Source organism: Triticum urartu, chromosome 5A (assembly GCF_056163025.1).
Source record: "Triticum urartu cultivar PI428250 chromosome 5A, HENAU_Tu73, whole genome shotgun sequence".
NCBI classification, from domain to species: Eukaryota; Viridiplantae; Streptophyta; class Magnoliopsida; order Poales; family Poaceae; genus Triticum; species Triticum urartu.
The window spans coordinates 583,643,210-583,715,298 of record NC_141877.1 but is presented as its reverse complement, the minus strand read 5'-3'; the positions used below and the strand labels follow the sequence as shown (position 1 = coordinate 583,715,298).

Genomic DNA, 72,089 nt, shown 5'->3' with positions numbered 1-72,089 from the left:
GTTAATTTATCACCAAAAATTTAATATTAGAAGGTTCCTCATATAATATTATTATATTTGTAAAATAGAACGACTCATCAGGGATCCTGGCTAGCTAGAACCATGTCATTTAACACATAACAATGAATATGAATCTCATTTTCTCCACCATGCATGTCCTCAACATTCATGGTGCAGAATTTTCAGAATTCACATGTGCCATTTAACTGCATCATTCTGCAAGGGTTTCCTGAATCCATGACTACAAGCCTTTTCTCATTCTTGTGCACCTACACTCTTAAACAACCAGCCGACCACGCAGAAGCTACTCTTTGATGATGTGGAAGGAGCCTCTATTCTTCACAAAGATGGTGCACATGTGGACGATAGAGAGGACGGAGAAATCCCCGGGAGAGAGAAGAGAGTGGGGGGGGGGGGGGGGGGCGGTCCAAGAAGCTGTGGGGCTTGTTCAACTGCAGAAGCGCAGTGTCATATATGCGGGACCGCTCCCACCCTAGTGTGATCAATACAAATGATCATTTCTTTGACTACTTTTGGGGCACATATCTAACAAAATATGCGTTAGATATGATGGGTTGTGACAATTTCACACTATCCTGAATAACAATGTTTACTATATCAACAAAAATTTCAGAATTGCATTGTAGCAAAACCATTATGTGTTTCAATTTCCCTAGCACGTACGGACCATATAATACTTCAAAATATTTCTCTAGCCCGTCTGAATTCCATAACAGCAAGGCATGCGACACAAATATCATAATGGTCACATGCTCACATGTCAACGAGATCATCTTCATCCTCACTCTCATCATGTTGCTCGTCATCACAAGAACACCCAGCAGAGCCCCACTTAGCGCCACATCCATAGCAGAACTCAAAGTCACACCTGTACAATTTTGTATCCATCAATCTTTTAGCCATCAAGACATTCATGCAATAACACTAAGAACCTGTATTATTACTCCACAAAGAAAGCTTCTCTGGTTTGAGGTTAATAAAAAATATCTACACAAAATAACTCAAAAAAGCCATGCATCGTCTCGCCCAGTTTTTTCTTACATATATCTTCATCCCAACACGGCCTGTCATCCCTATCCCCTGCAATGCTCTGTTAACGAGCTCTTGCTTTTACCGTACCCAGTTATTTTTTAGCTGTTCCGAGTAAACTTCATTGAACGTGAACAAATTTTGGTTGCAATTCTGAACCCCGCATGCAGTCACCCGGAGAGGAAGAAGCGCAATATTTACCTGCAGATAATGTGAAGGCAGCCATCTCGTTTGGCCACGAAGAAGTCGCACTTGGGGCACCGCCTCCACTTCTTCTCTCTGGCCATCTCCATCAGCATCAGGTCCTCCCTGCTCCTGTCCCCTCTCTTGTACGCGGCGCAGTCGACGTCCGCGTGCCACGGCACGGCGCACTGGGCGCAGAACAGCCGCCGGCACACCTGGCACTCCGACTGCGTCACGGGATTCCCACCGTCACCCTCCTCGTCGTCCTCCTCCTCCTCGTCGTCGTCGGCCACCATCATTTCCGAGCAGTCGGGGAAGGGGCAGTAGGTCCTGCGCGCGCCGACGAACATGGACTCGCACAGCGCGGCGCACCACCGCTCGAACACGTCGGCCGGGAGCGCGGCGCGGCACAGCTCCGGGTCGAGATTGCCGCCGCAGGACGCGTCCAGGCACCGAACGGCGGCGGCGGCGCCGGGGCCGGACTCGAGCCTGGCGCGGACGTGGCCCGTGATGCACGCCCCGCAGAAGGCGTGCGCGCAGGCGCTGCCGCCGCGGTGGAACTCCGACGGCGCCGTCGGCTCCGCGCAGATGCTGCAGCAGAGGTGCTGCTGCTGCGCCGCCTTGCTGCCCGCGGCCTCCGCCATTGGATGGGGGTGCGAAGATTTTGATGCGTCGGCGATGCTGACGGCTAATGCAGGCTGCCTCGACCGCTCCGATACTTCTTAGGTTTTGTTGGGATTTGATCGTTTTGAAGCGCTTCCTTCCGGAAATTCAGGAGCTTACCAGTTACCTTTTTTTTTTTGAGAATCGCTTACCAGTTACACCTGCTCCTCGAATCTGGAACGACTTTTTTTTTTGAGAAAAATCTGGACCGACTGGTGCAAATGCGATTCGTAACTCGGCCCCTTGGGATGTTTTGTTTCTCATGTGGCCCATCACTCGGCTCGCTGGTCACGCTCATTTAGAGTCATGGGCCATGTCTTGGGTGGACTTTAAAATGCCCAAATGCGTCGCTTCAGTCACCTTCCAAATACCCCTAAAAAAAAGTCACCTTCCAAACTACTCCATCAGCGCATAAAAGAAAAAAAAAGAACTCCATCAGCGTCCCTCCTATCCCTGTCCTACCGCTCTCAGACAGTTTCTTACTTTGTTGCTACTACTAATGGTCTACATGTTTCCCTTCCTCTACATTCATGTGCCACACAAGCACTTGATCGTCTTAGCCAGAGCACACTATAGGTACGGCAAAATTTGTGTTTCATCACTTTCTTGCAATGAGCGGCATCAAGAAGCATGTTAAGCGTCGGAGGATCTTAATTATGTACTGGCCTTAGGCCCAGTTCTTTTCAGCTTTTGATTCTCTAGAATCAGATTCTGAGAAACTTCCCATAGGATCAGCTTCCCACAAAATCAACCATCGAGTTCTTTTCTAAGATTGTACTCTGAGATTGTGGGATAAGTTATGTGCTCAAATGTCTGTAATGCCCTTGAGTGAAATTAAACTAAACATGCATGTAATACACCGCTAGTTGTATTTTATTCATTTGCACGATCGAAACATCTAACCTACAGAGGGCACTGCCTTCTTCTTCCTCTGACTACTCTTCTCTCTCCTGCCTCCAACCACAACATTCAGCCCTTCAAATTCATGCCAACCAACAATGGATCTCGATGATGTTCAATAAAAATGGATTCCACATGCTAGCCGCTGGCTACCTATCCTGTTTTCCCCATCGGTTATAAGCTCTAAAATTCCCTAATTTGCATTCATATAAAGCCATCTACTCCTATTTAACAGAGAGGAGGAGGTCAAAGGAGACAGGGAGATGAGGAGGAAGACCGGCTCACCAGAGAACGGGGAGGGACGAGGCGGGTTCCCACGGGCTCCGGCGAGGCCGGGGCGAGCTCCGGCAAGCGGGGCCGGAGGTGCTGCGTGAGATCCGACTGGCCTCTGCGTGTGATGCAGTTCGGCCTGAGTGGCAGTTCGGATGTAATTTGGTGCTGTAACAGGGGTAGCGACTTAAAGTGAACCGTTTTCTTTTGCGGGAGCGACGAGAATCGCCACAATCGTGGGTTGCGGGCGCTTTTCGATTGCACTAGCGATTCTCGGATGATTTTGCAGAATCAGATCGAGTTCTTTTCAGCTTATTGATTCTCGATTGTCCAGAATCGCCTAAAAAGAACTGGCCCTTAGGTATCACCTTTTCTCAAGACGTTTTGGCCAAAAATAAACGCTATAGATCACATGCATCACAATAACTGCATCTCATGGGCACCAAAAGATAGGCATTCCATATATCTAACCAGATGATACCCCGCGTGTTGCTGCGGGAATTGCTTGTAACATACCTGAAGAAACAATCAACAACCCTCCATATTTGGAAAAAATGTGAAAGCAGAAGCGCTAAAATATAACGGAGTTGCAACAATCAAGAAAGGTCCAAACCTGAAAAATTAATGTCTATTACAACGGCCATGTGTGTAAATAAAACAAAACTAAAACAACGTTAATGTCTAATAGGAATATTAGTGCAGAAGAATTATCAAACGACAATCATAGCCGAACCACATAGAACTGGACAATTGTCCAATCTCAAAACAGAATTGGTAATTCTACAAGCAAACATATACCAATCAAAATAATGAAATCCATTTTAGTTAATCTAATCCATGAAAAATGATTAGATATGAAGAATTACCATCCAACTGTCAACTGGGCGAGGGCTTGAGACGACGATATGTAGCTCAAAGAACCCATTCTCTGTTTGATTTGATAGTGAGAAAAGTATGTGTACATGACATACCCAGTGTTACTGAAAATAAAATGGCATGACAGTTCAATGGGCATGCCTTCAGCATACCTAAAGCTCGTATGTAGTACAACAACAGTGGCCAATGATCCAGTAATAATATACTCAAGAGATATGTAAGGTCAGGGAATTTACCTAAACAAAGTTGTTCCGGTGAGACACTGAGGCAAAACACAATGAGATAAAATAGCAGCTCATATAAAAAAATGACACGCACAGTATGCTAGCTTTTTTATTATACCATGGAACTTAATCCATTAAACAACAAAGAAAAACTGAAGATGATGCTAGCGGACATGCATCTACCACATGGCGCACACAGAATATACATGCGACTTGACTTCAATCTGTTAATGCAATATAAGGAAGGAGAAGGAACAAACACTGAAGAGGAACACATTAACGGAAGCACACAAGGACTCGCCAGGCCACTGATGTCACATCTACCACTGAAGAGAAAATCTATGATGTATTGATGCTAGATGTACTGCTCCACCAACTGAGACAATAGTGGTAGATAGAAATGTCAACCCCTAGCAGCGACTGGCAGGCTGAGCTTCGCCGCTCCTGCAGAGAGGATAGGAAGGGAAGGGGATACAGATGTCACATCACAACATCAAATCAAGCCACTCATAAAGTAAATCGAGAAAGAGGGAGAAGGAGAAGAGAGGCTCATGCTCTTGATCGGGTTAGGCTTATGCACTTGATGGCAGCAGCGAGGAGGCGGGGGAGGCGGCGGGCCTCAACGTGGGATAACCACTCCTCGGGGCCCTTGTAGCAGAGGAACAGGCGGCGCTCGTGGATGCCTTTCGTCCCGCGAACTTCTCCTTCCCGAGCTCCTCCCACAGGAACGCGAACTCTTTTCCAGATCGGGAGCCGCGGCGGGGATGACTGCTTCCGGCGCGAGGAGGGCCCAGAGCAGAGTCGTGCGCAACTCAATGTTCTCGGTGGGCGGCGATGGATCCGCAGCTCCAACGGCGTCACATCTCGCAGGGAGGCGTCCAAGGGGAGTAACACCGGCGGACTTGACACAAGCGGACCAGTGGTCAGAGCCGGAGGAACACCCTCTTGTGTCAAGATTGTCGCCCAGCCGCCACAGCGTGAGGATTGGGGAAAGATTTATGGTGGGAAGAAACTGAAGTGCAGAGGAAGCGGTACGGGCACATTCATTTGATGGGTAATCAATCGAGCAAATGAAGTGGAACTTGGTCTTTTTCCACCGCCGTGATGGAACCAGATCGATGGGTAATGAAACTGAAGGATGACGTGGCAGAAAGCTGACATGGAAAGTCTGCATGTTCAGAGAATTGAAAATAGTGGGGATCAACTTCTTAAGAATGTAAGATTAAGGACAGTATAACCGCACCTAAACCAAGCTCCCACAGCAATTTGCGTTTTCGGCCATTCGTTTTCCCGATCTGGGACTTCCTGGCCGTCCAATTTCGTGCGTGTGGCGATCTGTTCCATGATCTGTGTTAACTGGTCTGGCTGTCCTGTGGGCTGCTGTTCCACGGGCCGAAACGGCCGTCTCTGGTGCATTGGGCCTCGGCGAGCCGGTAGCCCATTCGAAGGAGGGAGGCCTACGAGCGACCGCGCGAGGGTCCATCCACACACTCGCGAACCCTAATCCAATCCCGATCGAAACCGCGTCGACTCCACTCTGGTCCCCAATCCCAGTCGAGCAGCCGGTGCCGCCAGGATGGGATCGAGTCCATCCGGTCTTTCCCAGCGACCAGAGGAGAGGAGCAGCCGGTGCGGCCGATTCCAACCATTGAAGACGAAGTGAGGGATGGGATCGAGTCCCCAGCGACCGGAGGAGCAGGATTCGGGTCGAGGCAACCAATCCAGCGCGTGACAGAATTGTTGGAAATATGCCCTAGAGGCAATAATAAATTAGTTATTATTATATTTCCTTGTTCATGATAATCGCTTATTATCCATGCTATAATTGTATTGATAGGAAACTCAGATACATGTGTGGATACATAGACAACACCATGTCCCTAGTAAGCCTCTAGTTGACTAGCTTGTTGATCAATAGATGGTTACGGTTTCCTGACCATGGACATTGGATGTCATTGATAACGGGATCACATCATTAGGAGAATGATGTGATGGACAAGACCCAATCCTAAGCCTAGCACAAAGATCGTGTAGTTCGTTTGCTAAAGCTTTTCTAATGTCAAGTATCATTTCCTTAGACCATGAGATTATGCAACTCCCGGATACCGTAGGAGTGCTTTGGGTGTGCCAAACGTCACAACGTAACTGGGTGGCTATAAAGGTGCACTACAGGTATCTCCGAAAGTGTCTGTTGGGTTGGCACGAATCGAGACTGGGATTTGTCACTCCGTGTAAACGGAGAGGTATCTCTGGGCCCACTCGGTAGGACATCATCATAATGTGCACAATGTGATCAAGGAGTTGATCACGGGATGATGTGTTACGGAACGAGTAAAAGAGACTTGCCGGTAACAAGATTGAACAAGGTATCGGGATACCGACGATCGAATCTCGGGCAAGTATCGTACCGCTAGACGAAGGGAATTGTATACAGGATTGATTAAGTCCTTGACATCGTGGTTCATCCGATGAGATCATCGTGAAACATGTGGGAGCCAACATGGGTATCCAGATCCCGCTGTTGGTTATTGACCGGATAACGTCTCGGTCATGTCTGCATGTCTCCCGAACCCGTAGGGTCTACACACTTAAGGTTCGATGACGCTAGGGTTATAAAGGAAGCTTGTATGTGGTTACCGAATGTTGTTCGGAGTCCCGGATGAGATCCCGGACATCACGAGGAGTTCCGGAATGGTTCGGAGGTAAAGATTTATATATAGGAAGTCCTATTTTGGCCATCGGGACAAGTTTCGGGGTCATCGGTATTGTACCGGGACCACCGCAAGGGTCCCGGGGGCCCACCGGGTGGGGCCACCTATCCCGGAGGGTCCCATGGGCTGAAGTGGGAAGGGATCCAGCCCAAAGTGGGCTAGGGCGCCACTTCCCTTATGGCCCATGCGCCTAGGGTGAAGGGGGAACCCTAAGGAAGAGTCCCAAGGAGGGAAGGCACCTCCTAGGTGCCTTGGGGGGAAGGGAAACCTCCCCTGGCCGCCGCCCCCTAGGAGATTGGATCTCCTAGGGCTGGCGCACCCCCCTTTGGGCTTCCTATATATAGTGAGGGTAGGAGGGCCTCTAGACACACCCCTTATGCCTTTGGTGCAGCCCCTCCCTCTCTCCTAAGTCCTTCTCCTCTCCCGTGGTGCTTGGCGAAGCCCTGCAGGATTGCCACGCTCCTCCACCACCACCACGCCGTTGTGCTGCTGCTGGATGGAGTCTTCCTCAACCTCTCCCTCTCTCCTTGCTGGATCAAGGCGTGGGAGACGTCACCGGGCTGTACGTGTGTTGAACGCGGAGGTGCCGTGCGTTCGGCACTTGATCATCGGTGATTTGGATCATGACGAGTACGACTCCATCGACCCCGTTCACTTGAACGCTTCCGCTTAGCGATCTACAAGGGTATGTAGATGCACTCTCCTTCCCCTCGTTGCTGGTCTCTCCATAGATAGATCTTGGTGACACGTAGGAAAATTTTGAATTTCTGCTACGTTCCCCAACAGTGGCATCATGAGCTAGGTCTATGCGTAGTTACTATGCACGAGTAGAACACAAAGTAGTTGTGGGCGTTGATTTTGTTCAATATGCTTGCCGTTACTAGTCTTATCTTGATTCGGCGGTATTGTGGGATGAAGCGGCCCGGACCAACCTTACACGTATGCTTACGTGAGACCGGTTCCACCGACTGACATGCACTAGTTGCATTAGGTGGCTGGCGGGTGTCTGTCTCTCCCACTTTAGTCGGATCGGATTCGATGAACAGGGTCCTTATGAAGGGTAAATAGCAATTGGCATATCACGTTGTGGTCTTTGCGTAGGTAAGAAACGTTCTTGCTAGAAACCCATAGCAGCCACGTAAAAAAACATGCAAACAACAATTAGAGGACGTCTAACTTGTTTTTGCAGGGTATGCTATGTGATGTGATATGGCCAAAGGATGTGATGAATGATATATGTGATGTATGAGATTGATCATGTTCTTGTAATAGGAATCACGACTTGCATGTCGATGAGTATGACAACCGGCAGGAGCCATAGGAGTTGTCTTTATTTATTTATGACCTGCGTGTCAACTTAAACATCATGTAATTACTTTACTTTATTGCTAACCGTTAGCTGTAGTAGAAGTAATAGATGACGTGACAACTTCAAGAAGACACGATGATGGAGATCATGATGATGGAGATCATGGTGTCATGCCAGTGACAAGATGATCATGGAGCCTCAAGATGGAGATCAAAGGAGCTATATGATATTGGCCATATCATGTCACTATTTGATTGCATGTGATGTTTATCATGTTTATACATCTTATTTGCTTAGAACGACGGTAGTAAATAAGATGATCCCTCATTAAAATTTCAAGAAGTGTTCTCCCCTAACTGTGCACCGTTGCTACAGTTCGTCGTTTCGAAGCACGCCGTGATGATCGGGTGTGATAGATCCTTACGTTCACATACAACGGGTGTAAGACAGTTTTACACATGCAAAACACTTAGGGTTAACTTGACGAGCCTAGCATGTACAGACATGGCCTCGGAACACAGAAGACCGAAAGGTCGAGCATGAGTCGTATAGAAGATACGATCAACATGAAGATGTTCACCGACGTTGACTAGTCCGTCTCACGTGATGATCGGACACGGCCTAGTTGACTCGGATCATGTAATCACTTAGATGACTAGAGGGATGTCTATCTAAGTGGGAGTTCATAAGATGAACTTAATTATCCTGAACATAGTCAAAAGGATTTTGCAAATTATGTCGTAGCTCATGCTATAGTTCTACTGTTTAGATATGTTCCTAGAGAAAAATTAGTTGAAAGTTGATAGTAGCAATTATGCGGACTAGGTCCGTAAACTGAGGATTGTCCTCATTGCTTCTTAGAAGGCTTATGTCCTTAATGCACCGCTCAGTATGCTGAACCTTGAACGTCGTCTGTGGATGTTGCGAACATCTGACATACACGTTTTGATAACTACGTGATAGTTCAGTTAAACGGTTTAGAGTTGAGGCACCGAAGACGTTTTGAAACGTCACGAAACATATGAGATGTTTTGAGGGCTGAAATTGGGATTTCAGGCTCGTGCCCACGTCAAGAGGTATAAGACCTCCGACGATTTTCTTAGCCTGCAAACTAAGGGAGAAAAGCTCAATTGTTGAGCTTGTGCTCAGATTGTCTGAGTACAACAATCATTTGAATCGAGTGGGAGTTGATCTTCCAGATGAGATAGTGATGTTTCTCCGAAGTCATTACCACCAAGCTGCTAGAGCTTCGTGATGAACTATAATATATCAGGGACATATATGATGATCCTTGAGATATTCGCGATGTTTGACACCACGAAAGTAGAAATCAAGCAGGAGCATCAATTGTTGATGGTTGATGAAACCACTAGTTTCAAGAAGGGCAAGGGCAAGAAGGGATACTTCATGAAACGGCAATTCAGCTGCTGCTCCAGTGAAGAAACCCAAGGTTGAACCCAAACCCGAGACTAAGTGCTTCTGTAATAAGGGGAACAACCACTGGAGCAGAATTACCCTAGATACTTGGTAGATGAGAAGGCTGGCAAGGTCGATAGAAGTATATTGGATATACATTGTGTTGATGTGTACTTTACTAGTACTCCTAGTAGCACCAGGGTATTAGATACCGGTTCGGTTGCTAAGTGTTAGTAACTCGAAATAAAAGCTACGGAATAAACGGAGACTAGCTCAAGGTGAGCTGGCGATATGTGTTGGAAATGTTTCTAATGTGGATATGATCAAATATCGTACGCTCCCTCTACCATCGAGATTGGTGTTTGCGTTGAGCATAGACATGATTGAATTATGTCTATCGCAATACGGTTATTCATTTAAGGAGAATAATGGTTACTCTGTTTATTTGAATAATACCTTCAATGGTCTTACACCTAAAATGAATTGTTTGTTGAATCTCGATCGTAGTGATACACATGTTCATGCCAAAAGATAGTAATGATAGTACCACCTACTTGTGGCACTGCCACTTAAGTCATATCGGTATAAAACGCATGAAGAAGCTCCATGTTGATGGATCTTTGGGCTCCTTTTTTTTTGAAAAGTTTGAGACATGCAAACCATGTCTATTTGTGTATATGCATGAAGAAACTCCATGCAAATGGACCGTTTGAACTCACTTGATTTTGAATCACTTGAGACATGCAAATCATACCACATGGGCAAGATGACTGAAAGCCTCTTTTTCAGTAAAATGGAACTAGAAAGCAACTTGTTGGAAGTAATACATTTTGATGTGTGCAGTCCAATGAGTGCTGAGGCGTGTAGTGGATATCGTTATGTTCTTACTTCACAGATGATTTGAGTAGATGTTGAGTACATTTACTTGATAAATCACGAGTCTGAATTATTGAAAAGTTCAAGTAATTTCAGGGTGAAGTTAAAAGATCATCGTGACAAGAGGATAAAGTATCTATGATATGATCATAGAGATGAATATCTGAATTACGAGTTTGGCACAGAATTAAGACATTGTGGAAATTGTTTCACAACTGATACAGCCTGGAACACCATAGTGTGATGGTGTGTCCGAACATCATAACTGCACCCTATTGGATATGATGCATACCATGATGTCTCTTATCGAATTACCACGATAGTTTATGGGTTAGGCATTAGACACAACCACATTCACTTTAAATAGGGCACCACGTAATTCCGATGATATGACACCGTATGAACTATGGTTTAGAGAAACCTAAGCTGTCATTTCTTAAAAGTTTGGGGCTGCGACGCTTATGTGAAAAAGTTTCAGGCTGATAAGCTCGAAGCCAAAGCGGATAAATGCATCTTCATAGGACACCCAAAATATTTGGGTATACCTCCTGACTCAGATCCGAAAGCAATAAAGGATTGTTTCTAGAATCGGGTCCTTTCTCGAGGAAAAGTTTCTCTCGAAAGAATTGAGTGGGAGGATGGTGGAGACTTGATGAGGTTATTGAACTGTCTCTTCAACTAGTGTGTTGCAGGGCACAGGGAGTTGTTCCTGTGGCACCTACACCAATTGAAGTGGAAGCTTATGATAGTGATCATGAAACTTCAGATCAAGTCACTGCCAAACCTCGTGGGATGACAAGGATGCGTACTACTTCAGAGTGGTACGTAATCCTGTCTTGGAAGTCATGTTTCTAGACAACGATGAACCTACGAGCTATGGAGAAGCGATGGTGGGCCCGGATTCCGATAAATGGCTCAAGGCCATAAGATCCGAGAGAGGATCCATGTATGAAAACAAGGTGTAGACTTTGGCAGAACGGCTCGATGGCCGTAAGGCTGTTGAGTACAGATGGATTTTAAAAGGAAGATGGATAATGATGGTAAGGATCACCATTAAGAAAGCTCGACTTGTCGTTAAGATGTTTTCCGACAAGTTCAAGGAGTTGACTACGATGAGACTTTCTCACTCGTAGCGATGCTAAGAGTCTGTTGGAATTATATTAGCGATTACTGCATTATTTATGAAATCTTGCAGATAGGATGTCAAAACATTGTTTCCTCGACGATTTTCTTGAGGAAAGGTTGTATGTGATACAACCGGAAGGTTTTGTCAATCCTGAAAGATGCTAATAAGTATGCAAAGCTCCAGCAATCCTTCTAAGGACTGGAGTAAGCATCTCGGAGTTGGAATGTACGCTTTGATGAGATGATCAAAGATTTGGTGTATACAAAGTTTATGAGAAACTTGTATTTCCAAAGAAGTGAGTGGGAGCACTATAGAATTTCTGATAAATATATGTTGTTGACATATTGTTGATCAGAAATGACGTAGAATTTCTAGAAAACATATAGGGTTATTTGGAAAGTGTTTTCAATGGAGAGCCTGGATTAAGCTACTTGAACATTGAGCATCAAGATCTATAAGGATAGATCAAAACGCTTAATGGTACTTTCAAATGAGCACATACCTTTACATGATCTTGAAGGTGTTCAAGATGGATCAGTCAAAGAAGGAGTTCTTGCCTGAGTTGTAAGGTATGAAGTTAAGACTTAAAGCTCGACCACGGCAGAATAGAGAGATAGGACGAAGGTCGTCCCCTATGCTTAAGACGTAGGCTCTACAGTATGCTATGCTGTGTACCGCACCTGAAGTGTGCCTTGCCATGAGTCAGTCAAGGGGTACAAGAGTGATCCAAGAATGGATCCCGGGACAGCGGTCAAAGTTATCCTTAGTAACTAGTGGACTAAGGAATTTTCTCGATTATGGCGGAGGTAAAAGAGTTCGTCGTAAAGGGTTACGTCGATGCAAGCTTAACACCTATCCGGATAGCTCTGAGTAGAGATACTGGATACGTATAATGGAGCAACAATTTAGAATAGCTCCAAGTAGAACAGTTATTTGGAATAGCTCCAAATAGAACGTGGTAGCTACATCCAGGAGATGACATAGAGATTTGTAAAGCACACACGGATCTGAAAGGTTCAGACCCGTTGACTAAAACCTCTCTCACAAGCAACATGATCAAACCCAGAACTCATTGAGTGTTAATCACATAGTGATGTGAACTAGATTATTGACTCTAGTAAACTCTTTGGATGTTGGTCACATGGCGATCTGAACTAGATTATTGACTCTAGTGCAAGTGGGAGACTGTTGGAAATATGCCCTAGAGGCAATAATAAATTAGTTATTATTATATTTCCTTGTTCATGATAATCGTTTATTATCCATGCTATAATTGTATTGATAGGAAACTCAGATACATGTGTGGATACATAGACAACACCATGTCCCTAGTAAGCCTCTAGTTGACTAGCTCGTTGATCAATAGATGGTTACGGTTTCCTGACCATGGACATTGGATGTCATTGATAACGGGATCACATCATTAGGAGAATGATGTGATGGACAAGACCCAATCCTAAGCATAGCACTAGATCGTGTAGTTTGTATGCTAAAGCTTTTCTAATGTCAAGTATCATTTCCTTAGACCATGAGATTGTGGAACTCCCGTATACCGTAGGAGTGCTTTGGGTGTGCCAAACGTCACAACGTAACTGGGTGACTATAAAGGTACACTACAGGTATCTCCGAAAGTGTCTGTTGGGTTGGCACGAATCGAGACTGGGATTTGTCACTCCGTGTAAACGGAGAGGTATCTCTGGGCCCACTCGGTAGGACATCATCATAATGTGCACAATGTGATCAAGGAGTTGATCACGGGATGATGTGTTACGGAACGAGTAAAAGAGACTTGCCGGTAACGAGATTGAACAAGGTATCGGGATACCGACGATCGAATCTCGGGCAAGTATCGTACCGCTAGACGAAGGGAATTGTATACGTGATTGATTAAGTCCTTGACATCGTGGTTCATCCGATGAGATCATCGTGAAACATGTGGGAGCCAACATGGGTATCGAGATCCCGCTGTTGGTTATTGACCGGAGAACGTCTCGGTCATGTCTGCATGTCTCCCGAACCCGTAGGGTCTACACACTTAAGGTTCGATGACGCTAGGGTTATAAAGGAAGCTTGTATGTGGTTGCCGAATGTTGTTCGGAGTCCCGGATGAGATCCCGGACATCACGAGGAGTTCCGGAATGGTCCGGAGGTAAAGATTTATATATAGGAAGTCCTATTTCGGCCATTGGGACAAGTTTCGGGGTCATCGGTATTGTACCGGGACCACCGGAAGGGTCCCGGGGGCCCACCGGGTGGGGCCACCTATCCCGGAGGGTCCCATGGGCTGAAGTGGGTAGGGATCCAGCCCAAAGTGGGCTGGGGCACCACTTCCCTTATGGCCCATGCGCCTAGGGTGAAGGGGGAACCCTAAAGAAGAGTCCCAAGGAGGGAAGGCACCTCCTAGGTGCCTTGGGGGGGGGGGAGGGAAACCTCCCCTGGCCGCCGCCCCCTAGGAGATTGGATCTCCTAGGGCTGGCGCACCCCCCCTTGGGCTCCCTATATATAGTGAGGGTAGGAGGGCCTCTAGACACACCCCTTATGCCTTTGGTGCAGCCCCTCCCTCTCTCCTAAGTCCTTCTCCTCTCCCGTGGTGCTTGGCGAAGCCTTGCAGGATTGCCACGCTCCTCCACCACCACCACGCTGTTGTGCTGCTGCTGGATGGAGTCTTCCTCAACCTCTCCCTCTCTCCTTGCTGGATCAAGGCGTGGGAGACGTCACCGGGCTGTACGTGTGTTGAACGCGGAGGTGCCGTGCGTTCGGCACTTGATCATCAGTGATTTGGATCACGACGAGTACGACTCCATCGACCCCGTTCACTTGAACGCTTCCGCTTAGCGATCTACAAGGGTATGTAGATGCACTCTCCTTCCCCTCGTTGCTGGTCTCTCCATAGATAGATCTTGGTGACACGTAGGAAAATTTTGAATTTCTGCTACGTTCCCCAACAAGAATCATGATGCGTGTGAAGAAAGGTGGCGGCGAGGGAGATAATGAGACTGGCGAACATGGTACACAATGACATTGAACGAGTTTTACCATAGTTGCTATTGCAGGTTAATACTTATTTTTTCGTATTCTTTTGGTATCATGAGTTAAGAATTATTTTTTTCGACCATGATGATGGTTTACGAATGATGTGTTGGAAATATGCCCTAGAGGCAATAATAAAAGCATTATTATTATATTTCCTTGTTCATGATAATTGTCTTTATTCATGCTATAATTGTGTTATCCGGAAATCGTAATACATGTGTGAATAACAGACACCAACATGTCCCTAGTAAGCCTCTAGTTGACTAGCCCGTTGATCAACAGATAGTCATGGTTTCCTGACTATGGACATTGGATGTCATTGATAACGAGATCACATCATTATCATGATGTGATGGACAAGACCCAATCCTAAACATAGCACAAGATCGTATAGTTCGTTTGCTAGAGTTTTTCCAATGTCAAGTATCCTTTCCTTAGACCATGAGATCGTGTAACTCCTGGATACCGTAGGAGTGCTTTGGGTGTACCAAACGTCACAACGTAACTGGGTGACTATAAAGGTATACTACGGGTATCTCCGAAAGTGTCTGTTGGGTTGACACGGATCAAGACTGGGATTTGTCACTCCGTATGATGGAGAGGTATCGCTGGGCCCACTCGGTAATGCATCATCATTATGAGCTCATAGTGACCAAGTGTCTGGTCATGGGATCATGCATTACGGTACGAGTAAAGTGACTTGCCGGTAACGAGATTGAACAAGGTATTGGGATACCGACGATCGAATCTTGGGCAAGTAAAATGCCGATTGACAAAGGGAATTGAATACGGGGTTGCTTGAATCCTCGACATCGTGGTTCATCCGATGAGATCATCGAGGAGCATGTGGGAGCCAACATGGGTATCCAGATCTCGCTATTGGTTATTGACCGGAGAGTCGTCTCGGTCATGTCTGCATGTCTCCCGAACCCGTAGGGTCTACACACTTAAGGTTCGGTGACGCTAGGGTTGTGAAGATATGTATAAGCAGTAACCCGAATGTTGTTCGGAGTCCCGGATGAGATCCCAGACGTCACGAGGAGTTTCGGAATAGTCCGGAGGTAAAGAATTATATATAGGAAGTGTTGTTTCGGTCATCGGTACAAGTTTCGGGGTCACCGGTATTGTACCGGGACCACCGGAAGGGTCCCGGGGGTCCACCAGGTGGGGCCACCCATCCCGGAGGGCCCCATGGGCCAAAGTGGGAAGGGTAACCAGCCCATAGTGGGCTGGTGCGCCCCCCTAGGCCCACCCCATGCGCCTAGGGTTGAAACCCTAGGGGTGGGGGGGCGCCCCACCTTGCCTTGGGGGCCACTCCAGCCCTGGCCGCCGCCCCCCTAGGAGATCTCATCTCCTAGGGCCGGCGCCCCCCCTAGGGGAGCCTATATATATGAGGGGGAGGGAGGGAGCAGCCGCACCTTGAGCCCTGGCGCCTCCCTCTCCCCTTGCTACACCTCTCTCTCGTAATATAAGGCGAAGCCCTGCTACTGTGACGCCCTACATCCACCACTACGCCGTCGTGCTGTTGGATCTTCATCAACCTCTCCTTCCCCCTTGCTGGATCAAGAAGGAGGAGACGTCACGCTGACCGTACGTGTGTTGAACGCGGAGGTGCCGTCCGTTCGGCGCTAGGATCTCCGGTGATTTGGATCACGTTGTGTACGACTTCCTCATCCCCGTTCTTTGAACGCTTCCGCGCGTGATCTACAAAGGTATGTAGATGCAATCCAATCACTCGTTGCTAGATGAACTCATAGATGGATTTTGTGAAGGAAATATGCCCTAGAGACAATAATAAAGTTATTATTTATTTCCTTATAATCATGATAAATGTTTATTATTCATGCTAGAATTGTATTAACCGGAAACATAATACATGTGTGAATACATAGACAAACAGAGTGTCACTAGTATGCCTCTACTTGACTAGCTCGTTAATCAAAGATGGTTATGTTTTCTAACCATGAACAATGAGTTGTTATTTTATTAACGAGGTCACATCATTAGTTGAATGATCTGATTGACATGACCCATTCCATTAGCTTTGCACCAGATCGTTTAGTATGTTGCTACTGCTTTCTTCATGACTTATACATGTTCCTATGACTATGAGATTATGCAACTCCCGTTTGTCGGAGGAACACTTTGGGTGCTACCAAACGTCACAACGTAACTGAGTGATTATAAAGGAGCATTACAGGTGTCTCCAAAGGTAGATGTTGGGTTGGCGTATTTCGAGATTAGGATTTGTCACTCCGATTGTCGGAGAGGTATCTCTGGGCCCTCTCGGTAATACACATCACATAAGCCTTGCAAGCATTACAACTAATATGGTAGTTGTGAGATGATGTATTACCGAACGAGTAAAGAGACTTGCCGGTAACGAGATTGAACTAGGTATTGGATACCGACGATCGAATCTCGGGCAAGTAACATACCGATGACAAAGGGAACAACGTATGTTGTTATGCGGTCTGACCGATAAAGATCTTCGTAGAATATGTAGGAGCCAATATGGGCATCCAGGTCCCGCTATTGGTTATTGACCGGAGACGTGTCTCGGTCATGTCTACATTGTTCTCAAACCCGTAGGGTCCGCACGCTTAAGGTTACGATGACAGTTATATTATGAGTTTATGCATTTTGATGTACCGAAGGTTGTTCAGAGTCCCGGATGTGATCACGGACATGACGAGGAGTCTCGAAATGGTCGAGACGTAAAGATTGATATATTGGAAGCCTATATTTGGATATCGGAAGTGTTCCGGGTGAAATCGGGATTTTACCGGGCTACCGGGAGGGTTACCGGAACCCCCCGGGAGCTATATGGGCCATAGTGGGCCTTAGTGGAAAAGAGAAGGGGCTGCCCTAGATGGGCTGCGCGCCTCCCCCTTCCCCTAGTCCTATTAGGACTAGGAGAGGTGGCCGGCCCCCTCCTCCTCTTTTCCCCCTCCGGGGAATCCTAATTGGAATAGGATTGGGGGGGAGTCCTACTCCCGGAATGAGTAGGACTCCTCCTGCGCCCTCTCTTCCTGGCCGGCGCCCCCTCCCCCCTTGGCTCATTTATATACTGAGGTAGAGGCACCCCAAAGACACACAAGTTGATCCACGTGATCTATTCCTTAGCCGTGTGCGGTGCCCCCTGCCACCATATTCCTCGATAATACTGTAGCGGAGTTTAGGCGAAGCCCTGCTGCTGTAGTTCATCAAGATCGTCACCACGCCGTCGTGCTGACGAAACTCTTCCCCGACACTTTGCTGGATCGGAGTCCGGGGATCGTCATCGAGCTGAACGTGTGCTCGAACTCGGAGGTGCCGTAGTTTCGGTGCTTGATCGGTTTGGATCGTGAAGACGTACGACTACTTCCTCTACGTTGTGTGATCGCTTCCGCAGTTGGTCTGCGTTGGGTACGTAGACAACACTCTCCCCCTCGTTGCTATGCATCACATGATCTTGCATGTGCGTAGGAAATTTTTTGAAATTACTACGAAACCCAACAGTGGCATCCGAGCCTAGGTTATTTATGTTGATGTTATATGCACGAGTAGAACACAAGTGAGTTGTGGACGATACAAGTCATACTGTCTACCAGCATGTCATACTTTGGTTCGGCGGTATTGTTGGACGGGACGACCCGGACCAACATTACGCGTACGCTTACGCGAGACCGGTTCTCCCGACGTGCTTTGCACACAGGTGGCTTGCGGGCGACTGTCTCTCCAACTTTAGTTGAACCAAGTATGGCTACGCCCGGTCCTTGCGAAGATTAAAACGGAGTCTATTTGACAAACTATCGTTGTGGTTTTGATGCGTAGGTGAGATTGGTTCTTACTTAAGCCCGTAGCAGCCACGTAAAACTTGCAACAACAAAGTAGAGGACGTCTAACTTGTTTTTGCAGGGCATGTTGTGATGTGATATGGTCAAGGCATGATGCTGAATTTTATTGTATGAGATGATCATGTTCTGTAACCAAGTTATCGGCAACTGGCAGGAGCCATATGGTTGTCGCTTTATTGTATGCAATGCAATCGCGATGTAATGCTTTACTTTATTACTAAACGGTAGTGATAGTCGTGGAAGCATAAGATTGGCGAGACGACAACGATGCTACGATGGAGATCAAGGTGTCGCGCCGGTGACGATGGTGATCATGACGGTGCTTCGGAGATGGAGATCATAAGCACAAGATGATGATGGCCATATCATATCACTTATATTGATTGCATGTGATGTTTATCTTTTTATGCATCTTATCTTGCTTTGATTGACGGTAGCATTATAAGATGATCTCTCACTAAAATTATCAAGAAGTGTTCTCCCTGAGTATGCACCGTTGCAAAAGTTCTTCGTGCTGAGACACCACGTGATGATCGGGTGTGATAGGCTCTACGTTCAAATACAATGGGTGCAAAACAGTTGCACACGCGGAATACTCAGGTTATACTTGACGAGCCAAGCATATACAGATATGGCCTCGGAACACGGAGACCGAAAGGTCGAGCGTGAATCATATAGTAGATATGATCAACATAATGATGTTCACCGATGAAACTACTCCATCTCACGTGATGATCGGACATGGTTTAGTTGATTTGGATCACGTGATCACTTAGAGGATTAGAGGGATGTCTATCTAAGTGGGAGTTCTTAAGTAATATGATTAATTGAACTTAAATTTATCATGAACTTAGTACCTGATAGTATCTTGCTTGTTTATGTTGATTGTAGATAGATAGCTCGTGTTGTTGTTCCGTTGAATTTTAATGCGTTCCTTGAGAAAGCAAAGTTGAAAGATGATGGTAGCAATTACACGGACTGGGTCCGTAACTTGAGGATTATCCTCATTGCTGCACAGAAGAATTACGTCCTGGAAGCACCGCTGGGTGCCAGGCCTGCTGCTGGAGCAACACCAGATGTTATGAACGTCTGGCAGAGCAAAGCTGGCGACTACTCGATAGTTTAGTGTGCCATGCTTTACGGCTTAGAATCGGGACTTCAACGACGTTTTTGAATGTCATGGAGCATATGAGATGTTCCAGGAGTTGAAGTTAATATTTCAAGCAAATGCCCGGATTGAGAGATATGAAGTCTCCAATAAGTTCTATAGCTGCAAGATGGAGGAGAACAGTTCTGTCAGTGAGCATATACTCAAAATGTCTGGGTATAATAATCACTTGATTCAATTGGGAGTTAATCTTCCGGATGATTGCGTCATTGACAGAATTCTCCAATCACTGCCACCAAGCTACAAGAGCTTCGTGATGAACTATAATATGCAAGGGATGAACAAGACTATTCCCGAGCTCTTCGCAATGCTGAAAGCTGCGGAGGTAGAAATCAAAAAGGAGCATCAAGTGTTGATGGTTAACAAAACCACTAATTTCAAGAAAAAGGGCAAAGGGAAGAAGAAGGGGAACTTCAAGAAGAACGGCAAGCAAGTTGCTGCTCAAGAGAAGAAACCCAAGTCTGGACCTAAGCCTGAAACTGAGTGCTTCTACTGCAAGCAGACTGGTCACTGGAAGCGGAACTGCCCCAAGTATTTGGCGGATAAGAAGGATGGCAAGGTGAACAAAGGTATATGTGATATACATGTTATTGATGTGTACCTTACTAATGCTCGCAGTAGCACCTGGGTATTTGATACTGGTTCTGTTGCTAATATTTGCAACTCGAAACAGGGGCTACGGATTAAGCGAAGATTGGCTAAGGACGAGGTGACGATGCGCGTGGGAAACAGTTCCAAAGTCGATGTGATCGCGGTCGGCACGCTACCTCTACATCTACCCTCGGGATTAATATTAGACCTAAATAATTGTTATTTGGTGCCAGCGTTGAGCATGAACATTATATCTGGATCTTGTTTAATGCGAGATGGTTATTCATTTAAATCAGAGAATAATGGTTGTTCTATTTATATGAATAATATCTTTTATGGTCATGCACCCTTGAAGAGTGGTCTATTTTTATTGAATCTCGATAGTAGTAATACACATATTCATAATGTTGAAGCCAAAAGATGCAGAGTTGATAATGAAAGTGCAACTTATTTGTGGCACTGTCGTTTAGGTCATATCGGTGTAAAGCGCATGAAGAAACTCCATACTGATGGACTTTTGGAACCACTTGATTATGAATCACTTGGTACTTGCGAACCGTGCCTCATGGGCAAGATGACTAAAACACCGTTCTCCGGTACTATGGAGAGAGCAACAGATTTGTTGGAAATCATTCATACCGATGTATGTGGTCCGATGAATATTGAGGCTCGTGGCGGATATCGTTATTTTCTCACCTTCACAGATGATTTAAGCAGATATGGATATATCTACTTAATGAAACATAAGTCTGAAACATTTGAAAAGTTCAAAGAATTTCAGAGTGAAGATGAAAATCATCGTAACAAGAAAATAAAGTTTCTACGATCTGATCGTGGAGGAGAATATTTGAGTTACGAGTTTGGTGTACATTTGAAAAACTGTGGAATAGTTTCGCAACTCACGCCACCCGGAACACCACAGCGTAATGGTGTATCCGAACGTCGTAATTGTACTTTACTCGATATGGTGCGATCTATGATGTCTCTTACTGATTTACCGCTATCGTTTTGGGGTTATGCTCTAGAGACGGCCGCATTCACGTTAAATAGGGCACCATCAAAATCCGTTGAGACGACGCCTTATGAACTATGGTTTGGCAAGAAACCAAAGTTGTCGTTTCTTAAAGTTTGGGGCTGCGATGCTTATGTGAAAAAGCTTCAACCTGATAAGCTCAAACCCAAATCGGAGAAATGTGTCTTCATAGGATATCCAAAGGAAACTATTGGATACACCTTCTATCACAGATCCGAAGGCAAGACTTTTGTTGCTAAATTCGGAAACTTTCTTGAGAAGGAGTTTCTCTCGAAAGAAGTGAGTGGGAGGAAAGTAGAACTTGACGAGGTAACTGTACCTGCTCCCTTGTTGGAAAGTAGTACATCACAGAAAACTGTTTCTGCGACACCTACACCAATAAGTGAGGAAGTTAATGATAATGATCATGAAACTTCAGAACAAGATACTACTGAACCTCGTAGATCAACCAGAGTAAGATCCGCACCAGAGTGGTATGGTAATCCTGTTCTGGAAGTCATGCTACTAGATCATGATGAACCTACGAACTATGAAGAAGCGATGGTGAGCCCAGATTCCGCAAAGTGGCTTGAAGCCATGAAATCTGAGATGGGATCCATGTATGAGAACAAAGTATGGACTTTGGTTGACTTGCCCGATGATCGGCAAGCAATTGAGAATAAATGGATCTTTAAGAAGAAGACTGACGCTGATGGTAATGTTACTGTCTACAAAGCTCGACTTGTCGCAAAAGGTTTTCGGCAAGTTCAAGGGATTGACTACGATGAGACCTTCTCACCCGTAGCGATGCTTAAGTCCGTCCGAATCATGTTAGCGATTGCTGCATTTTATGATTATGAAATTTGGCAGATGGATGTCAAAACTGCATTCCTGAATGGATTTCTGGAAGAAGAGTTGTATATGATGCAACCGGAAGGTTTTGTCGATCCAAAGGGAGCTAACAAAGTGTGCAAGCTCCAGCGATCCATTTATGGACTGGTGCAAGCCTCTCGGAGTTGGAATAAACGTTTTGATAGTGTGATCAAAGCATTTGGTTTTATACAGACTTTCGGAGAAGCCTGTATTTACAAGAAAGTGAGTGGGAGCTCTGTAGCATTTCTGATATTATATGTGGATGACATATTGCTGATTGGAAATGATATAGAATTTCTGGATAGCATAAAGGGATACTTGAATAAAAGTTTTTCAATGAAAGACCTCGGTGAAGCTGCTTACATATTAGGCATTAAGATCTATAGAGATAGATCAAGGCGCTTAATTGGACTTTCACAAAGCACATACCTTGACAAAATTTTGAAGAAGTTCAAAATGGATCAAGCAAAGAAAGGGTTCTTGCCTGTGTTACAAGGTGTGAAGTTGAGTAAGACTCAATGCCCGACCACTGCAGAAGATAGAGAGAATATGAAAGATGTTCCCTATGCATCAGCTATAGGATCTATCATGTATGCAATGCTGTGTACCAGACCTGATGTGTGCCTTGCTATAAGTTTAGCAGGGAGGTACCAAAGTAATCCAGGAGTGGATCACTGGACAGCGGTCAAGAACATCCTTAGATACCTGAAAAGGACTAAGGATATGTTTCTCGTATATGGAGGTGACAAAGAGCTCACCGTAAAAGGTTACGTTGATGCAAGCTTTGACACTGATCCGGACGATTCTAAATCGCAAACCGGATACGTGTTTACATTAAACGGTGGAGCTGCCAGTTGGTGCAGTTCTAAACAAAGCGTCGTAGCGGGATCTACATGTGAAGCGGAGTACATAGCTGCTTCGGAAGCAGCGAACGAAGGAGTCTGGATGAAGGAGTTCATATCCGATCTAGGTGTCATACCTAGTGCATCGGGTCCAATGAAAATCTTTTGTGACAATACTGGTGCAATTGCCTTGGCAAAGGAATCCGGATTTCACAAAAGGACCAAACACATCAAGAGATGCTTCAATTCCATCCGGGATCTAGTCCAGGTAGGAGACATAGAGATTTGCAAGATACATACGGATCTGAATGTTGCAGACCCGTTGACTAAGCCTCTTCCACGAGCAAAACATGATCAGCACCAAGGCTCCATGGGTGTTAGAATCATTAAAGTGTAATCTAGATTATTGACTCTAGTGCAAGTGGGAGACTAAAGGAAATATGCCCTAGAGGCAATAATAAAGTCATTATTTATTTCCTTATAATCATGATAAATGTTTATTATTCATGCTAGAATTGTATTAACCGGAAACATAATACATGTGTGAATACATAGACAAACAGAGTGTCACTAGTATGCCTCTACTTGACTAGCTCGTTAATCAAAGATGGTTATGTTTCCTAACCATGAACAATGAGTTGTTATTTGATTAACGAGGTCACATCATTAGTTCAATGATCTGATTGACATGAACCATTCCATTAGCTTAGCACCAGATCGTTTAGTATGTTGCTACTGCTTTCTTCATGACTTATACATGTTCCTATGACTATGAGATTATGCAACTCCCGTTTGCCGGAGGAACACTTTGGGTGCTACCAAACGTCACAACGTAACTGAGTGATTATAAAGGAGCATTACAGGTGTCTCCAAAGGTAGATGTTGGGTTGGCGTATTTCGAGATTAGGATTTGTCACTCCGATTGTCGGAGAGGTATTTCTGGGCCCTCTCGGTAATACACATCACATAAGCCTTGCAAGCATTACAACTAATATGGTAGTTGTGAGATGATGTATTACGGAACGAGTAAAGAGACTTGCCGGTAACGAGATTGAACTAGGTATTGGATACCGACGATCGAATCTCGGGCAAGTAACATACCGATGACAAAGGGAACAACGTATGTTGTTATGCGGTCTGACCGATAAAGATCTTCGTAGAATATGTAGGAGCCAATATGGGCATCCAGGTCCCGCTATTGGTTATTGACCGGAGACGTGTCTCGGTCATGTCTACATTGTTCTCGAACCCGTAGGGTTCGCACGCTTAAGGTTACGATGACAGTTATATTATGAGTTTATGCATTTTGATGTACCGAAGGTTGTTCGGAGTCCCGGATGTGATCACGGACATGACGAGGAGTCTCGAAATGGTCGAGACATAAAGATTGATATATTGGAAGCCTATATTTGGATATCGGAAGTGTTCCGGGTGAAATCGGGATTTTACCGGGCTACCGGGAGGGTTACCGGAACCCCCCGGGAGCTATATGGGCCATAGTGGGCCTTAGTGGAAAAGAGAAGGGGCTGCCCTAGATGGGCTGCGCGCCTCCCCCTTCCCCTAGTCCTATTAGGACTAGGAGAGGTGGCCGGCCCCCTCCTCCTCTTTTCCCCCTCCGGGGAATCCTAATTGGAATAGGATTGGGGGGGAGTCCTACTCCCGGAAGGAGTAGGACTCCTCCTGCGCCCTCTCTTCCTGGCCGGCGCCCCCTCCCCCCTTGGCTCCTTTATATACTGAGGTAGAGGCACCCCAAAGACACACAAGTTGATCCACGTGATCTATTCCTTAGCCGTGTGCGGTGCCCCCTGCCACCATATTCCTCGATAATACTGTAGCGGAGTTTAGGCGAAGCCCTGCTGCTGTAGTTCATCAAGATCGTCACCACGCCGTCGTGTTGACGAAACTCTTCCCCGACACTTTGCTGGATCGGAGTCCGGGGATCGTCATCGAGCTGAACGTGTGCTCGAACTCGGAGGTGCCGTAGTTTCGGTGCTTGATCGGTTTGGATCGTGAAGACGTACGACTACTTCCTCTACGTTGTGTGATCGCTTCCGCAGTTGGTCTGCGTTGGGTACGTAGACAACACTCTCCCCCTCGTTGCTATGCATCACATGATCTTGCGTGTGCGTAGGAAAATTTTTGAAATTACTACGAAACCCAACATTTTGGTGAAACCGTAGGAAAATTTTTGTTTTCTGCAACGTTCCCCAACATGATGCAACTAAAGTCATATTTATAGTTGTACGACAACTATAAATGATTTTCAGGTTTGTATTCCATTATAGTTTTTAATTCAATTTTCTAGCAAATCGACTTTGGGTTTGAATTCATTATGTATGTTAATCTTCACTTTCTTTTGAATGTTACATGTCCACCGCTATCTATTTCTCTCAACATGCAAGCAATGCCACATAATCGCACAACATGCATGTGAAAAGGTCCACCCCCACTACCATATGTCTGTCAACATGCAAGCATGGCACTTCATCATGACATATGCATAAAAAAAGAACCATCTCAACATGCAACCATACATGAGAAATCTCATTCTATTATGCTATGTATACAATAAACATTTTACAACTATATAGTAATCAAACATAATAAATTATATGTATTTTTAGTTTTAACCTTTTATACCATTCAATTATTCATGTTTCATACAACGAATCACATTGAAATATGTTGCAAAATATTCCCGTAACAACGTAACATATCACAACCGTTACTTCTTTGTAACCATAATTACAATCATCTCAGGTTATCTAGCTAGTGTTTGTTATTATTGATGAATCAATAAGAACCAGTGAATTGCATAAGCAATAGATTGGAAACACATCCTAGCAAATTACACATCATGCATGCAAGTTTGTCTAGATTTGTGTAGTTAATTTGGTCATTGTATTTAAATATTTTATTTATATCATCTAATAATCAAAGGATAAAATAGCACAAGTTGTGAACTAACTTAGCCATAGGTGATCATGTGAGCACTGAATTTTCGACGGTGGCATTGCTGGATAGAAAGATGGCCGAGGTGCATGTAGTATGGTTGAAAGTGCTAGGATAAATTCACTCTCGACTTACTACCCCACCACGAGTGAACGGGTGAAAGGTCCATCCAATTTGCTTATATCATGGACTACGTGCACATTCATGAATCATACCAAGAATTTGCTTGTACATGCATCCACATGGAAGATACTACCAGAATAATAGGAGATCTACGAATTACACAAAAAATACAAATAATACCCGCTCAATGCATTTGTCAATCTATAAATAGATTCTATCACCACAAATATATTCCAATATATATAATTTTTCGGAGTCACAACTTATTTTAGTACACCGTTTGTAAGTTTTAGTTGCGCCTTTTTTTAAGACATCGTCGAAATGCGCCTATAGTACTTTTACTACTCCAATGCAATTTTACTGCTAAATATTATTTTATCAAAACAAAACATAATCGCAAAATCTTTATAATATATCTAATTCACAACCTCTCTATATTGATCTGATGGAAACATAATATGTGCCCAATTGAAAAAAAAATGTGTTACTATCATGCATCGTTTATATTTAACTATAAAACACTTAAAGATATCAGAGACTACCACAAATAGTGGAACATTCAATTTTGAATATTATGATTTAAATTATTCATGAAAAGTAAAGATTATCACATTTGTAATATAAACTACAGTAAAACGCTTTGCATGTTCTTATCTGTAACTTAAGACAAGGTGGGTCATCAAAATAGTATATAGAGAAACTGCTAGTTGGCCTGTAGTTAGTAGCACTATCACAAATTTGGCGATGCTTGTTGTGTGATAATTGCTGAAATTAATGTAAAAGGTACAAATATCACCGCATCCATACAATTAACTAGATTTATTGAAGATGAAGTAAGACATGAAACATGCCAGATACATATACATGCATAATCACAGATAGTTCTCTCACAAGTATGAGTGAACCCAATACATAATCTGACTAATATTATTTTGCACTGTTCAAGATATCTTCCGATATTCCGATAAATCGGCCGATTTATCGTTTACCGTTGTCTGACCGATAAGATAAATCGGCCGATAAATCAACCGATATGGCGATAAATCGGCCGATATGCCGATAAACTGGCCGACTTACCTCTTATCATAGGTCGAACGATAAGTTCCCGATAAGCGATATCCCCAACATTATTACTTTGTTACCTATGAATATGAAAACCAAATAAATGAACGTCTATATATCAGTGAACAATACAAAATCCGCTAAAGTAGCTATTTGATGCATGTGTACATTATTCATTATAAATTCTAAGATTCGGGTGCCATTATTTAATACTACAATGCTGAATGGAAATTTTCATCACTCATTGAACATTATATGACTGGAATGTAGTTTTGCATACTTGATTTGGGCTTGGTTTGATGTTACCTTTATGTGTGTAAATACTACTACTGGATTCTTTGTGATTGGTCTGATGATTTCTGAGGAGAAAACACTATTAAAAGAGTGGCATAATAATATAAATATAGAAGGAGTATCAAATGGCTTGAGAGGTTCATCTTACACTTACGACACCCAATTTCAAATGTATGCCCTTGGGTCGATGGTACTAGCTTAAGGGATATGGTAAGGTACATATACCAATGTTACCCTTCATTTATTTCCATGAATATCACATTTTAATCCTAAACATTATAAGTTCTAGAATTGTAGCATCAGCTATATATAAAATGATTGAGAGGCTAAATAAAGACAAATGAGCAATTGAATATGCATTGAGATTGTAGAATCGCCGTTTGGACCAAAGACAAAAGTTACTTATCTTTCTATTGGAGGAAGAGTTTGAATAATGTAAACAATAAATGATTAAGATGTTGCACACGCATGCATGTCCACGGGGAACTCTTCTACTCGCCATACATAGGCCTAGTCCAGGTTCCAGCCCAGTAGGCAGCCAAAGTAGTATCACAACTTCCGCAAACCCTATTCGGCGCCGCTGCGCCGGTGACAGGTCTTTGCGAAAACCGGCGGACACTCCCTTCCCTCATGAGCTTGGCCCATTTAACATTTTTTTTCAAGTTTCATTGCTTTGTCGCACGTGCAATTTCTGTTCTTCGTTTGGCCCATGCGCAATTCGAACTCAACCGGTTCTGTGAAGCTTCCGGCTAGTTTAGGGAACCTTCGGACCTTTCTTTCTCTCTTTTTTAGTGTGGTTTTTATTCGATTTCTTCTTACCTTTTTATTTTTTTCCTTTTTTAAAATATATGAAGTTTTTTCAAATTCAAAAACTTTCTTCAAAATCAGTAACTTTTTCACAAATTCGTACAACTTTTTTTGAAAAAATTGTGAGTATTTTTTCCTTAAAATTGTGAAGTTTTTTCACTCAAATAGGTGAACTTTTTACAAATTGGCGGACATTTTTTTTCCAAATTTATGAACTTTTTCCCTCAAAATCATGAGTTTTGAAGTCATTTCTTCGAATTCGCGAACTTTTTTGAACTCATGAACTTTTTCGAGTTCTTGAACTTTTTGAATCTCGCAAACTTTTTCAAGTTTGTGAACTTTTTTTAAACCCACAAACTTTTTTTGAATTCATGAACTTGTTTTGAGTTTATGAACTTTTTTAAAACCATGTTTTTTAATTTGTGAACATTTTTAATTCCTGAGTTTTTTATTTAAAAATCCTCAAAAATTCAACGGTGAACAGACAACTGGGCAACGGTGGTCTGGTCAGCTACGACCTGAGAACCGGAATCGTTGTTCCAATCTAGTGCTTGCCTCCATCTATGAGCCTGCCCATTAGGTGTGTGCGTGAGCGTGGGTTACTCTCCCTTGCACTTAAGGCGTCGTCCTCATCATGCTCATATACTATTTCGGTTACCCAAAATGCACAAGTTTGAGAAAACTTACTATGCAGTGGCGGAACTTGATCAAAACTATAAGAGGGGCTATCCCATGTAGGAGGTGATATTCAATCAAAGATTGGGCAAAGCTCTATCATTCCTGCCTAATTATGTGCTAATAATCTAACAAAACTACACTAGCTGCGGGGCAATGGCACAGGTTGGCCGTTGGGAAGCTCCGCCACTGTTCATCCGGACAATTTTTTCTTACATGAGTCTACCAAAGGATGATTTTCTTTCCTGAGTCTACAAAAGAATGATAACGACAATGTGTTCAAACATATCTTAAGCTCCTTATCTATACCACAAAAAAAAAACTGTTCCATGTATGAAAATTTGCGAGTACAAAAGTTTTGCGCTAATGTGCATTTGGTGTTTCCATCTTAAGCACCTTATATTTTTTTCCGAGCTGTTAAGCACCTTATAGCTGGAGAAAAGGAACTTCGTTCTTGTCAAAATCTGATTATATACGTTGCTTGGGGGTGACAAAGCACACGATCACATGCTTCATCTTTATGCGCGCGGAAACTCCACTTGGCTGTGATTGATCGTTGAGCTCATTTGTTTTCTTGACGCCTTGACGGCATCCTCGTTCAAGGTCGATCACGGTGACCCCGGGAAAAATAAGGTCGGAGATCACGTGACGTGAGCATCTTGTGACAGGAACGATGAGCTGGAGATGTCCCCCCAAAATAGATTATCCATGGAGTCCACTGTAGAGGGACGGGCCAAGCGCGCGCAAGTCGCGCCGCGCCACAGTGACTTGGACGTCGGCAAAGGCGTCATCTGCTACCAGCATGGTGATCATGCTGCATCATGCACAAGATCGAACGGCGTCCGAGCGCGTCGCGCTGGAACTTGATTTGTTTTGGACGCTGGAACTCGATTTTACGAACGTTCGGTATGGAAATTTCTGGATTCGATTGCGAACGAGGAATGCCGATCGGTAGGTTAATTACCGACGCCCATTCATGATATGTAGCCTCAGAAAACTTGCTAATAGGCTGTGGGTCTGTGTGTGTGTGGGGGTGGGGGGGTGGGGGGGGGGGGGGGGGGGGGGGGGTAGCACTGGTAGCTATGTAGACAGTCTTAGGGAATCTGTGTTATCTAATCTTAGGATGAGATTAGAGTTATCGTTGGCGAGATCTGTGTTATCTAATCTATTATTTTATTTTTGCAGTGAACTGCGTTACCTAATCTGGGGGGCGTATAGCACTGGTAGCTATGTAGAAAGACAGTCTAGGGAATCTGTGTTATCTAATCTTAGGATGAGATTAGAGTTGTGGTTCGCGAGATCTGTGTTATCTAATCTTTTTTATTTTTTTGCAGGGAACTGTGTTACCTAATCTGGGGGCGTATAGCACTGGTAGCTATGTAGAAAGACAGACTTAGGGAATCTGTTTTATCTAATCTTAGGATGAGATTAGAGTTGTGGCTGGCGAGATCTGTGTTATCTAATCTGTAAACTTTTGTAAAGCTACCTATGTGCACTTTGTCTAATAATACGAGCATATTACAACCTGGGCTGCCAGACCGTGTAGTGTTTCGTCGGTTCGAAGAAGGGAAAGGTTACAAGTCGGAATCGATGAGGTTTTCCCTCCAATCCATAGGGTCGAATATAGTGGTGTCAGCTGACACCAGTAAGCTGATCTGGCTCCGTTAGCAAGTGTGAGGAAGATGCTGCGTAACTGCTCATGACTACAACAGCTGTTCGTATTCCATGATTAGCTAGTAGCAATGTATATCAACAAAACAAATAGCCTAGCCCTTGCCTAGCTAGGCATTGTAAACGGAGGATCCAAAGTTCCAAACACACCTACTGGATCCAAAAAGACTCCCGCAAAATAAAACAAAAAGTTGAACGATTTACCATCTATCTGCAAAGACGAATCAGCGTGATGCAGCGGCACCTACTCCCCTTTAGGGATGAAAACGGAGCAGAAACAGACGGAATGAGTGCTATCATATTTGTTTTCATATTATTTTGCAGAAACGAAACGGAATACAGTAACCCCGTAAATGAATACAGATCATACACGGAAACAGAAGTGGTCATTTACCGGAACTTAAACCCCCTTGAATCATAGAGAAATACACATAAAAACAAGCAAATTTAAAGAATTGTTATCATGGCTACAAAATAATATGATTATGTCAGCAAGTTAGCGTAGTATTGTAGTAGTACTAAACAATTGCGTATAGAGTTTGGTTGAGTACATGTGTGGTTGTAGAAGTTGGGCCTCAAATGATCTCTTTTGATCATTCTACTCAGTGTGTCATTGTATGTTGTTTGGTGGTTGGGCTACAAAGCAATCATAGGCCTGTAGTAAAAACAGAAATTCCATATTCACGGAAACGGAAAGTTTCATTTCCATGTCTATTCCACCAGAAATTACCGTTCCATTTTTGTTTCCGTTTCCGTATAAAAAAATTCATTTTCATTTCCGTTTTGCAAATTTTCGTTTCCGTTTTCACATTTTCTCTTTGTTTCCATTTTTCCTCCAAAGGAGCGAAAACTTTTCACTCCATTTTCATCCCTACTCCCCTTTAACTGCCAATCCAATGTGGGGGAAGGAAAAAAATTGTTTAACCGTGGCATCTCAACTGAACCGGCTGAATAACCAGAGTTAGCTATAGAACCAGATCAGTTAGATTAGAGGGTAAGCATACCCAAAAAAGGTTTGGAGGGGATTTGTCCCAAACTGGAAAGTTGAGGGGAATATAAGAAAACTGATCTCCCTTAGTATAGGAATATAAGAGCATCTACAGGCAAATCTGACCCCCATATGTGGATCGGTTAGTTTTCGGTCGTGCATGTCCCTACCAGCCTACGAGGTTCTAAGGGTGTGGTGCATAGCTCTGTTGACTGATGACACCTTGGGACATCTCGGCTCCTCGATTTCCATGATGGAGACAATAGTGGAGAAGGTCATGGTGGCCGAGATCGGAGGATCAATTACACGGACGGAGTCTTGGAGGCGATGGAGTGAGATAGGTGTTAGATGACTCTCAGAAGCAGCAGTGATAAGTCATAAGTGGGGCGGCAACACTGGAGGATTTCATCTTTGCTGGTACTCCTCAGGTGCCGAGTCATGACTTTCAGGGTGAAAACCTAAGATCTGGCCTTCATTAGTTGTCCCTGGCGATTACCTTGCTGAAGGAATTGTTTTGAGAGCACGGACTTTCTCCAGGTGAAAACCTAAGATCTTGGCTTGGGCAATGACGACGCTTCTGCATTTTTCCCTTCTTGGAGGCGCTGCTTTTGGAGACCTTTTATGTTTTTCCGGTGTTGTATTTAGTGCTGCTGTTGAGAGGAGTTGATCGTTGTGGCGTGACCTTTGGTTTTATTCATTTCTTTTTATTTTCTCCTTTGGTTGTGTAAATCCCGGATGTCTTGGTGACATCTAGTAGGTGCAAAGACTGGGTGTAATTAGTATCTTCGCGATATTAATATATTCTCTTTGTAGAAAAAAACTCCATGGACACGACCGAGCATGTCCGCGCACACTGATCGGTTACGCTTTAAATTTGCTTCTCTGCATCCAAGTCTCTCGTATTTCACTAAATCCATACAAACCATGTAAAATAAATCTACTTAATACGACACCCTAGCTACGATTCCTCGTCGGAGATGTCCACGACGTCGGTGCTGGGCGCCGGGTGGACGGGCGTGTAGGAGGGCTCCGGCTCCTCGACCTCATGCATGTATCCGAGCATCTCATCTTCCTCCGCGGCGTGCTCCGTCTCCATCTCATGTCGACGACGACGTCTGGCCTCCTCATCGGACTCCGAGCGGAGGGAATCAAGGATGACCTGGTGCTCCGTCTGCGGATCTGCATCCCCAACGTCCCTCACATCCTCCTTCGGCTCCTTCTCCTCCTCCTCAACCTCATCCTCCTCCTCTAAGTCCTTCTCCGGATCCACTACATCCGGAGGTAGCCCCGCGGCAATCCGGGCTTCCCACCTTGCTCGGATCTGCTCAAGGAGCTGCAGCCGTCTCTCCAGCGTCAGATATGGGTAGCTCCTTACCAGGCGGCCTGGGGCATATGGATACTAGTGGTGACAGGCGGGGAGCGGAAAGTGGCGGCCGCGGCGGACGGGAGGGGCAAAATGTGGAAGGGTAGGGTTTCAGTGCCGGTAGTCGGTTTAAATAGTCGGACTAGGCAGTACGCACCCTGCTGGAAGCGGCGCCATGTGGCGCCATCGTTCCGACGGAGGAGACGAGTTTCGGACCGCCTGGTTTCGGAGTGTTTTCTTGTGGGACCCGGCATCAGTCCAACGTGGCGGACGTTCCTAGGTGCGCCTGTGCGCCCCCATATCGACCCCATATTTGGGATGGATATGAGGAGTGCCTGTCAGGCAGGATGTTTGAGCCCGTTTGAGAAACCTGTCTAGGTTGCATTTTCGTGACCGGTCAGTGACCGGGATGTTCACCCCAACTAGACACCCTACGCGCCCATCCATACCGGGAAAATAAACCTATGTACTATGACACCTTAGCTATGATTGATGGTTGGAGATGTCAACAACATTGGTACTGAGCGTTGGGTGGACGGGCGCGTATGAGGCTGATTTGGAGTGCCTGGCTGTAGATGCTCTAAAGAAGCTTGATCTGGCCAAGTCTTGCCAAGCCTGATTCTATGTATCTTGGATAGATCTCGCGTCATATGCTTCATCTTTACGCGGAAACTCCACATGGTTCTGATTGTTGAGCTCATTTGTTTACTTGAGGGCATCTTTCTTCGAGGTCAAAGTGAGCATCTTGTGACAGGAAAGCAAAACTGGAGATGCCAGCCTAAAATAGGTGATAATAATGCACTAGAGGCTGAGTTGCAAGTGTGCAAGGAGGGTCTGGCCTTTGCACTGCAGCAAACGTCCCACCCATTCAGGTAGAGATGGATTGTGCCGTGGTGGTCACGATGCTGCAAGCGAACACAATGGACCGGTCGAAGCTTGTGACCATAGTAAAGGAAATCAATGACGCTGCAAGACAATAACGAGATTGTGATCACGCCGGTTAGCCGGACTCAGAATAAAGGCATCTATGTTGATTTTTCTCTCTCCAAGTCAAGCTATTACTAGAGTAGCCTCATAAAAAAAAAAAAAGTAGACTCCCACCGTACATGCATATCTACTCTTCACTTAAACTTTTTCAACTTTATGCACTGGATCACATTTTTTTCTCCTCAAACACCCGCCTCCTGCAAAGGATCCCTCATCCCCATCTGAGTCTACTATTTCTAACATCTGACTCTACATGGCCTGCGGAGCATCACACTTGGGCTATGCATTATATATGCCCTTAGCGGCCTACGAGCATGGTACCCCTCGCACTGCATTTTTATTGCGATGAGGTATGGTTGACGTATTCAAACTTTGTAAGAACGATGATCCACCTTTAATACAATCTCCTATTCCCATGCAAAAAGGGGGCAAAAAGGTATGGTATTGCGGCAGTTGAGGCGGCCTGCTCCGCATTGGCGGCCCATCCTAATGGGTAAGGGTTGGCTTCTTCGGATCTGGAGCTATGCATGTGGGTGGTGCGTGTGGCGGTGGGTTTGTGGCCCCCGCCGCCATGCATGTGGTTGGTTGTTGTCTCGATCGTGACTCGTGAGGGCGGCGAGGTGGGAGGCATGGGAGGTGTTCATGGGACGGGTGTTGGTGTCTTGACGCTCCTGTCCAGATTTCGACCTCGTCTTCATCGACTCACTCTGATGTGCTGCGACTGGTGGGTCTTTAGGTTGTAAGTGGTATGTGGTCGGGTGAAATCCATGCTCGATAGTGTCGATGCTGGTGAGGGCAATGCTCGTGAACGTCGTTCCTTCTTTGAAGACGTCTCCATGGCCTGCGCACCTCCACCTCCAGCTTCGGGTAAAAACCCTTGGGCCGTCCTTTCGGTTTGGGTAGTGGCAACGTTCTTTCCTTCTTGAAGAGGCCCTTCTAGGGTCCTTGATCATTCTCAGCGGGTTGGCGTGGTGTGGTTCTCGGACGTGGAAGCCGTGTTGTTGGTGTAGGGTGGCGTGCGTCGGTGATCATGCTTGGAGTCTCTTATGTGGTCTGGTTTGCAAATATATTGTTAGAGGAATTCCAAATATCTTTGGTGTGCTGGTGAGCTTTCTACCATCCAAATATTGTTTGTCAGCTCCTTTTATGGAGCAGGGTGCCCCCTTCGGTGACAGGCGATGGTACAACGGCGTGGTCCTACCATCTCGAAGCTGACAAAGGATTCTTCACCGCAATGCTATGGACTGGCATTTGTTGGATCACGTAGTCCAACCCTAGACCCCAAATCCTCCGGTTTCGCCCTTTTGAGGCAAAACACGGCCTAACGGGCATACTCAAATGGACAAAGTGGCACGCAGACGTCCGTTTTTTATCCGTCCTAACCCCAAACGCGGAGCAAATTTGGGCCACAAATGAGGCAATCCGGACACACACGGACACTCCCGTCGCTCTTGTCGTCCGCCTGGTGCCCGCCCTGGTCCCACAAACCAGCGATTGAATCACTCTGCCCCGCTTGCCCCCACTGGCCGCCGCCGCATGCCGTTCCCCCGTCCCCGCCTCCCAGCTCCAGCGCGCGTAGGAGCGGTGGGTTCACTGCTCTAGCACGGGGCGAGCTCGCTGCTGCTACTGCCTCCATCTGTGCGCGTGGGTGCGGGATCCCTCCCGTCATTGAGGCCGCCACCGACGGTGACAACACGCCTCGCCTCGTGGCCATACAGACCTTGTCGTCCGGCGATAGCGGGTGGTTCAGCTGCAACAAGGAGCCGAGCGCGTACAACATCCGCAGCGTCGACGGTTGCGAGGCGGAGACGACGCTCGTGACATCCACGACAACGGAGACCTCGTCGGGGGTGAGCGGGAGCTCCGGCGGCTGCGGCGGAGGCGGTTGTGACCTGAAGCTTCGCGGTGGTGAAGCGCACGGACGACCCTTGGGCCGACTTCAGGCGGTCCATGGCAGAGATGGTGGTGGGCCGCGGCATCTACGACGCCGTCGGGCTCGAGCGCCTGCCGCGGTGCTTCCTGGTTCTTCTTGCGTTATCTCTACCCTCTCTGGCTTTCTCACAACTGAACTTGCACCACATCCATATACATGGCAAGCAAGATTAGATCCCGCCTCTAACCACTGATAATAGAATCCTGACTCTTTCTCTTATTAATGACCTTGTTCGTTTTTTTTTTTTGCGAGGAATGACCTTGTTCGTTGACTCGTGATTTTGCATCAAATGGATACGAACACCTAAGTTTCCGTCAGTTTCAAATTACTCAAAATTTTAGGTTTGTCCTAACTCCTAAGCCTACTTTCAATGCATTGTTGCTTACATGAAGTGCTAAGTACATTAAAAACCTTAGCAATCGTGCTAGGTGCTTAGCTTTTGTAGCTAAGCTTCTCTCATTGAACTCTTTAAGAATTAAACTCCATCATCTATTGGTTGAAAGTCATTTTGCATTGATCCACGCACTTAGCACCGTTTCCTTTTGGGATTACCATAATGTTCTCTCTCCTCTCTAATTGCTTTGCCGCATCACTTTCTTGCCTATGTGACATCCTTAGCACCTGGACACCGTGGAGCACTGGGAAGGGCCTAAGTCAAACTTCAATTTTTTTTTGAAAAAAAACACCAATCGGTTTCCGTCTTTGCATCTCGACCGTTGGATCATAATCCAATGGCCCATACTCCATCTTCCTCCTCCAACAGTCAATGTTCTTCTTCCTCCTCCATGTAACACCATCCGGACCAACTGCTCCCCCTCCCCTCGCGCCTCGCCACCATCCCCTAGCCTTCCCCGTAAACCTCTTTTGGTACCAATTCTGGCGAGGCCGCACCCTCCTACGTACTCGAACAAGTCAACCCTCAGATTGGCCTCCATCCACGATGCCACTACATCGGCGATTGATCCGGATCATTCCTGGTCGAGGTCTCATTGGTGTCCCCGTGAAGATGTCGTCTTTGGCCTCACGGCTTCGCACTAATTCAATTGATGCGAAAGAAATTTTCAGGCAAGTGAGGATTAGCAAAATTGATGTCTATAGCATCAAATAGATGTTGGTGTATTTTTCATTGAGTCGATCGAACTTAAAAATATAGTATGTTCTAGGAGGATTTTTTTAGAAAAGAAGGTCATCCCTCGGCCTCTGCATCCGAAAGATGCATGCGGCCATATTATTAAGCAAGTGCAACAAAAAATAAAATCTGTAATATGAAGTACAGCTCACAAACGGAGCACAAAGTCCTTGCCATAGCTATACATCCTTGCCTAGCTAGTTAATAGGCATTAATGTAAACAGAGAATCCAAAGTTCCAAACACACAAGCAAGTCTTCCAACCGGAGATATGACTGAATCTGGAGTTTCTACAGACCTTTATTGTTGTTTTCATTTCATGGCCGCCGACGTCTCCTGGCATGCATCGATGACTTTTCGGCTCATGCTTCTACAAGCTACTAGATTTTATAAAGTTTGCCATCCCAAGGCAGAGGCTCAGAGGTTTGCATGAGGAAAAAGACTTCGGCACCCTCAAAGCTCTAAGTGTAAAAAAAAAAATCGGCAGGGGTGTGTTTGTAAGGTCCCGTTAAGCTTAATATATGGCCTAGGCCTTTTCGCCAAAAGAAATATTATGTAGTAAAGTTAAACGATTTACCATGCCCGTGAAAATATGAATCAGCACACGCTCCCTTGATTCGCAAAAAAAAGGCAGCACCCACCCCCCCTCGTAGTGCTGGCCCACAAGTCAGATAGACAAACAGCCTCTTCAAAAACCCATCGGTCGACCGTTCCAGTCGCGCACAGAGCAGTAGCTAGCTGCACGTCCGCGACTGCGAAGAAACAAACAGCCTAGCTGCACATCCGCGACCGGCGATGCTCCCTTACGCAACGGCGTCCGACGCGGAGGCGCGCCATGACGCGCGCCGAGGCAGCGTGGTTCCGGTACACGGCGGCGAAGGCGGACTACTACCTTTACTACCACACTGTCGCCGTCCTCCTTGCCGTCTACACCCTGCTGCCGCTCATGCTCGCGCTTCTCGAGCTCGGCGCGCCGGCCGTCGCCCTGCGGTACAAGCTGCAGCCCCGGGGCGCGCGGCTGTCGCCGGCCGGCTTCCTCCGCTGCTACACGGACACCGCGCGCTTCTTGCTCCCCCTCGCCGCCCCTGTCCAGCTGCTGTCCTATCCTGCGGTCAAGGTTTGTACACACTATCATTTTGTGGAGCTCCTGGTACAGTGCTGTCTACTGTCACTTTGACTCTGCGAGTTAGACGTTGATTGGTGTGCGCCTCATGTCATCAGATGTTGGGGATCCGGATGGGGCTGCCGCTGCCGTCGGCGGGGGAGATGGCGGCGCAGCTGCTCATGTACCTGCTTGTGGAGGACTATCTCAGCTACTGGGTCCACCGGCTGATGCACACCAAGTGGTGCTACGACAACATCCACCACGTCCACCATGAGTACACTGCACCCAACGGCTTCGTCGCGCCATACATGCACTGGACCGAGGTGCTCATCCTCACCGTCCCCACCGTCGTCGGCCCGGTGATCGCGCCTTGCCACATGATCACCTTCGGCATCTGGTTTGTGACAGTGGCTATTTCGGCCATCGAGACCCACTGCGGGTAATATATACTCTTTTCATGCTGGAAGAGAAGCACTTTTCAGTAAGAGAATATGTTCTCTATGGAGTATATATAAATGGATTCTTATTTCCAAATTCAGGTACAACTTCCCGTTCAACCCGACAAAGCTTATCCCGTTCTGGGGAGGAGCAGAGTTCCACGACTACCACCACTACTTGGGATGGAACTGCCAGAGCAACTTTGCAACTGTGTTCACGTATTGCGATTATCTGTACGGGACAAATAACGTATGCTTCTTGTTACCTGCACAAACTTCTCAATTTGCAATCAGTTAAGCTCTCTTTTGCAGAAAATTAAACACTACTATTTGTTTTGGCTGTAGGCCTTCAGACGCCACAAGGCAGGCCAAGCAAAGGTATACTTGTTGTTCCCCACATGACGCCATTACATTTTTTAAATTAAAAAACTGACAGTTTAGCGTGGATGTATATACCTTATTTTTCACTTAATTTACTCAATGGATAGCTGAAGATGGTGTCGGAAAAGAATGTCGAGAAATGAAGGAGAAAATTGAGTGAAAGAAGACTAAGCATTACATACCTTCAGATGATATGCTCCGTAGGATCATTCTGATCGATCCTGGCTCGTGATACTGTGCCCTGCTCGTGATATGTATGATATTCATATACAGTGCGTCAGCAATTAGAACACGGGCATATCTATGTTATCTTCCAACATTGATCATTTACTTACTGTTTAGCTGTGTACTTCCCGGTTGTCATGACGGACAGTTAAAATGATTTGGTTAAGCTTATCGTAATAATATATTAATACCAGTGGCTTCTTTGTATGGCGGTACAATGTGGTTGTATGAGATTTTGGTCTAGGAACAGTAAAACGGGTAAACAATAATTATGTGGCACGCTTTATAGTATTGGAATTTGTTTGTCATTCATTATTATTTACATATTGGGAATAATTGTACTTTATTATTTCACAAAAAATGTACTTTATTGGTATTTATCATAATATTTTCTTAGTACTGAAAAAAAACCGCAAAAAAAGAAAGAATATCATACGATGTGATGAACTATTCTTTTTGACCCCCAACTGTGGGATTTCTTCGCACAGAATTTTTATAAATTTAATATAAAAAATTATGTACAGGGAAAAAAAGAAAAGCTAGATATATTTACAGTTTAATAAATCCATTTTGGTTGCATGTATTATACTATACCACCTCCATTCCTTTTACGTACGTTCCTATAGGAAGATGACTTGGATTTTGGGGAAATATGTTTGACAACCACTATTTCTAACTTCGCATTTGTGAAATAAAATAGTTATGGTACGGGAGAAGGTTTTCCACATAAATCTACTATAACAATTTTGTGACTGGAATAATTCTAGAACAATACCTCACTAGTACAGAATATTGCTTTGGAGGTGGTTCTCGCCTTCGCGGATATTGCCAATCGGCAGATTTGCCTTCCATTTGTAGGCAAATGTCACTAATACCTCATACTATCGGATGTAGTTTTAAAACTCCCTCCAATACTTCCTACCGCGGGTGGTTTCGGTGTAAGAACCACTTCTAGTAATTTTAAACTGAACGAAAACAGGGAATATGTGTGTCATGATAACAAATTAAACATAAACAGTTCTTTTTTCTATTAAAAAATCTGAAGATTGTGCGTCAACTTGATCTTTACAACGAAAGATGGAGGGCAAAATCGTGTATAATTTGCTCATCAGTACTTGCATGCGAATGGTGCACATCTGCAAACTTCTGTGTAATGTTTAAAATAGATGTGTGCGACATTACTTTATGCACATGCCATTGGAGTTCCATTGACTTTATGAGTGCAGGTCATTTCATATCATCAACCAACTCGTATTTACTCCTCTTGCGCTGCTCTCGATTCATATTTGTGTCCATAATATGCATCCTCATCATGTGCATTCAGTCGCGCCTTCTTCCCTGATTCCCCTTTTGCGAGAGCAATGGTAAATAGATTCAGCAAGGAGACATACACGGGCGTCATCTATAAGGAATACAATGTATAGACTGTAAGTTTCATATAGTACGCGAAGTGATAAGGCAATAGCTACTACACATATCCTTGATCTCTCCCATATATATCTTGTTAGATAGATTTACATGTGTTGTTGAACCTTTGAGTAAGCGTTGGTGCTCGTGCATGCATGATACACTCAAACGACATCGTTTTTTCACCGTAAGTAATCTTGGAATGGGCGGTATGAGGAAAAGAGGCATGACTTCCATCCTTGCATCCATTTACTATATTGGAGCACTTAGTGACATGGAGCCATAAATCATTAGCAATATTGCAAGGTATGGTGTCTATCAGCCCATCAGTGATAGTGTCAAGGATACCAACGTATTAAACAAGGATGTTTCGATAGTACAAGATGAACCAAAGTGTAACCTTGTCTAGAACGTCCAAAGTTTGATGATTGACCAAAAAACACAACAATGGTCAACAGTGATCAAGGATAATATGTTGCCTTATACTATCATTTAGTTGTGTCTCCTTGAAATTCACTATATGAAACCAATTTTTTGGTTAAAATTGATACTGCTTAGTGATTCTTCACAAATGAGTTCATGGTAATCTCCCCGCGAGTAAGACTAACACAAAATTGAGGTAGAGTGTTTTTGTACATAATGTAGGATTTTACATGGTTATGTATTGTGACTTGCACCTATGCATTAATTTTTTGTATAGATGTAGAGTAGCGATGAGATTACATAGTTTAAGAGGACACGACAGGTTCCGAATTGAAATTTTGAGCCCACAGATGTGAACAGTTAAACTTTATACCAAAGAGCAATCAATGTACTTCTTTCAAAGATCACTTCCACCTCCCTAGGTTCCGACAAGTGGCGTCCTGCATGTACCCCTGTCGCAACCTCGGAGTTTTCTCTTTTTTCATAGATCTATTTATTCAAAACGTTTGATCTCTTAAACCGTGCGTCGAGATCTCAAACCATTTTCACTGTTGGATTACTCGCGTCAAAATCTTCAAAGCTAGATACCATGTTGATAGGTTTTGATAAACTTCTTTTTCACGAAAAACCGGACAAAAAACGTGCCTCTCGAGGAAGGAAAAAATAGAACGGGCGTTGTTTTCGGAAAGGCACGGTCGTGGCTCTCACGGAAGCAAAATTGTGCATTTTTTTCATTTTCGAGAGGCACGGCCGTGCCTCTCGCAAAAGCAAAACCGTGCCCTCACGGAAGAAAAAAGAAAGAGAAAACATTTTTTTGTTTCCGAGAGACACAGTCGTGCCTCTCGTGGAAATAAAACCGTACCTCTCGTGGAAGCAAAACCGTGTCTCCCACGGATGACAAAAAAAAAGATTTTTTTTTCATTCCTGTGAGTCAGGCCGTGCCTCTCGCGGAAGGAAAACCGTGCCTCTCGCAGAAGGAAAAAAATCATGTTTTTTTGTTTTCAAGAGGCATGGCCGTGCCTCTCGCGAAAGCAAATCGTGCTTCTCTCAGAAAGTCGGAAGTAAGACCGTGTTTCTCGTGGAAGCAAAAAAAATGCGTTTTTTCGCGCAAAATTTAAAAAATTGTCCAAAAGCAAAGAAAGACCGGTGAAAAACCAAAAAGCAAAAAAACCGAAAAAAGCCAAAAAGCCCATATTTATGTATATTGTTTACCATAAGTTTTTGGAATGAAAATTGGGAGCAATGCTCCTTAGGTTGAAAAAAAGTTTATGTGTATTATTATTGCTAGATCATATTGGGAAAGTTATAGTAATAAATTTGCTCTTAATTGATCTAAGACCGGTAGTTCATTTTCCAATACGCACCAGAGCAACATGGAAACACGCAAGCGTCCCAGAGTAATTTATAACTCCCCATGTGACCATCTTGTAAGGACTCTGCTTCACCCTCATTGCCCACCCACTTATGTTTATTTTCCTTTATTTATCTACCTCTACTCAATTCGTACAGGGCAGTTTACTATAGCTTGCTCTACTGAAGTATGGATGAACTGCAATGTACGTAGTCACTTATAGAGATCTCTCACTTATAACTCCTGCCCAGCTAGGCTAGCTATATATACCACGGGATAGTCCACAACATACATCGATTGTTGCTAGTGAAATTTGTGTCCTCCTTTGGTCCTTTGGTTGGTCATTCGGTCTGATCCAGCTGCAACCGTATTGCTCTTGTAGTGTCTTACTATTTTACACCGTTCAAATCCAAACAACTAGCTAGCATGTAATGGCACGGCAAAGAATGCTATGCACGCATGGACTTCCTTGAAATGAGCGGCATCAGGAAGCGCTTGGCATGTGGTGCTTGGCCGTTGTCTATGTGTTCATGGGGTCCGCGTACTCTGATATACACCCTTGTGCAAGAATGGCATGAAAATCTCGCAGAAGTGTGTGCCGCCCTTACTGTCGCGCTCGATCTCCCCACAAGTACCACCCCAACTGCCTTACGGGGACACCGCCGTGATCCACCTGCATGCCCAAGCACCTTCGGTGCCCGGTCCACCGCCATCACGTCCAACGCAGATGGCAGCTGCAGCAAGGGAGATAACGAGGTCCCGGCAGATAAGAACAAGTATAATACTCCTCTGCTCGCCACGTGGCCATGGATCGATGCGCATCTTCACTTCCTCACTTCTTCCGAAACAACCAATCCTTATCTTCTCGAGAGAATTCACACTCCTTAAAATCATGTTCCTTATTTGACGCTGGAAAAATTTTCTTCCCTATATGACCTATAGTCTTAATTTCTTTTTCTATATGACACTCTAGTTCATTTTATACACGTGAAAAGACCTTTTTGCCCCTGTACATAATGTGACCAGAAATATGTAGCATTGAGCCTAGTTAGGGAAAATTCGTAGTGAGCACAGCTGAACATGTTATCTCCTCCGTTGGTCTTTTTTGGGATGCGTGTGTATTCTGTATACCTGAGCGCATGCATCCAATGTATTTAGAACGTATTCAGCTGTGGGTCTAGTTTCATGCGGTATGGGTTGTGAGTGCGACTGTTTGACGTAGTTTTATACGTGTGCTTTAACACTAAAATGCATTCTTAAAAATGAATGAATTTTTTGAGCACTTTTGTGTGTGCTTCGGTGATCACCTACGTGCATGCCATTAATGCATCTGCATGTATTTGCATGGCCCATACAAGACCTATAGCTGTATGGAAGGAAGTTACGTGCTAGCACGAACGTACGCCCGGTTCGGTGCAGCCAACATGCGTATGTATATGAATCGGGTCATACGAAGCTAGAATACATGTATTCGCTTGATCGTCAGGGTGCGCGTATGTATTTAAATATCTACGCTCTGGTCGGCAAGCTGGCCACGTATATGTACACAAATACGTATAGACAACTAGTCAGACCGTGAGGTCAATTAGCACATGAACCTTCGAAGGCCTCGGTGCTCCTCGTACGCAACTACATACGTACGGTGCACGTACGCACCTACATACGTACGGTGCTCCTCTATTGCACAGTTGCATGATGATGTATGCTGGCGTGCTCTCATATTTAACAAAATGTAGCATGGATCATTTCCACAGATATGCTACTGCAAGTATACAATCTAACCGGAACAGTAACAAATTGACTGGCATGACAATACCAGCATATATGATGTCACATATGGATAACTCGACTGATTTTTTTTGAACAACTATTATCTTGTACATATTTGTGGTCACATTATACATATAGGTAAAATGGTCTTTTCACGTGAACAAAATGCACTAGTGTCATATAGGAAAAAAATTTAAGACTAGAGATCATATAGGGAAGAAAATTTTCTCTAATGTCAAATAAGGAACACAATTTTAAGAGAATGTCAAATAAGGAATTCTCTCTATCTTCTCTTATTCTCTCTCCTCTGCCACAGCCGCAACAACACAGCCTTCTGCTACAGCCGCCATAGCATCAACGCCACTAACCCTTCCCAGTGCTCCAAGGTATACCGGTGCTAAGGGTGTCACATAGGCAAAAAAAAATGATGTGGCAGAGTAGTTAAAAAAGAAAGATAGTATTAGGCTGGTCATAGTGGGGAGTAACTTAGACTAGTGTCATACATATGACACTGGTCTATATTACTATCTTCATAGTGCAAAGTGTCATAGAAGTAGTATCATATATGGTTGTATTTATTAGCTTATACACTCAACATTTCTTAGGAAGCGCTATGTGATGGTAACATAATATGTTACTCCAAACACCTCTCTCCTCATTAACTATGTGACACATAAGCAAACTTGTCTTGGGATGGAGTAACTTAGGTAGTAACATAACGCATTTCAATTTTTTTTTGCTTATGTGGCATGTAATTAATGAGAAGTGGTAACATAATATGTTACTGTAACATAGCGCTTCCCAAGATAAGATGAGTCTATAAGCCATTAAATGAAGCCACATATGACACTACTAGTATGTTACTTTGCACTATGAAGATAGTAACTTAGACTAGTGTCATATGCATGACACTATAGTATAAGTTACTCCCCACTATGACCAGCCTTATGGTGACTCCAGAAGGAAACGATGCTAAGCGCGTGGACCTATGCAAAATGAGTATTAACCAATGCATGAAGGTGTTTTGGTGTTAAAATATTAAATAAGGAATGCTTAGCTACAAATGTTAAGCACCAATGCATTGGGGAGAATGGTTGCTAAGCTCTTTAATGCCTTTAGCACCCCACCTTAGTACCAATGCATTGGAAGAGGCCTAAATGAATATTGCGATGCGACTCAATCTCAACCATCACAAGAACCTGCGCTTAGCGTGGCGTTGCTGTGCGGTCCCCCTTTTCTCCCAGTATTCTTCTCGATGGAGCCGCCACGCCATGACTGCGCTGTTTGCGGGCGGACAGAGTTAATTGCACAAAACAACAACATTTGAAGCATCGTTTGCAAAAAACCATCAAGTCACTAATCCGTTGCAAAAAAATCATGTTCTCAATAATCTTTCTGTAGAAACCGATGATCGGAGGATTTAAGCCGTTTAATCACTTTCTGACAAGTGGAGCCGAACTGTAAGAAGCTGGCTGGGCAAAATAATAACACAAACACCCTTAGATTAAAAAAACAAAAGCAATCAGCCCCCTGCTCCCCTTGAGACCGCTTCCTCCTTCCCCAGCCACAGGCCGGGGCAACACTGGGATGGCGGCGAACCTCCTTCTCTGTAGCACGCGGGGCGACGCCCTTGGACAGCTCAACGCAGCCGGGGCAACGCTGGGACGGCAGCCAGAAGTTCTCCGGGCGGCAGTGGCAGTCGTGGGCTACAAATAGGACTCATTGGCCAGCGCCACAGTGAGCTCCCAGATGGCGCACGCGCCCTCGATGGACTCCACCAACGGCAATGTGCGGGACGAGGGAGGGTGCCTCGTTCGTCGTCTTCTGCCCGAGGCCGTCGCGGCGGCGCTCAAGGCCGTCACAGGAGGCGCCCTGCAGGCGGCAAACGGAGGCGGCCACGGGCCGCCGTCTCGCGCTCCGAGCGTCGTTGTCCTCGCTGACCAGGACATTGAATCTGGACGGGAACGAGACGACGGCGAGCGAAGGTGGTCGGAGGTGAGCGTGCAGGCAAGCTAGGCGGCGCGGTGGAGCTCCATCCATCCATGGCGGCTTCCTGCAGAGAACAAGAGAGAATAAAGGAGAAGAAGTGGAGGCAGGCGACGGCAAGCGAGGGGCCTGCTGGTTGCGGGCATCAGCTTGCCGGAGGCGCCGGGCAGAGGAGGCCTCAAGGCGGCGGGGCTTGCAGGATCGGAGGGAGGAGGGACGCCACCCAGGTTGGATTGCGTTTTTCCTTTTGATCCAGGGGTGTATGTACATGTTTTGCCATGTCAGCTCCCAACAACCCGTCCCCACATGTCAGAAAATGATTAAACGTCCTAAATCACTCGATTGGTGCTTTTTGCAAAAAGTTTACTGAATGTGTGGTGTTTTTTGCAAAAAAATTAGTGACCTCATGGTTTTCTGCAAACGATGCCCCAATGTAGTGGTTTTGTGCAATTAACTCCGGGCGGACGCCATTGCGGCGAGAATGGAGGACACCCGATCGACCAAATGAGATGGCGGCCGTCGGCCGCCTCCACCACGCCCTTTGGCCACGACGGGGCTGTCATCGGCTGCAAATCACCTGAGCTCGGCACGGTCACAGCCGACCTTCTTCATGTCGCTCCTGACCATCACCGGATGCCTCCCTATTGCAATTTCAACGACCGAGTTGCAAAAGGCGACGATAATGACGCCGGAGATGCTGGGACATCATCTTCATTGCAATTTTTTTGTATGTTGCAGGAATTTTTCTGCAACATTATCTATGTTGGAAAAGTTTTTTCAGTAAGATGAAGATGAAAAAACTGCAACACAGCCTTTGTTGTAAAAAAAAGTTCTGCAACAATACCTTTGTTGCAAAAGTTTTTCTGCAACAAGACAATACCCGTATTGCAAAAAAATTGGATCAAGACATCTGTTACAAAGATTTCTGCAACAGGAGCTCTGTTGTAATAATGGAAGACGCTGCTCTACCGCATGATGGCGTCACATCCGACAACTCGCGAAGTGGTGGATCTTTTAGGCCGGCGCGTAGCAGGCGGCATTAATTATAAGGTTTATTCTGAATTATGAGCTCTTCTTTCCTAAATAATGAGTGTACATAGCTAGCTCCGCCCATGCATGCGTGTATAGTTTGTACCTTGGTTCAATGTCCCAACAACAAAACTAACCGTAATTACCAGCCCAAAAATGCTTCAGATACATATTACATGTAAGCAAGATGTCAAATTACACGTTTCGTGGGACAAGTTGAAGTAAGCTGCAATGACATGCCTTGTGTCAACTATCCTATTTGTTTTACGGCACAAGTTGAAATAAGCTGTCCAAATTGCATGTAATCAAGATAAATGGTTACGGCAGGTAAAATAAGCGTTAACACATAAGAAATTGTATATTTCATAAAATCTTACACATAGGTAGCACTGAAATAGTTTGCAAACACAGCCCCATTTGAAGATCTTTGTTGACCAATGATGTACATGTTGATCCTCATCCCGACATCTAGCTCGTATGCCTTGGCCAATCTTCGCCACCAACAACAACTGAAAAAGCATTGATCGTTTTTATTTTTATTAAAACCGGGAAATCGAATGCTCTTCCCTTTGAAGGTTGGACTCAATTATGGTTGGCTGCTCGACTAGAACTTGTAGCATCTCAAGGACCTCGATCCTCACAAAGCAAGGGATGATCTTAACAAAATAAAAGGGAGGGGGAATCAGACATTTCTTATTCACAACTATATATCAAGTAAAAAGCCAACAGATTATGAAGTTTTCTATTATTCTAACATACCGTCTTTGACTTGAAATCCTCGCAAAGCACAATGGAGAAGTGATTGGTCGTCATCCATCTTTGCCCCTATTCAACCACCATGTTGCACCTAGTAAACCTACTATCGTCACACCTAGGCCACGCCAGATCCATTGTTGCGTTTAGAACAAATTGGTGCATGTTCACATGCATATGTAAGATCATTATTAATCCCAAGTTGTGGAAAACTATTTTAAAATGTGTAGTCACATCATATTTTTAATTAATTAAATAGTTGCATACTCAAGTTGTGATTATTAAAGTCAAGGTGTACATACTAATCGATCTAATTAACTAGATATATATAGCTATAATCAATTTAAATTATGTAAATATAACACTAATTAATCAACCTAACTAATCAATCTAATTAACTAAGTACATGAGAGGACGGCCGGATTGAACTCACAACATGTGGCAGATCAAGAGCACGCAGCCGTGGGCAGTGATAGGCACGTGCACGCCGACCGGCAGGCACAAACGCCGCCAATGATCGTTGCCGCCAGAAGTTCGGCGGCCGTCGATTGCATAGTAAAAATGGCGGGCGCGGCGGAGGGAAAGATTGCAAAGAGATGAGAGGAAGAAGAGAGAGTGAGCGGCAGCGGTTAGTTAATTATACCCAGGCGGCTTGTATACAAAAACACCATCCCTAGGCGAGTATTTGTGATCAATTTTTAGCTCATTTTCTATTAAAAACAGGAATTCCTTACTGATTTGATCATATTAATGGTATGCTTTTGTAAGGTGGGCAAAGGTCGGTCCTGCTAGTGAACTATCCCAAAATGTATGTACGAGTGCATCACACCATCATAGTAGTCTAGCCGGATCTCTCGGGCATTGCAACGCTAAGCGTAAACGGGTGGTCTGGCCACACAATGGGTAACAAATATGTACGAGTCTTCGCCAACGTAACGATGAAACGCCAGCACTCGGAGAATCGACCCCCAGGCTGGAACCATTAGCTACTTCTACTTGATTTTCATGCCGTGCTGGCCCAACGATGTATATATTAAAGTACGTGGACCCCATGGAACATATACACGGCGATGTAGTAGCCCGTGCCAAACGCTTCCTGATGCCGCTCATGTCAAGGAAGTCCATGCATGCATAGAATTCTTTACGGTTGCCATTACATGCTAGCTAGTTGTTCGGATTTCAATGGTATCAAAAAGTAACACACTACGAAAGCACTATTGTTGGTGATAATGTGCAGCTCAGACTAAATCACCAACCAAAGAAGGAAAGAAACATCACTGGCAACAACTGATTTATGTTGTGGACTATCCTGCAGTATATATAGCCAAACTGCTCTGTACAAATTGAGTAGAGGTAGATAATAAAGGAAAATAAACATGAGTGGGTGGGTAATGAAGGGCAAGCAACATCCTCACACAGGGAAGTTATATATCAGTGCTAGGAACACTTGTGCGTTTCGATGTTGCTCTCGTGCATATCTGAAAAATGTACTACCGAGGATTATCTTGGATCCATTAAGAGCAAATTTTAACTATGACTTTTGCAATATGATCTTGCAATAATGATACATAGAAAAAAATCGACTTAAGGAGCATTGCTCCCAGATTTCGTTTCTAAAATCTTTTGGTTATAATGTAAGAGTACAAAAATTTGGCCTCGTGTGCCAATGTTAATGAATCATCAGGTGATCTGCCAATAGGAGAGACCGCAAAAGTCTAACTGAAGCCGCATATGAGTATGATGACCCAAACTCCTATTTGGCGCCTTAAGTACTGGTTATAATAATTTTTGAAAACCGGCGCACACCCCTTCACAACAATGTGTATCTACATGTGCCAGCCCATGTAGGTCTTCTTTTAAACTGTTTTTTTTCAGGAACCTTCCCATGATTGACTGGCAGTTTTACAAGCTGTTTTTCTTCTGTTTTTCCCCAGCATAGGTGTTGCTGGTTTCTCATATTTTTTCTTTCATTTTTCCTTTTTGCTTTCTATTTATTTTATTTTATTTTTTCTTTTCTGTTTAATTTTTTATGTTCGTTTTTCTCAAATTCGTGAACATCAGAAATTCGTGAATTTTTTTCAACTTTCAAAACTCTTTTCAAATCCGTGAAATTTTCTCAAATTTGTGAATGTTTCCCAAGTTTTGTAAAAGAATCAAAATTTTGTGAACAAATTCAAATTACAAACTTTTTTTGAACAAAAATCAAGGTATTTTTTATATCTTGTTAAAAATTAAATTCATGATTTTTTTTTCATTTTGGAGAAGATTTTTCAAAATTATGAACTTTTCCAAGTTGTGTCAAAAATTTGTGAAGTTTCCTTAGGTCTGAAAACTCTTTTGCCTAATTTCATGAACTTCTTCAAAAAATTTGTACTTTTTTCTTTTTGTCGAAAAAGTCAACGTCCAACTCTCTGTGGCAACTCGTCAGTTTGAACTGGGGTAGAACATACTTTTCTTAAAGCAAACGAGCACGAGAGCAAGAGCGAGAGAGCTATTAGAGTATATATTCGGTTTGTATATTTGGTAGTTCAAGTTGTAATCCATCTCTACTATCCTTGGCCCCCAAGTTTTGTATCTTATATAAACAGCCCTTCCAGGCCCTAATACATATTCAGAATTCAATAATCTTCATGGTATCCGTCGCCTAGGTTATCTCCTCGACATGGCCTCTCCGCCGGCCCCTCCACCTCCCCCGGCGCGGCCTCTCTTTACCGCGGCTGAGTTCAACGCCGCCAGATCGTCATCCGTCTTTTCTTCCTCCTCCAACCCTAGTTCTCTTACCCACCACCAATACACCCTTCCGCCACCACAAATCTCTCTAGCAGATACAATTGCCGGTGTTGCGCCGTTCATACCCATCTCGCTTGATCTCGCTGCCCACAATTACTACCACTGGCGCCATCTCTTCCACATCCACCTTGGTCGCTGCGGTCTACGCCACCATATACATCCATCCTCTGTCCTGCAGCCTGCCAATCCTCGTTGGGTGAAGGACAATCTCACGATCATCCAATGGATTTGTACTCGGATCTCAACCGAGCTCTTCAATCTTGTCTCCAACGACGACGCCACCGCAGCCGAGCTTTGGGCCTCTCTTCAACAGTTGTTTCAAGACAACTTCGATGCCCGCATCAACGCTCTCCACACCGAGCTCCGCACCATCACCCAAGGAGACTCCCCGGTCACCGTCTTCTGCCAGCGGATCAAGTCGATCGGTGATGAACTCCGACAACTTGGTGATCACGTCGACGACCGCGTCCTCATAAACGCTCTTCTCGTCGGCCTCGGTGAGCAGTTTGAGAAACAGGTGGCCTTCATCCCCATGTTGCGGCCCTACCCTTCCTTTGGCGAGGTCCGCTCTCTCCTTCAGCTCGAGGCTCAGAACCAAGCTCGCAAGGCCACTCGCCCGCAAGTGTTTCACGCCACCACCAAGTCTTCGGCGCCAGCTCCATCCACTCCGTCGCCGGCACCTGCCCAGCCGCCTCCAGGCTGGCGCCCGAGCCCTAACTACCGCGGGAAGAATCCCGTCTATCGGCTACCCCAGCCTCGCTCCGCCAGCTCTTCAGCGTCATCATCATCGTCTACACCGGCATCTACTCCACCGGCATGGCACCTGCAGCAAGATCCCCGGACCAGTCTGGTTCAGGCATGGCCCATGCCTTGGTCTGCTCCGTCTCCTTACGGCGCTCCTCCAGCATACACGGGATCCTGGAGCCCGGGCCATCGTCCTGCCACCGGCTCTCCTGGTCTCCTCGGACCTCGACCGCCGGCTCACGTCTACACCGCCACCACTACACCGACCCGGCCCGGCGCCCCCGTGCTTCCGCCCGGCTACGCCCTGGTTCCCTATGCGCCCGGTGCTCCTTCGGCCCCGTCACCGTACGCATACGGTCAGCATGCACCAATGAACGTCCCTGCCCCCTCTCCTTCGACAACATCGCCAAGTTGGGATCAGGCTACCTTCATCGCTGCCATGAACAATTTCACCCTCAACAACGAAGGTACGGATTGGATTTTCGATTCTAGTGCATCCACGCATATGTCTTCAAATATGAATTTTTTGTCAGCTTGTTTTCCTTCTTTTTTTTCTTCCATTACCATCGGTGATGGTTCCACTATTCCTGTCTCCTGCACCGGTGACTCTTACATCCCCTATTCTTCTAACAATTTTCTTTTACGTAATATTCTTGTAGTCCCATGTTTAATTGCTAATCTTATCTCCATTCGTCAGTTTACCATTGATAATCAAGTTATTCTTGCCTTTGACCCCTTTGGTTTATCTGTGAAGGATCTGAAAACGGGGGAGGTTCTAGCTCGGTACAATAGCACAGGCGATCTTTATCCTCTTCATGGCGCCCCCACTTCCACTCCTCGCGCCATGCTTGCATCAGTTGATCTATGGCATCGTCGGCTTGGTCATCCTAATAAAGCTACACTATCATCATTATTACAGGAATTTTGTATCCCTAGTTCTAGTGTCTCTCATGATTCCTCTCTTTGTAATGCCTGTCAATGTGGCAAACATGTTAGACTACCTTTTGGTACCTCCTCTACTCTTAGTACTTTTCCTTTTGAATTACTACATTGTGATCTATGGACCTCTCCAATTTCTAGTGTTTCTGGTTATAAATACTATCTTGTAATTCTTGATGATTGTTCCCATTATGTTTGGACCTTTCCTCTCCGAGCCAAGTCCGACGTACACCCAATTTTTCTCAATTTTCGTCAATATGTTCTAACCCACTTTGGTCTTCCAATACGCTTTATTCAATGTGACAATGGACATGAATTTGATAATACTCGCAATCGCACTTTCTTTCTTTCTCACGGCGTACTCCTTCGCTTTTCTTGCCCCTATACATCCCCTCAAAATGGTAAAGCAGAACGCTCTCTTCGCTCCATCAATGATATTCTTCGCACCTTGCTTATTCAAGCTTCTGTTCCTCCCCGTTTTTGGGTTGAAGCACTACGTACTGCCACACTTCTTCTAAATATTAGACCAACCAAAACATGTCCTCTCTACACTCCTTTTCAATCCCTCTTTCTTTCACATCCCGACTATCTCTCTCTCTCTCTCCGTGTTTTTGGTTGTCTCTATTTTCCCAACATCACTTCTACGACCTCTCATAAACTAGAACCTCGATCTTTACCCTGCATCTATCTTGGTCTCTCCGATGATCATAAGGGCTCTCGCTGCTTCGATCCCTCATCCGGTTGTGTCATTATTTCCCGTCACGTCGTCTTTGGCGAACACACTTTTCCCTACGCTGCCACAAAAACATCACCTACGCCCCAACCATCCCCTGTCCGTTCTTCATCTTCTCTCCTCCCTCATCTAGCTCCTACCTCTATTGTCGCGGAGCAACAGCCACCACAGCAGCCTCCCATAACTCCACAGCAGCCTTCCGCACCGCCCACTCCTCCTTCGCCACAGCCTTTCGCGCCCCCACTCCTCCCTTGATGGCAGCTACCTCTCCTCCCACGCCTATCTCCCCTGTTGTCGCTTCTCCTTTTTCCTCTTCTTCCTCCACACCGCCTCTTCCATCCAATGCTGTTCCTATAATACCTACGACCAACGATCATGTCATGTGCACTCGTGGTAAGTGTGGCTTTCACCTTCCTACACGATGTCTTAATCTCACGGCCATTCCCACTGTCTCCCCTATTCCTACCTCTTATAAACGTGCTCTTCTCGATCCTCTATGGCATTCTGCTATGCGTGATGAGTTTCATGCTCTTCAGCAAAATAACACCTGGACTCTCGTTCCCAAACCACCCGGTGTCAATGTTGTTTCCGGCAAATGGGTTTTCCGTCACAAATTTCATGCTGATGGTATTCTTGCTCGTTATAAAGCTCGTTGTGTATGTCGTGGGTTTTCTCAGCAACACAATGTTGATTTTGATGAGACATTTTCTCCGGTTGTAAAACCTAGTACCATTCGTGTTGTTATCAGTCTTGCTGTCTCCTCCTCTTGGCCGATTCATCAATTAGATGTTAAAAATGCTTTCCTACATGGCACTCTCAATGAAACTGTCTATTGTCAACAACCTTCGGGTTTTGAGAATTCCTCTTCTCCTGATTTTGTTTGTCTTCTTCACAAATCTCTGTACGGTCTTAAACAAGCTCCTCGTGCTTGGTTTCATCGCTTCACCACCTTTATTCACACATTAGGTTTTACCTCATCTAAATCCGATTCATCTCTCTTTATTTTTCGTTCCTCCTCTCATACTGCATATCTTCTCCTATATGTTGATGATATAATTCTCACTGCCTCTTCTGATTCTTTTTTACAACATATTATCTCTTCTCTTAATCGTGAATTTTCCATGACTGATCTTGGTCCTCTTCATCACTTTCTTGGGATCACTGTCTCCCGGACTTCATCTACACTCTTTCTCTCTCAACGCCAGTACCTTCTTGACTTGCTCTCTCGTGCGGGGATGACTGACTGTCAACCCTGTCGTACGCTGGTCGACGTTGGTACCAAGTTGTCGGCCGACGGTGAACCTTTTTCTGACCCTACCCTATATCGCAGTATCACTGGTGCTCTCCAATATGCCACTCTCACTCGTCCTGATATATCTTATTCTGTTCAACAAGCGTGCTTATATATGCATGATCCCCGTGTTCCTCATTTTTCTCATGTCAAGAGAATACTTCGGTATCTCAAAGGTACTATTGATCATGGTCTTCTTCTTAACTCTTCCTCTCCAACAAGCTTGACAGTTTATTCTGATGCAGACTGGGCGGGTTGTCCAGATACTCGACAATCTACATCCGGCTTTTGTGTTTATTTGGGTGACAATCTTGTTTCTTGGTCTTCTAAAAGGCGGGTTACAGTTTCCAGATCTTCTGCAGAAGCTGAATATAGGTCTGTTGCTCATTCTCTGGCTGAGGCGGTGTGGCTCCGTCAGCTTCTGGTTGAGCTCCATCGACCAATCGAGCGTGCAACTATTATTTATTGTGACAATATTTCTGCACTCTACATGGCGTCCAATCCTGTTCAGCATCGCCGCACAAAACACATCGAGATTGATATTCATTTTGTTCGTGAAAAAGTGGCTCTTGGCGAGGTCCGTGTGCTTCATGTTCCTACCACTGCGCAATTTGCTGATATTTTCACCAAGGGGCTCCCCACTACAACATTCACCGGCATTCGCTCCGGTCTCAACATCGTTACACCTGATGTTGACACTGCGGGGGGTATTAGAGTATATATTCGGTTTGTATATTTGATAGTTCAAGTTGTAATCTATCTCTACTATCCTTGGCCCTCAAGTTTTGTATCTTATATAAACAGCCCTTCAAGGCCCTAATACATATTCAGAATTCAATAATCTTCAAGAGCGAGCAAGTGCTAGCTAGCCTCAAGGACCAAGGAGAAGCTGTCAACTCCTATTTGGCGCCCGCTGGGCTGGTTACAGCGCTTTTGGCAAAACGCACAAATACACACATCCCTTCGATAGGTTTAGAATGGGCCTGCCCACTATCACGAGCGGAAAGCTGCTGGTTTTGGGAGTCTTCCAGAAGCTTCCTGGACCGGTTTTGGGAAGCTTCCGTCTGGGTTATTCTTTTTTTCTTTATAGCTTTTCTAGATGGATTTTATTCAGTTTTTTCTTTTCTGTTTTCATATTCATTTTTCTAGATGGATTTTATTTATTTTATTCTTTTAGCTTTTGCCTTTTGCCTTTTATTTTCTTTTCATATTTTTAAATGCATGAAGTTTGTTTCCTTAATTTTTAAAAAATCATGATTTTTTCTGAATTTTTTGTGAACGTTTTTCCTAAAATTCATGATTAAATTGTGTGTATTTTTTAACTTCACGAACTTATTTTTAAATTCTTTTTTTCGACTTGGTAGACATTTTTCAAATTCAGTAGAAATTTGAAATTTGGAAACTTTTTTAAATTCATGATTTTTTGAAATTCATGAACGTACCTGATATTGAGCCCTCATGAAATCCCACATCTTTTCTTTCACCGTTGCAGAAATTCCAATGTCTCCTTGTAGTATTTTTCACGGTGAATCCTACCCGACAAAGGTCCATGGATGGATACAGCTCCAATCTTCAACACCTCCCTAATTTATGAAGTACTACCTGGGAGTCCCTAAACACCTTTCTCTTTACTTTATGTGCACTATTACAATATGTAGATTAGTGAACTATGTTGCTACTTGAGACTCTCATGTAGTACATCATAATTAAGGAGGTGTTGAAGATTGGTGCAATTCATTGATTTTGAAGCGTAAAAATACCTTCACTATTTTTTGTTTCTTTTTGCCGGCTACCTTCACTGTGTTGATACCAAAGGAAAACCGGGGATATGCATGCACAAGAAGGAAGCATTGAGGATTGTGTCTTTTTAGATGAAAGTAACTCAAGGTTCCTTAGCTTGATCGTCACTATGGCAGCAGCAAAGGGAAAGCAAAAAGATCTAGAATATGTTGCGGCACTCCCTATCTGAAAATGCTGCACCTTCAATCGGGTGCCAAACTTTCATGTGGTGCTCACAACACGTGTGCATATACCATACGGCCTTATCTTTTATACACATGACATTAGGGTTTCATGTACTTTAGAAGTACAACATTTCATTCCACCTACCAACTCGTATTTCGCTCCTCCTGCTCAATGCACCTCTATTCATGTGCCCATATATTTATTTATATTTCACTCCTCCTTCTCAACATACTTTTTTTGCACACGGCATTAGGGTTCCATGTACTTTAGAAGTACATCATTTCATTCCACCTACCAACTCATATTTTACTCCTCTTGTTTGATGTTCCCTTGTTCCTCTGCCCATATGTATGTGTACTTCCATATATTATGAGTTCGCCCAGGTCTTATTCCTCGATTTATCTTTTATCTAGCAGTTAGTAGTGTCAAACTAATTAAGCAAGCAACACTACGTATAGAAAGGAAGATTAATAGTACTCCCGGGGAAGTAATAAGCGAGCAAACTACACTTGTTGTTTCATTTGTGACCTCCAATTCTAGTAGACTTCTTCCCATGTTGGTGAGCTTTCAATGAGTGTTGGCGAGAGCTCCCCGCCCTCTGACGAGGTTCCCTAAAAAAAGAGGGTTGGCGGTCACAATTGATGTGGAAAGTATTTCGGAATGGGTGGCATGAGGAAAACAAACATGACGTCTTTTCTCATTGTGATGTGGAGTTCAGATTACCTGGTGAGGTCGTCGTATCAGCGATGGGACTTTCAAATCGATTCGGCACCTACGTCTGCAATTATGCCCGCGACTTGGTTTGGGGCATCCACATTAGTGCCAAGACCGTCTCGTAGAAAACTGCAAGCGCGCTCTTTGAGGGCTGGTAATTGATCAAAGCCGGTGTAGAATGTGCAGCCGTACAATTTTGGGAAGCTTCTATGCGAGTGCTTTTATGTGACGCCTATTGCGCCGTATACTAATTATGAAGGAGAAGCGCACGCCTTTCGCCGGCAGCCCCACTCCGGCTTCGCACTTTGTTCCAGCAGCGCGCAAACCAATTTGGTTTTAGTGACTTTTTCTTCAGCTTCCCCAATTTACTCTGGTTTTTCAGTCGGCCTTCTGCTTTAGCAACAAACGAATATTGAGCAAAAATGTGAAATATTTTTGAGTTCCATAAAAAATATCTAAAATATAGTGTGTATTTTTTAATTACATGAACATTTTGTAAGAATTCGTGAACATTTCATAAATATACATGAACATATTTTCCAAGAATGTTACTGTGTTTAAGAAACTATTTACATTGTATTGAAAAAAATCAGTTTCTATTGAAAATAATTCATCATCATTACAAAAAACACCATGCATTTTGAAAAAAAAATCACCGTGTACTTTTGGAAAAACTATTCATAGTTTCATATACACACAGGAAAATGTATTTTTATTGATGAAAAAAATGAAAGAAAAAAAATAAAAATAACCTATACTTTCAATAATTTAAAATTAAAAAAACTGCAAACACGGAGGAAACCAAAAAATGACAAGACCAAAAGAAAACATTAAAATGGTAAAAGTTAAGAAAAGAAGACATGTTGTTGATCTCCCTGATGGGTCGGCCCAGAATAAATGCGTGAGCATTTGCCAAGAAGGATGGTGTGTTGTTGTTCGCTGATCAACCGAAAATGCCCTTGTAGGACGGGTTACATGTAGCCCGTTTTCAAAATACCATTTTTGACAGTACAAAAAAGCTGTACATACAAAAATACATATATGACACATTTGAGAAAAAAAATTCTTAACAATATACTTCCATACGTGGCGTAAAAAAGGCAAATATGTACATGAAAATGGGCCAAACTTTTTTGTTGTCGGGCTGGAATTTCTTCCAGCTTGCAAATCATAATACTTTTTGAACGAAAAATTTACAGATCCACCACGAATATGTATAAGCTTCAGAGGATTTCTACTTAATTCTTTTGAAACCTGGAAATATCTTTTTTAATTATTTTGAAATAAAGGGCTACATGTAGCCCATCCTACACAACTACGCATCATCTCTAATTAGAATTATATTATTCATGTGTGGCTACGTATTTTGCTCTTTTAAAAAAACACCTCTCCATATTAATTAATTAAAAAGTTGTTACAATCAATCCTTACAGCAGACACCACGCAGGATGAAACACCATTCAGGACAATACTGTCAGACATACTATCAAACTAAACTTCACAATCTCATGCGCCACCACATTGGCATGACAAATAATCTTAACAAGCTTAAACTTCGAAATAATTTAGAGATGCTCATGGCCTCCTGCTTGAGATCAATGTGTGAGGCATGTTCAAATTCTCATTTACAAGGAAAGATGCCAGAAACGCCAGCAGGTCTCCAAAATAACGGACTTATGAAGAGTAATATTGATATGGAGTCCAGTAACTTGTGCATCGCCCAATATAGTCCCAGGAAAAAATGATGATGTCGCCAGAAGAATTCCTGGCAACAACCCCAAGCTCGTGGCGCCAATGCTTTCACAAAGTTGGCATCATATTAATATTAATACAATTGTTGCCACACCACATTATTCCTCGAAAAATTAGTCACAAGCCTCATCTCACCCACCACCCACTTTCCTTTGTTGGTGGACTCCACCTTTGTGCTGGAGTGACAAGAACAAAATAAGTAACCAGTCTGGTCCCTAACATTCGCAGACCTCTTCCGCCAGAAAATTTCACATGTCCCTCAAAGCCATATGCAGAGCACAGGCCTTATGACAAGTCACTAGAGCATGAAAGGTGATTTCCTCTTTAACAATACAAATAGAGCACATGCCAGAAGTAGCCTTATGGTGATTAACTCTACTAACCTAGACCACGAAGCTATTAGACGCAACACGCGAAGCAAAAATTCTAATCTTCTATGCAACATTGGATTTTCAAATAATATGTCACACCTTCCTTTCCCCATTCATGACGCTACTTGATGGACCCACCACTTCCTTTTGATCCTTAAGGTGCAACACAAGATTACACAAGATTATATGTACTTTTAACAGAGAACATACCGTTCTTTTCAAAAGTGTTACGCAATCAAATTGCCATCCAACGCAGATTGAATAAACAACTTCAAAATTTTCTCTGCATCATGGTGATAGAACAAGTGCCTAGTCAAGTTCTCGTCACATCTCCTCGACCCATTCATGAATAACTCGAACACCCAATTGAGCCTACTTATATTCTTCTTAGCCATTTTTTACCAGCATGCCTCGGAATCCAATTATTTGTACAAATATTTATACTAGATCCATCAACCACCCTGTAGATGACACCATTTTTAAGTGTTTCCAAGCCATGCATAATATCTTGCCAAGTAGCCAACACCGACCACCCCCACTTTTCAGTCTCGTCAATTTGTCCCAAGCGAGCCAATGAGTTTTCTTCCTGTCACCTCATCGCCCCACCAAAAATTCTTGATAAGTTGAACTAAGTCCTCACAAAGAGCAGCTAGAAACTTGAATATTCCCATCGCATACAATGGTAGAGCCTGAATAACAGACTTGATCAAAAATTGCATCGCCTCACAAATGGCATATTTTACAATCTAGTCAGATATGCGTTTAAGAGCCTTGTCTTTGGTAGAAAGAAACTTGCATCCTTTCACCTTGTATTATCTGATTGCATCTCCTTGGACTTCAAAATATGATAAGTTGTTTGCAGTTGAAACTAGGAGTGCCTCCAAGAAGAAAAAAAAATTCTCTACTAAGAATATTATCACAATTTATGGACCGAGTAGACATAGCATCTCTGCGATGTATTTGGTTAGACTGGCCATCAATGTTTTTCATATATTTTTGTATAAACATCGCAAATGTGAAAAAAATGTTCATTGTAATTTACAAAAATATTTGCTTAAATTTTGGAAACAATCATCAAATTAAAAAAATTCCACTTTCTTAAAAAATTCCATATAATTTTATAAAGTCTTCACATATTCTAAAAACGGTCATGTAAATAAAAAATTATGATTATTCAAAATATTCATGTAATTTAAAAATGTTCACGCCTTTGAAACAATGTTCACACAATGAAATGTTCATATATTTTAAAACCAAATCATATTATTAGAAAAATTATAAATTTTAAAAAAGTTTTGTGACTTTCTAAAACTCAGTTTAAATTTTAAAAGTATTTGAACATTAATAAAAAATAATAGCGTCTTTTAGAAAAATGTTCATTTAATTTTCAGAATTGTTCACACAATTTCTAGGGTATTAGACAAATCCTATTTAAATGTTTTGTAAAATAAAGTAAAAAATAAATTGGAAAACAGAAAATATAAATATAAAAGAAAAAAGAAACAATAGATGAAAAAGAAAAATAAATAAATATGAGAAAAAAGGGAAAGGGAAAAGGGAAAGAAAAGGAGCAAATAAGAATAAGAATGAATGAGTTGACTTGTGTTTCTTACATATCACAAAAGAAAGATTTTACCCCACATCATGTGTATTGTGAGACGCATGCATGCGATAGTTTATTCTAAAGTTGTAGGCAAATACGGAAATGCCAAGACTAGAAGGATGAACATGCCAGAAAAAGTTTCAAATGGGTCAATTTATTGGGGAGTGCTTATACTCTTGCTCATTGATAATACCAAAAAGGCATGGGTACAATTATCCTACTAACTTATAGCTACATCATTAATCAACTACCTTGGGAATGTTTAATTAGAGAACTAGGGATGATTATAATCTGTAGGTCACGCCGGTTAGTTGTTCAACTTTCTCGCAAAAAAGTTAGTTGTTCAACTGCCACTTCTAGACCCCTCGCAAAAAAGTATCTCTTCTAGACATGGTGAGACTTCCTTTTTCTTAAGTCAATGCTTGGCCAAACTTTTCTTTTCAGTAACTTTTACAAGATCCAGCTCCACCTTTTAGAAATTCCAACATTTACAAACTAATCAAACTTTTGGAATTTTGAACTTCAAATATTTCATCCAATTTGGAATTTTAGAATTTAAAATATTAATATTATAATTTCTGACCTAGTTTAGCTTTAATAATTTTCAAACATACAAGAAATGCAAATTTCAAACATTTAAAACTTAAGAAAATCATACTTCGAAAAAATGAACTTTCAAAAGTTTTAAATTTTATGAATCTGAACTTTCATAGGAAAGAGAGAGAGAGAGAATGTTGAGAAGAGAATCGCATGGTTGGGTGTAACACCCCCAAAATTTAATCATATTTTATTTATGTAAAATTTGGCCAGAGATAAAGTTTGGAATTACACTAGGTCATTTATTAATTTCAGAGCTTTTCTATTTCCTTTTTTACAAAATTCTTCCCTCCATAGAAGATTATTTTTGTGAAATGTTGTGGTCCTTGGTTGTCGTGTAAATCATTTCAAGGAAATGTTTTCATAATAAACTTGCCACAAGTAATTCTTTTAAAAGCATTTTCAATACTTAAAATGCTTCGGTTACACTACAACTCTTTTAAATAATTGTTTTAAAATCCCACAAAAATTATGAGAGGTTAGATGATGCCTATAAATCACTCTTGAGCAAAAACCTAACTATGTCTTCTGAAAATTTTGAGAGAAACATCCTCTTTTCAAATTATGTCCCATCCTTGAGTTTTAACTGCAACCCTACTTTTCCTAGCTCCATTGCTTTCGTAACTTTGCCATCTAGTAGTCCTTCCAACCAAAACCGTAACTCCAGGAGATCAGCTCCATTGGAATCTTTTTAGTCCACCAAACATGCCACTGAAGTTTCTGTCCAGAACTGAATTCTGGTAAAACTTGCACTAGCAAGTTTCTCATCTTTCCAAACTAACTCCACTACCAAATCTATCATCTAAAGAGACCTCATTCTGCCAAATTTCATCATCAACCAAGTCCTTTAGCTTGCCCTAGCATTCTGTCAAACACCTTGTGGGCATGACAGAAATGTTGCCACTTTCTAACTTACACTGGACACTTGGTTATTTGGCCAAACCAGCATGTCCATCACTCCTCTCATACCTATAAGCACCATCCTGTTGATTCGTAGCTCGTGTGTGTCCCTATAGATGCCACTGGCAATCTGACAAACACCTAACGTGCGTGCACCGGGCACGGCCAGAGCGTGTGTTTTGCACGCGTCGGCACCAAGCCCCTGCCGTGTCTCTGCTGCCTCCCCATCTCATCCTGATCCTCCTCTGGATCAGCTCGACCACCATGAACCTCGCCGACACCCTCGCTTGGCCCCTAGCGCCGTCCACCGCTGTCCACGACGACCAAGACTGCCGCCCGACGAGTCCCGCACGACCACGTCTCTGCCTGACCCGCGTGGCGCGTCCCGAGCAACCCAGCTCCTCCCAGGAGTAACTGCGGGCAGCCACCACCCTCACCGTCCACTCTGCCGACCTCAACGGCCTCACCTGCCGACGTAATGACCACCGCCGCCGTGCTTATCCACTGGACACCGCGGAGCCGACCCATCGCGCTATAAAAGCTCACCCCGAGCTCTCTTCGATCCTCACCAGACTCTCCCCTTCCCCTCTCCGATCCTCCCGTAGCAGCAAGACGACCGGAGATGGTCGTCTTCTTCCTCTCCGGCAACTCCTGCCGCCGACACGACTCGGATGGTTCCGACGCCGTCTGACCCTCCCTCTCCAAATTTCACCACCACTAGCCTCCTTGAGCACCCACCGACCCATCCCCGCGCTCAACTCTGCTCGGGAGCCACCGTGGGAGAAACGCCCAATTCGCCCCGCCGGAGCTCTTTGGCTAAGCTCGCCCTCGGCGACTCCGTCCACCTCGGGGACCATAGCGACCACCGGAGGGACCGCCTCAACCCCCTGAGCCCGCGGATGGCCTCGGTTTTCCAAACGGAGCCACCAATCGCCGGCGAGCCTCGTCGGAGCTCCGCCTCCGTTCGGTCAGAGGAGACGGCACGCACGTGGACTGGTCAAAACTGACCGATGGGCCAGGCGGGCCCACTGTCAGTGACCCAGCGCCGCGCCAGCTCGTCTTAAGTGGGGACAGGTTCTATTTAAGTTGCTTTCCCGCGTGGAAAGCGTATTGTTGTGAGTACGCCTTCGACATCGCAGCCCACCCGCGCGGTCGAGCGATTGGGCTTGGCCCAGTAGCGCCAAGCGGCTATACCGCGCCCAGGGCGCGTTTCTGCTCAGCCTATCACAGTAATATATGTTTCCCTTTTATTTTCCATCAGATTTCAAATAAATCCACAACATCCATTTCACATCCAAATTTGATGATTCAAATTTCTGCCTACTCCTAAAATCATGCTCTATTTATCCAGATAGGGTGAACAGTTTTCCTAGTCCTGGTTTTTGCTGGATCTACTAAATAGTCCATTTTCCTTAATATTCCAGCTTAGTAAATCCATAGGAAAATCATATAAACTTCAAATGACTTGATTTTTGTGTTGGTCCAGGCTAATTTGCAGGAAGAATCAGTCACGAGAAAAGTGACTGTGAGACTGAAATCTCGTTGTGACGAGAATGATCAGTGAGGGTATGTTGGGACATACCAGGTGGTGACCCTGTTGGGTACTGCCCAGGAATTATGTTGTGCTAACCACTACAGGAAAACTTAAACCTCCTGAGTTGACCATAGATCGAGTCTTGTTCCGGTAACCCCCATACTGGTTCGTGCTACCACTTGTCCCCACCACAGGCAGGGTACGGTTCAGTAAGTTGTTAACCCCTTTCGCTGCACACACTGTACAAAGAGGCCATGATGAGGGTTTCCAGGTACCGTCTGCAATGCCAGTCATCGGGCCAGGGGGCATGGGTGTATCTGGCTGGGCCGAGAGGGGGGCACCCCTTGTAATCCGCGCGTGTTAGTAGTGATCCGATGCTACTCGAGACGATGGTCTCCCCGCCTTAGAGTTTCTCTTGAACGATGCTTTGGGTGATTCCTGGCATCTGGAAAGTTAATCTAGTGTGTGCTGGTTAGGTGTGTTTTCAATCCAAAGGCCGTAACGGGAATTAGTCAGCATCTTGGTGCTGGCTAAAGAAATCCTATACACGTGGGTAAAGAGTACACCCTCTGCAGAGTTATATCTATTCGGATAGCCGTGTCCATGGTTAAGGACTACTGTTTGTGTTGGTCAAGTGTCGGTCTTCATGTCAGTCTTCGGAGGAAATAATTAAAGTGATCATGGTTTCTTTTGCAGGATAATGATTGTCACTACTGGTGCTATTATGAATATTATTGTTCATATGGATATTGTTGTGGACTAACCTTTTCCTATTATGTTTAACCTTGAGTATCTCTTGGGATGGCTAGACTACCCGGGATACTTAAGTTTATTTTCGTTTTTGAGTATCACGTGGGATGGCTACTCCACCTAGATACTTGTGTTATTATAAGACCTTTATGAGGCGTCGCCCAGACACCCGACTGTGGCTTTTATTTTCAAGACCTCTCATGGCGTCTCTTGAGTTCTCGGGCGGTCCTGTCTCGCCCGATTCTCTTTTAGACACCCGTTTGGCATTTCTCTTGGAATTCTTCGGGTGGTCCAATGCCCAAATTCCGTTTCATTTCTTTGATTTACTAATAACATGACTTATTTTCTGTATGAATATTTTTCATGCCATGCTTTAATACTGAGTCAGCACATGCACGTAATTTTAGTTCATCATGAGCATATGCATCCGGTATATCTTTTGTTCTTAACGTTTGTGAGTACATTCAAACGTACTCACAGGCTTGTCCCTGGCTATTGTCTTGGCCAGATCATGATTCAGAGAGGAGTACTGCGAAGACACCCCGCAACCTAGGATTCGGAGATAGCAGCCACGCGAGATAGGAGTTATCCAGGTGAGCCGTTCCCGTGGGAATGGAGTTCCATCAATGTTGGAGATCCACGAGTCGCTTCCATCATCTACCACTAGAAATCATTGTTGTACTCAATGTACCTATAAGGTCTTGTACTCAAATCCTTGTAATTGCTTGGAATTCTATATCAAGGAAATGTCCACCAACAACAGTAATCCTGGGGCTGGTGATGACACAAGGGTCGTTTACTGGGATTTAGGTCCCGGAAAATCCGGCCCCACAACCTTGGTATCAGAGCTAGGCTGACCACCCGCTAATCCTATCTTAGCCTGGTCACTATCCCTAGGTTTCCACACTGTCCATATCCTTTCTTATCCACCGTCAAGCTCATCCTATCTGTAACATCACAAATTTTCAATTTGGAATGTTATACACTAGATCATCATTGCATATCATATTTTATTGCATTTTGGCTGATCCTAGAAAATTCTACGCAACTCAAGGACCCTCGGAGAGAGTTGGGGATTTCGTTATTTTCATATTTGAGTTTTCTCAAATTTTGAAAATAGGATCATTTGATTTGATTTATTTTATCTTCAATTATTTCTATTGCAAAAATCTGAGAGAGGGAATAAAATGTCTTCCCCAAAATAAAGAAATATTGAGGATTTAATAAAAAATCAAATAAGATTTTATTTTGTTTTTATTTGCTATTTTATTTGAATTTAGGAAAAATGCACGTTTTTCAAAATTGCATTTAGGCCCCAAATAAATGTTCATCCTGTGCGGCTTGATTTTTGAAGCAGGGGAAAATTTATTTCGGGATTTTTGGAGTCTTTTACTATTCCTTTTGTTTTTTTCTGAGCGTAACTATTTAAAAAAACGCAACCGACCTAACGGGCCGTGTCCGACCCGGACACTTGGCCCGGCTGGCTTTATAAGCCGGGGGAGGCCCAGCCGAACCCCCAAACCCTAGCCGCCCGCCCCGCCGCCTTTGCCGCCGCCGTCGCCGCCCGCGCCGCCACCGCCCGTGCCGCCACCGCCCGCGCCGCCGCCGCCGACCCCGCCGCCGCCGGAGGTTGACCTCGCTGCCGCCTGCTTTTCTCAAAAAAAAAACCGTTCGGTTTTTCGTCGGTTCTCGTTCGGTTTTTTTAGTTTTGTTTTTTAAATAGATCGGGTTTTCCGGTTTATTTATTTAGCGAGCGTCCGCTCATTCGTTCGTTTTAGTGAACGCGTTCATCATTTAGATCCAGATAATGAATGTTCGTTCATTAATCTATTCGTCGTTTTTATTTTTCCTCGGATTAAATCTGCGATTGTTCTGATCGCGATTCCTGATCCGATTTTCGTTCTAGTATAACTTTTCGCTCGTTTATCGGAATCAAGCGATTCAAGCGCCTGGAGTTTCGTCTCGAAACCCTCTTTTCGTTTGACCAACTCAAACAAGTTTTTTCCACTGTAAAAAATTGCCCTAGATTTAGAATAGTAAACGAAGCATGTTTCTTTTGTTGTTTGTCTTTCGTTGCTTCGTTCGATTTGATTCTTTTTGCCAACCGGAGTTCTTAAGTTGAACTTTCTGCTTACATCTCTTATTCGAGTTTTACCTTTGCATTAGTTGAGTACTTATTGTATGCTTGTTTGTTTGCGATGGAGTACCCGGAGTGCGCCACTTGCTACTTCGAATCGCTAGGTTTCCCGGATCATCAGCAAGGCAAGTAACACTTTGATCATACTTCCAGTTACCCAGTTTTATTGCATTAGATCAATCCTCACACCATTGCATGTTTAGGATCTAATTAAATTGTGGGTTCGGGAAGTAGATGAGGTATTACCTATTACCTGTTTATTATCAAACCTTTGGGAGTTACTTCTACGTTTGCTTATTATGGCATGCTATGCTAGTAGACGTGGATTGGGTGAGTGTATCCATGAGAGATGTGAGATTGTTAAATTAATGATTTATCTAAGGTGGCAACTTAAATACACATCTGGGTGGATTGAGGCACCTGGGTATTTCAGTGATTGCCTGTTTTTCTTTTGGACCGCCACCCAGGCTCAAAGGGATCATGAGATTATTCATGCTAGAAACTTCCATGTGCAGCCACAAGCTACTATGGGATCTAGCATAGTTGACTAAGTCGTGCGAACTCTTACAGTGGTAGACTAGCAGATGTAGGGGATGTAGGTGGTACGGTCTACCCGATCGTAAGGTGCTAGCGCTTCTGAAAGACTATGTCTCGGTCATCCGTTTCTCAAACACCATGCAGTGCGAGAAATCCAACGGAGGAGATCGAGTCTTGTGGGGAAAAGTGCGCAAACCTCTGCAGAGTGTATAAACTAATCATGGTTAGCCGTGTCGCCGGTTATGGACATCTTGAGTATCTAGTACCTGGATTATCATGTGAATCTCATCATGCTACTCTAATTAATTTTGTTGGGTTTGTTTAATGATGATGCTTAATTGGGATTGAGAATGCTGTCAACCATTCTCAATGTTTAACAACTACCATGATAGTTAAATAAAATTTATTCCTTTGTAGTAGGGAAAAATTGTCTTTACGCAAAACTGTAACCATAGAGCTTTCCACCAGCCAAATATGCATGTAGTATGGCCTATATCTTTCATTACTCTTTATGTGTTACATTGCCAACATATTCCATGTGCTGACTCGTTTCGGGCTGCAACGTTCATGTTGCAGACTTTTTAGACGATGATTAAGGTGTTTTTAGGTCGTGGTTCTATACTCAGTGATGCTGTTGGAGTTGATGGACTCACTTATCTTCCAAGCCTTCCGCTGTTATCGTTATTAGATGGCCTTAAGCCATATTTATTGTAATAAGTTCTCTTTTGAGACACTCGATGTAATAAGTGTGTGATTGCTACTCTGTTATAAATCCTTCAAGTACTGTGTGGTGTTAGCATTACTGATCCAGGGATGACACCTGAGCACAGAGATTGGACCGTTTGAGGTCTGGTCGCTACAAGATGGTATCAGAGCACACGCTGACTGTAGGACATGACCACTAAGCTTAAGACCTAGATCACTACTCACTCTCTTCTCATTCTGACCTCTCATCTTTTCTACTCTTTTAGGATGGCGGATGCAAGGAACAAGTTCACGCAACCGGATGAAGATACACCCTTTGGACGTCACTTGAAGGAAGTCACTAGATATCTGAACATAGGAGTACCAAGCTTCATCAGAACCTACAACGCCACTTTACCTGAAGAAGAGCGCTGGATGATTCAAGTTCAAGTTCTAGGAAGGACGTTTATGCCAGTCACTGAGCCCATAGAGTTTTCTTTTGATGCACCAACTTGGAATCTAGGAAGGAGCATGGTAGCTCACATCGCCATGGGACGCATTAGAGAATTTTACCGCAATGATCTCAAGGATACTATCTACCAGATTTGTGGGCGCTGAGATGAGCAATGGGAGATGATCAGCACCAGGAAGGATAGATCAATTGCAGCTTTTATCCAGGAGTTAAACCAGCACATTCGATGCTAGGAGAACCAGACGTGCGCTGACATGATAGATCTGAAGAAGGCGAGGACAAGAATCAAGGAACTGGAGGAAGAACTCAAGGCTACACGTGAAGACTATGAAGAGGAAATCGAAGTATTAGTGGATAAGAATGCCGACCTAACAATGAAGATTAGAATATTTATGGGAGGCCCTACACTAGTAGAAGAAGACGAAGAACCCAAGGAGATTCGCCCGGAAGACTACATCATCATCGACAACACCGACTCGGATCCAGATGATAGCGATGATGACTATGTCAATGAAGCTGGAGCAGATATCATGGAGTCTGCAACCGAAGAATATTTCTAGTAGACCACCCCATCAGTAGTAGTAGCCCACCATGTAAATATAGTAGTCCGAGCACTTTTGTGATAGTTAGATTGTATGCCCTTGATTGATTGAATGAAGTGAATTGTTTGATTTTGCCTCATGTGCATATGGGTAGTGTTTTCTCCTTAGACCCCTCTCTATTCTTAAATCTCATCTTTTCTAAACCCTCAGATGCCTCCGAGACGCGACCCCGGATTTACCTTCCCACCGGAGCTCACCCAGTTGATCCAGCAGCAGAACACATTGATGCAGTTGCTAGTCCAGAATCAGAATCAGGGGAACAACAACAACAACAACCCACCACCACCACCTATTGATCACTTAGCCCGTTTTCTTAGGCTGAATCCGCCGGTGTTTTCCAGTAGCACCGAGCCGATAGTAGCAGATGATTGGCTCCACAAGACAGCAAGGGAGTTGACCACCCCAGGATGCACAGATGTGGAAAAGGTGAAGTTTGCCGCACATCAGCTCGAAGGACCCGCAACATCATGGTGGGAGAATTTCACAGCCACTTTCCCTATCGACACTGTCACATGGGACCGGTTTCAGCAGGCTTTCCGTACTGCCCATGTTTCAGCAGGAGCTATGGCCATGAAGAAGCGAGAGTTTCGCAACTTGCGCCAAGGAGGACGGACAGTTGGCCAGTATGTGGAGGACTTTAGTAAGCTAGCACGTTATGCCCCAGATGACGTTGCTATGGATGCAGCTAAGCAGGAGAAGTTTCTGGAAGGACTGAATGACGAGTTGAGCATGCAGTTGATGGTAGCAACCTTCAACAACTACCAGGAGTTGGTAGATCGTGCTCTCATGATTGAAGGGAAGCAACATCAGATTGAGAACCGCAAGAGGAAGTATGGACAAGGGAAGTACAATTCTGGAGCTCAGCAGAAGCCACGTTTTACCCCTAGGCCGGGAGGACATTTTCAGCATACCCATGGAGGAGGTAGCTCGCACAATCACAATAGCACCAAGAATGGTAATGGGAATGGAGGAAGCAATGGCCAGAACCGCACCAATCCATCAACCCCAGCCAAGAGAGACCTGAGCCAAGTCACTTGTTTCAAGTGCCATAAGACCGGACATTACTCTAATGAATGTCCTGAAGCCCAGAATGGAAATGGCAATGGAAGCTCTGGGAAGAAGCCGAACCCTTTCAACAGGGGACAGGTGAACCAAGTAAATGTGGAGGAAGTTGAAGCCCAGCCCGATGCAGTAATCGGTAAGGTTTTGGTTAAGTCATTTACTGCACTCGTTCTTTTTGATACTGGTGCATCGCATTCATACATCTCAAGGGGATTTGTGGATAAGTATAAACTACCAACCCAAGCCCTAAGGTCACCCATGTTAGTAATCTCGCGTGGAGCAGAATATATGGCCAGTCTATGGTGTGATCGGTTACCATTAAGGATTGGTAACTATGTTTTTCCCTCGGACCTAATAGTATTGGAATCTCAAGGATTGGATGTGATATTAGGCATGGATTGGTTATCGAAGTATGAAGGGAATATTGAATGTGCTAGTAATTCAATTTTGCTTACAACGCCAGAAGGGAGAAGGATCAAGTATGTATCCCGGCATGTGCCGAAGAGGACTCAAGTAAATTGTCTAACAGGAGTTGTGCAGGAGGAAGTACCAGTATTTAGGGATTTCCCGGATGTATTTCCAGAAGAGTTGCCAGGCATGCCACCGGATAGAGATATTGAGTTTTTGATTGAGCTTTTGCCAGGCACAGGGCCAATATCTAAGAGACCATACAGGATGCCCGCAAAGGATTTGGTGGAGATTAAGAAGCAGATTAAGGAGTTACTGGATAAAGGTTATATTCGCCCAAGTTCTTCTCCTTGGGGATCGCTAGTACTTCTAGTGGAGAAGAAGGATGGATCGTTAAGGATGGTTGTTGATTATCGAGGATTGAATGAAGTAACCATCAAGAACAAGTACCCACTACCGATGATCAATGATCTGTTTGATCGATTGCAAGGAGCTAAAGTATTTTCCAAGATCGATCTGCGATCAGGATACCATCAGCTGAAAATTCGAGAACAGGATATACCTAAGACAACTTTTACCACCAGGTATGGGCTATACGAGTATACCGTTATGTCATTTGGTCTAACTAACGCACCTGCATATTTTTTGAACATGATTAACAAGGTGTTTATGGAGTTTCTGGATAAGTTTGTCGTAGTGTTCATTGATGATATCCAGGTTTACTCGAAGAATGAAGAGGAGCATAAGGAGCATTTGCGTTTGGTACTTGGTAAGCTCAGAGAACATCAGTTAGATGCCAAGTTTAGCAAATGTGAGTTTTGGTTGAAGGAAGTTGGATTTCTCGGACACATTATATCTGGAGAAGGTATAGCAGTAGATCCCACCAAGGTTGACACTGTGAAAAATTGGGAAGCGCCAACAATAGTTGGAGAAATCCTGAGTTTTCTTGGACTCGCAGGATACTACCGGAGATTTATTGAAAATTTCTCGAAGATTGGAAAGCCTATGACGGAGTTGTTGAAGAAGGATACCAGGTTCATATGGAATGAGGAATGTGAGGCCAGTTTCCAGGAGCTGAAGAAACGTTTGGTTACATCACCTGTGTTGATTTTGCCAGATCAGACCAAGTATTATGAGGTGTATTGCGACGCTTCACGTCGTGGACTTGGAGCAGTGCTTATGCAGGAAGGAAGAGTTGTTTCATATGCCTCACGACTTCTTAAACCTCATGAGTTAAATTATGCTACACATGATTTGGAGTTAGCAACCGTAGTGCATGCATTGAAAACCTGGAGACACTTTCTCATTGGAAACCATTGTGAGGTGTACACGGATCACAAGAGTTTGAAGTATATTTTCACACAGAAGGAGTTGAACCTCAGACAAAGGAGATGGTTGGAGCTCATCAAGGATTACTATATGAGATTGCATTTTCACCCCGGAAAGGCTAACGTAGTAGCTGACGCGTTGAGTCGTAAAAGCCATGTCAACACACTAATGACGGGAGATTTACCAAGGGAGTTAGCCGAAAATCTCCATGAGCTATGTTTGGAGATAGTCCCGAGAGGCTATGTAGCAGCATTGGAGATTCAGTCGACTTTGATGGAAAAGATCAGAGAAGCCCAGAAGATTGACAAGGAGATTGCTTCTATTAAGGAGAAAATGAGAAAAGGAAAAGCTAAAGGATTTCGT

General features: G+C 44.1%; 3 protein-coding genes across 3 annotated transcripts; 2 read left to right on the top strand and 1 right to left on the bottom strand.

Moving 5' to 3' along the window:
* Nucleotides 1-471: 471 nt before the first annotated feature.
* LOC125506040 (E3 ubiquitin-protein ligase RSL1-like) lies at nt 472-1,966 on the bottom strand. The gene is made up of 2 exons (XM_048670923.2): nt 1,252-1,966; nt 472-889 (listed from the first exon to the last, which is right to left on the bottom strand). Exons 1-2 carry the CDS (start codon nt 1,875-1,877, stop codon nt 775-777), a joined length of 741 nt encoding a protein of 246 aa, XP_048526880.2. The 5' UTR covers nt 1,878-1,966; the 3' UTR covers nt 472-774.
* Nucleotides 1,967-37,517: 35,551 nt separating this feature from the next.
* On the top strand, nt 37,518-39,300 carry LOC125510783 (very-long-chain aldehyde decarbonylase GL1-10). The gene is made up of 5 exons (XM_048676047.2): nt 37,518-38,062; nt 38,167-38,489; nt 38,590-38,737; nt 38,833-38,865; nt 38,976-39,300. Exons 1-5 carry the CDS (start codon nt 37,781-37,783, stop codon nt 39,009-39,011), a joined length of 822 nt encoding a protein of 273 aa, XP_048532004.2. The 5' UTR covers nt 37,518-37,780; the 3' UTR covers nt 39,012-39,300.
* Nucleotides 39,301-50,474: 11,174 nt separating this feature from the next.
* On the top strand, nt 50,475-52,138 carry LOC147973065 (uncharacterized). Its single transcript, XM_087524213.1, has 2 exons — nt 50,475-51,813; nt 52,101-52,138. Exons 1-2 carry the CDS (start codon nt 50,475-50,477, stop codon nt 52,136-52,138), a joined length of 1,377 nt encoding a protein of 458 aa, XP_087380339.1.
* The last annotated feature ends 19,951 nt before the right edge of the window (nt 52,139-72,089 follow it).

Bases quoted from the DNA above. Each gene is read 5' to 3' on its own strand.
- LOC125506040 (XM_048670923.2), bottom strand. From the start codon at position 1,877: ATGGCGGAGGCCGCGGGCAGCAAGGCGGCGCAGCAGCAGCACCTCTGC. The intron at 890-1,251 runs GTAAATATTGCG...AAAATTGTACAG, and splicing joins TGCCTTCACATTATCTGCAG to GTGTGACTTTGAGTTCTGCT.
- LOC125510783 (XM_048676047.2), top strand. From the start codon at position 37,781: ATGACGCGCGCCGAGGCAGCGTGGTTCCGGTACACGGCGGCGAAGGCG. The intron at 38,490-38,589 runs GTAATATATACT...TTCCAAATTCAG, and splicing joins GCCATCGAGACCCACTGCGG to GTACAACTTCCCGTTCAACC. The intron at 38,866-38,975 runs GTATACTTGTTG...CTCAATGGATAG, and splicing joins ACAAGGCAGGCCAAGCAAAG to CTGAAGATGGTGTCGGAAAA.
- LOC147973065 (XM_087524213.1), top strand. From the start codon at position 50,475: ATGGCCTCTCCGCCGGCCCCTCCACCTCCCCCGGCGCGGCCTCTCTTT. The intron at 51,814-52,100 runs GTACGGATTGGA...TTATCTGTGAAG, and splicing joins TTTCACCCTCAACAACGAAG to GATCTGAAAACGGGGGAGGT.